This window comes from Panicum virgatum, chromosome 7N, assembly GCF_016808335.1.
Source record: "Panicum virgatum strain AP13 chromosome 7N, P.virgatum_v5, whole genome shotgun sequence".
NCBI lineage: Eukaryota > Viridiplantae > Streptophyta > Magnoliopsida > Poales > Poaceae > Panicum > Panicum virgatum.
This window is the reverse complement of record NC_053151.1, coordinates 43721708-43792626: the sequence shown is the minus strand read 5'-3', so window position 1 is coordinate 43792626 and position 70919 is coordinate 43721708. Positions and strand designations below refer to the sequence as shown.

The 70919-nt window shown below is 47.1% G+C and overlaps 4 protein-coding genes and 1 pseudogene across 4 annotated transcripts; 3 read left to right on the top strand and 2 right to left on the bottom strand.

Moving 5' to 3' along the window:
* Positions 1 to 4303: 4303 nt before the first annotated feature.
* On the bottom strand, positions 4304 to 7230 carry LOC120683317 (oligopeptide transporter 4-like). Its single transcript, XM_039965390.1, has 7 exons — positions 6991 to 7230; positions 6645 to 6902; positions 6466 to 6563; positions 5803 to 6369; positions 5455 to 5707; positions 5162 to 5344; positions 4304 to 5049 (listed from the first exon to the last, which is right to left on the bottom strand). The coding sequence occupies exons 1-7, from the start codon at positions 7228 to 7230 to the stop codon at positions 4438 to 4440; spliced, it is 2211 nt and encodes a 736-aa protein (XP_039821324.1). The 3' UTR covers positions 4304 to 4437.
* A 36379-nt stretch (positions 7231 to 43609) lies between these two features.
* Positions 43610 to 45466, top strand: LOC120680558 (annotated as a pseudogene).
* A 4554-nt stretch (positions 45467 to 50020) lies between these two features.
* Positions 50021 to 53007, top strand: LOC120682811. Its single transcript, XM_039964832.1, has 8 exons — positions 50021 to 50352; positions 50693 to 50771; positions 51039 to 51165; positions 51279 to 51392; positions 51478 to 51676; positions 52027 to 52072; positions 52410 to 52485; positions 52614 to 53007. The coding sequence occupies exons 2-8, from the start codon at positions 50715 to 50717 to the stop codon at positions 52844 to 52846; spliced, it is 852 nt and encodes a 283-aa protein (XP_039820766.1). The 5' UTR covers positions 50021 to 50352; positions 50693 to 50714; the 3' UTR covers positions 52847 to 53007.
* A 2252-nt stretch (positions 53008 to 55259) lies between these two features.
* Positions 55260 to 59299, top strand: LOC120682422 (binding partner of ACD11 1-like). Its single transcript, XM_039964335.1, has 5 exons — positions 55260 to 55413; positions 57584 to 57696; positions 57770 to 57845; positions 58248 to 58331; positions 58420 to 59299. Exons 1-5 carry the CDS (start codon positions 55408 to 55410, stop codon positions 59089 to 59091), a joined length of 951 nt encoding a protein of 316 aa, XP_039820269.1. The 5' UTR covers positions 55260 to 55407; the 3' UTR covers positions 59092 to 59299.
* A 494-nt stretch (positions 59300 to 59793) lies between these two features.
* Positions 59794 to 60481, bottom strand: LOC120682423. The gene is made up of 2 exons (XM_039964336.1): positions 60170 to 60481; positions 59794 to 60066 (listed from the first exon to the last, which is right to left on the bottom strand). Exons 1-2 carry the CDS (start codon positions 60375 to 60377, stop codon positions 60014 to 60016), a joined length of 261 nt encoding a protein of 86 aa, XP_039820270.1. The 5' UTR covers positions 60378 to 60481; the 3' UTR covers positions 59794 to 60013.
* Between the last annotated feature and the right edge of the window lie 10438 nt (positions 60482 to 70919).

Here is a 70919-nt window from a genome sequence, read left to right as displayed (position 1 = left end):
TCGTCAGAGATATCATGGTGATGTGGCTGATGGCCACCATACTGTTCCCTTCTTGGATGTGTCTTCTCTCAGTACCTCACCATCCCACCGTGTTGCGGATAATGCAGGCTAAAACCTAACCCTCCTTAGGCTGGCGTCATTGTGCCCTTGTGGGCTTGTTGCATGTCCTTCCTGAAGGCGATGTTAGGCATTTCCGTCATGGTGGTGGCTTCTTCCGGCTAGCTGCAGCTGGGGTGTTTCTTTTTTTGTTTTCCTTTCTTTTTCAAAAAAGAAAAAAAAAAGAGTTGGTGAGTGTGCGGTGACTTGTATCAACGTCCCAATCAGATCGGGCAAAGTTTGTGGAGGCACATGTCGATGACCCAATCCGACTGAGCGGGGCTCTCATCGAGATTCGTGTCGATGTCCCAATCCGACCGAACAGAGTGAGTATAGGCATGGGTCAACAACCCAATCTGACCGAGTAGGGTAAGTTGAGGCTTGGGTCGATGTCTCAATCCTTGGAGTTGAGTTGAGTTGAGTCTGGCGCGTGCCTATGCTCCAATCCAGCTACCCGATGTTGCTCTGTATTTTTCTTCATTTGTTATTTGTTCAGTCTGGGCTTCATCTTATTTTTAATATAATCGGCAGCTCTCCCGCTTGGTTCGTTTAAAAAAACCCGCTTGGTTCATTTTAAAAAAGAGAGAGTTCTAGATGGCAAGACAGACGAGATGAAGAATCAGTTCAAATTTCAGACCAAGATGATTGTAGAAGAGAAGGCAGTAATCATGATTCAGGAGATGGTCTCATGTTACCCTTGTCCTTCCATTGCAAAATCAGTGGATTGATGTTCCCTAAAATTTGGTTTCCTCAAGAAGTCTGAGTGATATTTATGCATTCATACCATCTCTCCGAAGATTTTTTTTTTTTTGAAAGAACCATCTCTCCGAAGATTTTTTTTTTTTTTTGAAAGAACCATCTCTCCGAAGATACATATCATCAGTCTCTGCCATTTCCTTTTTTTTCTCCCCTCAAATACGCAGAAGAACTGCCTCCAACTTGATAGACTAAAGGAGCTGCTCTATGTTGGAGGAGCGCTGATGAAACAACCTACAATTTTCTCTTCCGCTGATCAGGATGACATATTGTCTCGCATTTCACTTGTACCTAGCAGATTGGGCACTTCATCGTTCTTGAGAATTTACGGGCGTTTGATACATTGCAAGCAACACTAACTTCAGCCGGTTCATCTTCAACATGACATTGCGCAACAAATCATGAGATATAGACTGAAGTAACCACACTAGCATGCACTCTTCAACAGTACTAGTACATTGTAAGCAGAAGAAAGGAGGAAACTGCAGATATAAATTGAAGGCATAGGGGCTAAATTTTAGACCATATCACATCAAAAAGGATCTTAATATTTAGAAGCATTAAATAAAAGCCATAGCACACATCAATGAGAATCTTAGTATTTTTGCAAAAAGCCCCCTCCACGACCACAGTAAACGCATCCTTGTCGTCTGGTTCGTCTACGAGCGGACCGCATGTTTCCAAACCTGAGCGATGACTCGGAGACCATTGTAGGAGCTGCTGCGAGCAGACGCTGGAGGTTTTGATCCACTGCGCGTCGGGGAGATTTCGTCTCTAGGAGGCCAGCTCCAGCAGCTTGCCTGCTTGCGCTTGCTCACGCTCGGCGCGGCACGTGGCATGGCGGCCGGCGGCAGGCGGCAAGAAGCTGCGTGGCTCAGCCGTGCCGTGCTGCACTGCCCTCTATCCTCTTTCTAAAACTTAGTTCAGTTCAAATTACCTCCAAATTTTGCATCTAAACTTCGTGAACTCCAAACAACAAAATTGTAGCGGGTACCAAGGGCTACAAAAACTGTTTAAACACTAATATCCAATTCTCAATGGATTTAAAGATACAAAGCTTCGAAGTAGACTGCTTGTGCTGAATCACTGTGCACTGCCAAGGTTCAATTAAATCAGTGGATCACCCTGTGTGTCAAAGGATGAGTTAAAACCCTTGCAGATAGCCAAACAGACAATTCAATGTATGAGCTGTCTGTTTAACCTGACTGTCAGTGATAAAGAGATCGCAGATGTCTATACTATTGTACTTACCATAACTAACAATCTCGGAAACAACAGAATTGTTCCAGCATACGGGCTATGCAAACCATGAGAGCAAAAGGAGAGGGCAATACAACAAGATTTTGGGCCACCCTGAAATGGCGACGGACGGTTGAGTGGCGAGCTGCTCGGAATCAGGGTAGCCGTTTGCAGGGATGTCGTTCAATCTCGTGCTTTGGGAATCAGGGTATCTGCTTGTAGGTGTTTCGTTAAATCTTGTGCTATGGCAATCTCTCATTGGCCGTGCATCGATCCTGATGCCTCTCATCCTCATACATGTGGTTAAGCTTGGGAGCAGGGAGTGGTGCGTGTACAAAGAAGATAAGCATCAGGCTTGGTTTCTAAAGTCTTATCCCTACCACATGAAAACCATCAGGGTCGAAGAGGAAAATACGTGAGGCATTGATATTTCTTCTCTAAGTTTGCACCTCCCTTTGTATTATCTTTCCGGGATCTTGTTGTTTTCTTCTACTTCTGCTAGGTGCCCTCGACCTTCCCTCTGCTTTTATAGCGAACCTGATGATAGCGCACTCTACTACTCTAGGCAGAACACTGCACGAGCGTTCTGTCACATCATAACTGGCAGAGCAGCGGACGATGCGCACTTGAGCTTGCAGGATGCTGATGGCGCGTCCACTGTACCTGGCGCGTCCACTATACCTACCAGGCGAACCTAATGACAGTGCATTCTACTACTCTAGGCAAAACACTGCACGAGCGTTCTGCCACATCATAATGTGCCTGGCAGCAGCGGACGATGCGCACTTGCTCTGCCAGGATGCTTGATGGCGCGTCCCCCATACCTACCAAGCGACTGCCCGCTCATTGTGAAGTTATTGTGTTGTTACCAGTGTTTAAAATAGCGGGCTAATGTATTTAGCGGTGGGTGTTTGTAGAGGCTAAGAAAGACTATAGTGGGCTATAGACTAGCTGACTCATTTAGCAGTTCTGCTAATATCATGTGTTGAGAAATTGGCGCCCCTACCACCTTCACCTGGGCACTAATACGAGAGACCAACTCTATATGAGAAATCAACTCTTTATTCACCATAACTTAGTACAATACAATACTTACAATATAATACTCTTACGCTCTTTATATCGCTACCATACTTACAATACAATACTCTTGCACTCTTTATATCGCTACCCTACCAAGACAGTACTACACTACATGGCAACCTTGTCATCTTCTACTTAAGACCTCTGGTATGGCAAGAAGGGGAGGGGAGCACCCCTATTTATAGAACTCTATGGGTCATATAGTTTTGTCATGTGTCCATCTTCTACACAATTTTTTGCAAAATATCTAACTTTAGAATTTTCCCCATGCTTATTTAATCATACAAATATAATTCCATATTTCATCATGAAACATGATAACCATGGTTGATGCATGCTCTCTAATCTTTTAAAAACTTCTCACAATTATGCATTTCTATTTCAATATCATACATAAATCTATGAATAACTTTGCATACAAATACGGAATCAAGAAATTTTCATTGACTAAAGTACGTCTTGGGTTTCATTTCCCCCGTAACATTGTTGATGAATACTCCCTCCTTCCCCGTTTATAAGGCATGGTGGAACATGACACGGTCTTCTAAACAACACTTTGACCATTTATTTATCATATATTATATCACTTTTGATTATAAACTTATAATCATTGTAAAATATATTTGATTATGAATCCAATCATATGAAATTTGCATTATAAAAATAAAAATTTAATAGTCAAATTATTGGTCAAAGATGATAAGGTTTGAATCTTGATATACGTGTATGCCTTATAAACATGGAAGGAGGGAGTACTAAGTTTCGTAAATGATGAAGTTCATTACAAAACTAATAATACATAAAGACTATTATATAATTTATCTGGCTAAATAATCCATAATTTAGCGGCTATAGCGGGATATAACCGGCTATTAGCCATTTAGAGCTAAGAGATGGATATCCTAGTTTTTCTCCTCTCCCAAAGACTATAGCTGGCTATAGCGATGGCTATAGCCGACTATTTAGAACCTTGGTTGTTACTTGCTACTAGTAACCCAAGAACGAACGAGTGATCGAAGTATGCTCACCGCCTCGCAACTGAATTATGCCAGGACAATTGATAAGTTCAGAACTTCAAAGCACAAAAGTTCAGAAGTTTAAGTCTGGAATAAGGATCAATTCGAAGTTCCAACCCATGCATTTCACAATCTTTATGTACAATACGCTGGTACTAGCAATCACTACAGGCAGGAAACATATCTGTATAAATTTGTACACCTCTAGGCATGCAGGTGCTTCTTAGTAATTGGGTGTGTTTGATCTTCAGAGGACGGGGCAGCCGTCCACCTGCACGCCCCTGGCCGTGGGGCAGGTGGCGAGGTCGCAGTGCTCGCCCCTGGACCCCCACCAGTCGAGCGGGTGACCCGAGAGCGCGAAGTAGATGATCACCCCCATGATTGCCACGCCGGCGTCCATGGCCGCCGACAGCACGTAGTTGTAGCGCTTCCACCACCCCTTGCGGTACCGGAAGACGAAGAAGTTGAAGACGGCGCCGACGAAGCACCACGCCGTGTAGTTGAGCGTCGACGCCGGCGGCATGTTGGCCGTGGCGCCCAGGACGACGGGCAGGTTGACGAGGCTGATCCACCAGGCGTGCCCCGGCAGCGCCCTGGCCAGGAGCCACACCAGCACCGGGCAGACCACGCCGCCGAGGAAGCACCAGTTGAGCGCGTTGTAGTAGCCCAGCGGCCCGAAGATGCGGCGCGGGCCGACCAGGCCCCAGATCACCGACGCGTCGAAGAAGACGTGGTCGCCGGGGCACGTCCACGGGCTGCCCTCCGGGAGGAGGGCCTTCTCGCAGATGTGCGGCACCGTCGTCAGCAGCCACCACGCCACCACCGTGTTCACCGTCCCCGCCACCACCGTCCCGATCAACTGAATATACATGGATTGATTCATTTATTTTCAGACACCAATAACAAACATGTTTGGTCATCAGACACCACTGCCCCAGTTATTGGCCACGATCAAAAGAGATGGCTGGTACCTGAACTAGGAACATGGATCTCGGCGGGACCTTCATGTAGTGGCCAAGCTTGAAGTCGTTGAGGAAGGAGACGGACTGGTTCATGCTCATGTAGCCGTAGACCTTGAAGCACACGTTGGCTATCGGCCTCCCCGGCATGATCAGGCCCATGCAATACTCCGTGATGACGTTCAGCCCCGGTGTCTGCAAATAAGCACCGACCGCAGCAGTCAACTTAGTACCATACATGCCGATTGGATTTGATCGATCGATTGGAGATAGTCATCTCCAATTGCAAGGAAATCAAGTAGTACCGTGTTCGTCGTGGCGGTGATGACGCTGATGGGGAGCGTGAAGACGAAGGCGATGGCGCAGGCGAAGAGGAGCCCCCACCATGGCAGCTGCACCTCTTCCTTGAACACGGTGCAGAGCACCAGGGCCACCGCCATGGTCACCACCAGCAGCAGGTAGAACCACCAGTTGGGTATGTCGTCGTACCTCCTCATCATCCTCGTGTGCACATCCGGCTTGCCATTGTACGACTCCCGGAACCTCTGGTATATCTCCCTGCACAACAAACAGAAGAGTCGTCACATCCATGTCGAGCAGGGACAGATCGATCGATCGATCGAGGTGCAGTGATGTGCAGATGCAACACGTACTTGCCGTAGAAGAGGGCGACGTGCGAGAGCGTGGCGGCGATGGAGGCGAAGCCGAGGCCGTAGGAGATGGCGAAGAACAGGCTGAGGTGGATCTTCCCCTGCTCCGCGTAGGCGTCCATGTCGATCTCGAACCTGTCGTTGACGATGGAGGTGATGTTGTAGAGCTGGCCGGCGCCGGTGAAGAGGTCGGTGGAGTAGATGGGGAAGGTGCCGGCGTCGTAGAGGTTCACCGCCCAGTAGCAGGCGGGCACGATGATGTAGACGAGGAGGACGAAACCGACGTAGACGTTGACGATGGCGAAGAAGGGCGACACTAGCGGGCTCCCAAGGAAGGCGGCGACGACGGACCAGTCGAGGGTGAAGGCGCCGATGCCGAGGCCGTTGAGGCCGGACCCGATCTGCTGCATGGTCACCGACCTGGGGAACGCCCAGCACACCCACGACACGGCGGTGATGGTCGGGAAGATGTACCCCGGGACCGTGTACCACGCCAGGCTGCAGATGAGCGCGATCAGGAAGAACTTGCCACGCGTCATCCCGCGGCTCTGCTCCTTCTCGTGCAACGCCCTGATGAATGCGACCGTTCGTTATAGTACAGTGTACGTGTGCAAAAATTGTCAGCGAGTAAGAATGCATCGAAAATTCGGTCGATTCGTTCAATACCTGAGGAGGGACACCTGCACGAGACTCGACGGCCACCACATCTGCGCCGGCTCGATCACGTACTTCCTCATCAGCCCTGCCCATCCGTACCCGAGCACCTACGAGGCCAGAACGAGCCTCCGGTTCACAGCACTGCTACTACTGTGCAGGGCGATCGCGCGTGCGGAACACGGACATACCTGGGTGGTGATGATGAGGAGCAGGCCGGTGAAGAAGGAGATGTTCCTCCGGTAGAAGGCCTTGATGATGGTGACGATGCCGACGGCGTAGGCGCCACCGTTGCCGAACGCGGCGCCGGCGTTGGCGAAGACGCAGATCAGCACGTGCTCCTTGATGTTGAAGGGCCCCGGGTTCATCGACCACTCCCCGCCGAACGCCGAGAACTTCCTGTCCGGCAGCACGCGCGCCATGAAGTGCCCCACCGGCAGCGCCGCCACCTGCGTTCAAATAACGCACACGCCAAATGCATGTTCAGACGAACCCGGCCGAGACACGGCGCGTGTGCACGATCGGCGGGGAACAGACCTGGACGGTGATCTGGCTGATGATGATGGGCTCGCTGCGGTAGGCGAAGAACTGGTTGAAAAAGGAGAGGAGCGCGCAGGAGACGACGCCGATGGTCCACATGCGGAACGTCCACACGGGCAGCGTCGGGTCGTCCGTCGTCGGCACCGTCAGCCGGACCTGCTCCACCAGCGCCACGTCGTCGTCGTCGCCGACGGCCGCCACGCGGCCGCCGGGATGGTGGTGGTGCTCGATCTCCATCGCCGTCGCCGCTGCCTATCCCGCACCTTGTTCAGTTCAGATCTGCGCTGAGGTTTAGAGAATGCGGCGCGGTGGTATAAATACCCCGGCCGGCCGGGGGCGCCGGAGATCCGCTCCGGGTGGTTTGTTCGGTCGTTGGGGACGAGAGAATCTTGGGTCAAAGGAGTATCTTGGCCAACGGCTGGGCCGCGCGACAGATCGATTCCTTCCGCGCGCCAGGACGTTCACGGCGCGCGAAACTGAATCACCAACTGGCCACGCGTATTTCCATCGAGTCAGCAGAGCCAGCCCATGAGATCAGCTGCCCTACGGCCAGCGATTGGCTGCCTCGGGTGGCCGCCCATGGATGGACGGCTGGATGAATTGATGAAGTTGTTGTTCGACGCAGCAGTGGTGTTCTTCTGTTTGTGCTTTAAACTTAGCAATTTTGCCACGTACGGGTGTCATTAATGTGCCCAGCTAATCGTCGCAGGTGTAAGTAGGATGTATCGGGACGTGATGGCGCGCAGGATCATCGTTCTCGTTCGCCTAGTGAGACAGTACATCACAATGCACCATGCATGCATCCGGTGGCGTCTGGTGACCAGTTGATCATGGTGCATGCAAACAGAGAGCAGTCAATGGCCTACGCCATTTTTAGCAGCTGACTGCTCCGTGGTGGTGGAGAGAGGTTGTGTCCAGGCTGGAGAGAGAGACATAGAGACGATGCACGTAGACGGTTCCGTGCCGCTCCGGACGCCATCTCAGCTGCCTCTGGCTTGCTATTAATTTTGCTAACCGAACAGGCGTACCGGGGCTGCGATGATGTGTGAACCGGCCGTGCGGATGTACCGAACGAGTCCCCATTTAGACCATTTTAAGTCATTTTGGTGATCGAATGACAACGTAATTAATGAGACTAATTAGTTTGCGAGATCATATTTGTAGGATTTTTTAGTCCCTTAGATGGAGTCCAAACCATATTCGAGACGTGATGTCCAATACACCGTTGAGACGAGACGTCCAATGCATCGTCGAGACGAGATGTCCAATGCACCGTTGAAACGAGACATCCAATGCACCATTGAGTCGAGGCGTCCAATTCACCGTAGAGATATCAAGACGCAGTGAAAAAGCAGAGAATTGCAGTGTCCAAATGACCGCTGCGACGAGTTGGACAAGTGCAACAAGAAGACAAAAAATAGCAGTTGGCTCGGATAATCCGAATACCCTAGAGTCGAACTATCCTACTAAAGAACTCGGTTAATCCGATGCCCTGGAAAAAGGGTCGGACAAAGGCTCGGGTCATTCTTCAGAGAGCTTGTTTCACTAATTGGAAATTGGTCTATGGGATCGGATTATCCGACGCTAAGGAAATGAAGGTCGGATTAATGGTCGGGTGATTCTGCAGAGAGCATGTTTTCCAGGGCTGAAATCTGTCTATGGGAACGGATGATCCGACGTAGCAATTCACAGTGCGTCGGACTAATGACCAGTGGCAATGATCAGTGACTGTTGTTTGTAATTTAAATGTGGCAGTTGCACCGGATAATCCAACATGTGATTCAGAACACGTCGGACTAATGGGTCGGATGAATGACGTCAGCAGATAATTTGAATTGTAACGGTTTCAGGGAAATCACAGTGGGGTTGGATGATCCGACGCCTTGGACAGTGAACACGTCAGATTATCCGACGCTTACGCAGAAATGCCCCCAACGGCTACAAACGACTACTTTAAGTTTGTGGGCTATATATATGGCTTCCCTCGACCATTTTGGAGTGGCTGGAGACCTGAGACACACCATACACATTGAAGAATAACTCCAAGCCATCCAAAGAGCAAATTGATCACATCCTTAGGTTTAGCACATTCTTTGTGAGTGTTAGTGCTAGATTAGCTCTTGAGTGAGTGAGTGAGCAAAATTGTGTGCCTTGTGCCTTGGTTCTAGGAGAGAACCACCTCTTGTACTTGGTGTGCCGGCCCCTTTGAGTGTTGGTGGCTCGCCGGCAATGTCATCGATCCTTTGGCTTGGTGTGGAGCGGCGACGACATCTTTGTGCGGGGGATGTGGATACCCCCACCCTTCTTGGTGAAACTCCTTAGTGGAACACGGGGCCAAGGTGACCGTGATTGTGTTCACGAAAAAGACTTGGTGGCCAAGAAGCAATACTCTTTGTGGGTGCTTCAACAACGTGGATGTAGGTGTGTCTTTGTGGCTAACCGAACCACGGGATAAATCCTCGTGTCAAAGAGTTTGCTTTTTCTCATCTCTCCTTTAAACTTCCGCATTTACTTATTGCAATCTTTGTGTGCCTTTACTTTCATAGTGTAGAATTTTGATAGGATTGGCTATAGGTTGCATAACTCTTTTGGGATGAGGGTTTTCACACTAGAAGAACACTAGTTGCACATCTAGATAGCTTGTTTTAGTTTAATTTATGTGCAAATTAGTTGAAGCTTGAGGTTAAAGTTTTAGTTTGTCTAATTCACCCTCTCCCCCTCTTAGACTACGAGCATCCGATTCCTTTCACCCGAGACAGCACAACCAATTAAAACTGGAAAGTGGGCCGCCTTGGTTATGTTATGTGGTAGATGTGGGCTGTTTGTAGTAAGCGATCGTGGGCTTATCCGGAAACTATTTGGGCTAGGCCATATGAGTGGGCTAATGACCTCTGAAGTAAATCTGGAAGGGGAAAGATTCGGAGAAAATAGGCCGCTTCAAATTCTGTGAGAAACGATGAGCTAACAAGTGGATACTCGCCGTCCATTCGTGACAAGCAGTTTCGAGTGAGAAGCAATGCACCATCCTCCTGTAGGAAGACGAAGCGACTTGCATGCAGTTGCAGTGTGATGTGGATCAATCATCTATTTATTGGCCACCACTCCCTGTGATGCGCTGCGAAGCGTCAAGCGCCCTTTCAGATCAGGCATTCAGAGCTGCGAATGCCAAACTTGGGCATTTAAAGGATTGCGTAGGCACTTGCTGCCTGCTTGCTGGATGCAGTACAGTACATCCACCCACACACAAACACCATGTCGAGCAGTGCAGAAACAGTCGCTGTGAAGCTGTTCATCGACAAGGAGAAGCAGAGGGTGCTGTTCGCGGAATCAGACAAGGAGTTCGTGGATGTGCTCTTCAGCTTCCTCATGCTGCCTCTTGGCACCATCGTGCACCTTCTCGGCAAGCAATCTGGAGTAGGTTGCTTAGATGAGGTGTACAAGGGCGTGGAGAGTCTCAGCGTAGATCACTTCCAGACCAAGGCCTGCAAGGCCATGCTTCTTAGGCCCCTCAATGCTGCTGCAAGTCAGTGTGGTCAACTCAAAATCAGAGTTGATGAAACCAACCCTAGAGAAATCGGCATTTGCTTAAATCGGCTTTGCGACATGTGCTCGTATAGCACAGTCCCTGATGCGGTTTGCAAGAACTCTGACTGTGGTCAAGCGCTATTTTTTGCGGAACATCCACAGATCGTCCATGCATCTATTGGGTACAATGGCGATGAAGCTTTTGTCAAAAGTAGTCTAAAGTTCATCATCACTGACGATCTCCAAGTGTCTCCTGCTTCTACAACTGTCGTGTTTTCCCTGCTGGACAAGTTTGGGCTACATGACGAATCCAATATTGAGGAGAAGATCCTTGAGCTTAGTTCCAACAAGGTCAGTCCCTCCACTTCGATTATATACAATGCATAGTATCACCAGGCTTTGTTTAATTTTGTTGAAGAGGCTTCATTATTGTTTACTACCACTACCACCATGTCTTTTTTTCTATTTCAGATAACTAGCTTGCTTAAGAGAGCATTGATATCCCAGCAAACTTTAAGCGGATGCTCCTAATTTTTGATGTTGCAATTACACCGGATGCTCTAAATCTAGATCAGCTCCCTGAGAACATCCTTAAACAACCGAAACACAGGTTCAACGCCATCAAGATTAAACTCATTCAGACAAGGGATGACGATTCAGTGGTGTACGCGGAGGCTGGGGCAGATTTCATTGATCTTGTCTTTAGCCTCCTTACCACTCCACTTGGATCCATAATCAAGGCTTATGGTCAGTGGTCCCCAAATGGATGCATTGACAATCTTTACAGAAGTATAGTGGGGATAGGATACATAAAACAAGAATGTCAAGACTTACTGTTATCCCCAAAGTGGGTGCCCCACTTTGGTTGCAGCATCAATGTACTTCAAGTTAAAGAATTAGATGCAAGAATGTTGCATGTAAGGAATGTTGAGTACCTTCTCCTGGCTGTGATGAGTGAATTATCAACCGTGCGGTGTGATCGTGTGTTTGGTCTTTGGATACAGGTACACGGGTGTCGAGTGTCGACGGAGAGCTGCCTAGAGGTGCTATGGCCGATGGACCGTGCGGTGGACGGCGGTGAAGGGCAGCCGGGACCGGAGCTCGGGCCGGGCGGCAGCTGTGGCATCCACTCCTGGATCGAGGGCGCAAGCACCGGTGGATGGCGGGTTTCTTGGTTTGCACCACAAAACCAAGCTAGCGGACGGCGGTTGAAGACGCCAAGTCGTGGAGGCACGGGCGTCAGTCTCGGGACTGGCGGAGGAACGTGCGTCGACGGCGTCTAGGGCCTCGCTGCGGGTGAGGAGGTGACAGGCGTCGGGCGGCGTCTAGGGCCGTCACAAGGCCGAGGCGGGAACGGCGTCTAGGGCCACGGCGTGGAGGCGGGAATCTTCCCGCGCGTGGAGTTTTGGCGGTTTTCTCAAAACCAGCCACCTACCCGGGTTTCGCGGACCCTCCAGAACCGCGGACCGAATCTTCATCAATGTGGCGGCATCGCTGAGAAGACTTCGTTTTGAAGAAAGAACCTTAGCCGTCAGATGAGATCGTGTACAGGGTTCTGCAGCTCTCCGGCCGGTCTGACCGGTCTGGGCGCGGCTGGGGTATTTAAGTCCCCTCTCACTTGTCCGTGGGAGAGGAGTCTCTTGAGTCCTTTTCTGTTTTCTCCTTCCCCTTCCTCCTGCTCCAGGTTAGGGCCAAGGTCTCCAACACAAAGAAGGATTAGGTTATAGCTAATCTCTCTAATCAAGAGGGTGGATGATAGGGTGGTAGGCTCTAGCCTTGTATAGGTGAATTCCTCTGATATTCATGAATGAAATCGGTTTAAGATTCACCCTTGTGTGCTGAGTTTTCATCCTCCCCTTCCTCCTTTGCGTTTTTGGGCTTGAATTCTCCTCTTTTGGGGTGTTTTGTGTTTGGAGGAGACAAGCCCTTGGATTCGTATTTTACTGAACTCGTTGGGATGATTCTAATCCATCTAGCCTAGTGCCAAACCCCCTGGAATCGCGAGTTCTCACGAATTGGAGTTTTTCATGTTCTTGAGAAAACCCCAATCCACTTTGATCTTCCCTCGAATTCTCAAGTTCCTTTAATCTTTTGGGAGAGATCTCTTGAGGATATGTTCACCTGACAGTTGTGAAAGTATCATCCAAGTTTCGTCGGATTTTGACTTCGTTTGCTCAAGATTCAATATTTGAAGCCTTGTTCACGGGCTCTCTGGGAGCAACCGGTCTGACCGGTCTGACCGGTGTCGGCTACTGGTCTGACCGGTCCGACCGGTCTGACCGGGGTGCTGCACCGGTCTGACCGGTCCCTGGCTGTGGGGTCTGCAGATTTTCTCGTTCGCTTCTGTGTTTTCTCTCGCTCGTTCCTAGGGTCTTTGGGTGTTTGTTTAGCTCTTCCATAGCTATTCCACACTTCACCTAGAACTCTTGGGGTTGGGTGCGCAATTGGGAGACAGGTCGTACTTTTGCTTCGGCGAAAGTTTTAATCGGCTCCCATTCACCCCCCCCCCCCCTCTGGTTGCCTTTTTGGTCCCTCAATTGGTATCAGAGCTTGGTTAAGGTTTTCATTACCCTAACCGGTTCGAAAACCACTTGGCGACTATGGCAAGTCTTGGGAAGATTCCTGTGTTTACCGGCGAGGACTATGCCTACTGGAAGGTCCGCATGCGGGCTTTCTTGTAGAGCTTAGGAGCCGAGGTTTGGGATATAACCAAGAATCAAGCTTATGAGGTGCTTGCCGTTCGGACCACTCCTCTACAAGTGACCGAGCACGAGGCTAACGCCAAGGCTATCAATGTCTTGTTCGCTGGCGTTTCTCGTGCGGAGTTCTCACGCATCCAGAGTTTTCAGGAAGCCCACAAGGTTTGGACATGTCTTGAGAACTACCACGAGGGCACACCTCAAGTTAAGGCCAGGCTTTTCGAGACTCGCCAGCGTGAATATGAGAACTTCACATAGGGGCCGGGTGAGAGCATTGGCGACATGTTCAGTCGGTTTCAATCGATTATGAATAAAGTCAGTGCTAACAGATCTGCTGATGCCCTTGACTACACAGAGCATGAGAAGGCTATCAAGTTACTCTACGCACTTGACCGCTCTGTGTGGGATCTCAAGGTGAACACGATAATCAGTTCTGCAGGCTATGAGACTCTGACCGTGAATGAGCTTTTCAGCAAGCTCAAGGCCACTGAGGTGGATAACCAGACACGAGCCAAGCTCAATGGTGCCCCTCCTTCTAAGAGCATCGCTCTTGTGACTGGCCCAGGTGGATCGAGCTCTAACGCTAACTCTGCTCTTGGCTTTTCTCTTGCCTCTTTGCCTTCTGTTACAGATGAGCAGTTGGAGATGCTGGGCGATGACGACTTGTGCCTCCTCGTCAACAAGTTCCAGCGTGTCTACCACAACAGGCAGAGGAGGAAGAACCCCGGGTGCTACCACTATGGCGATCCAAACCACTTCGTCGCCGACTGCCCCAAGAAGTCCAGTGGTGGCTAGAACAACAACTTCGACTATTACCGCCACCGCGACCGCGAAGAGGGAGGCTCCTATAAGGAGCGTCGGCGCCACAAGCACTGCAGTCGTGACCGTGACAAGGGAGGGTGCTTCGACAAGGAGTCGCTCAAGAAGCGCTTCCAGTATAAGGCCAAGAAGCGGGAGAAGGCTTTCTTGGCGCAGCTCAGCGACCTTGACAAGAGCTTCGACACCGACCGCTCTTCTTCACCGACATCCGACGACGATGACAAGAAGAAGAAGAAGAAGAAGCGGGACAAGGAAGCCACCGGCTTCATCGGCCTTTGCTTGGCGGCCGGTCGGTGCAAGAGTTTCTGCACCATGGCGGGTGAGGCCAATGGTGCTCGTGCGTCTCCAGGTGGACATGCTACACCGACGCACGACAACTCTTCTCCTGGATCCGAGAGTGATTCAGAGGTAAACTCCACTATCGACCTGCTTGATACTGAGGTTAGGGAGTTGTACGCCACTCTAGGCAATCAGAAAATGCTGCTTAAGGAAACAGCTACAGAGCGTAAGAAGCTTAGAGCTGAGCTGGCTTGTGGTAGAGAGAAATCTAGTGAGGATGAGTGTGCTGGCTGCATATCTCACATGAATGATCTTGTTGCTCTCCATGCCAAGCATGATGAGAACGTTGCGAACTTGGATGTTGCCAAGACTTCGCTTGCTGACGTGTCTCATGAGCTAGCCAATGCCAAGCATGAGCTTGAACTGGCCAAGGACGCTCCTATTGTTAGTGATGTGCTTTGAATGGGATGAGTGTCCCATCTTTAAGTCTGATCTAGCCGTTTTGCAATCTAAATATGCTACTGTTGTGTGCGAGCTAGAAGAGGTAAAGTCTAGGCCAGTTCTACTTGGTGCTTGTAACCTTTGTCCCACGCTTAGGTCAGAGCTAGAAGAGACGAACACTTTGATTAAGTCTTTTGGGAAGACTAAGGTCGTGGAGTCTAGCCCATCTATTGATTGTTCTGTTTGCTCTGGTCTGATCTCTGATTTGGATGATCTTGCGATAGAGAAAGCCAACTTGGAGAATGAGAACACATATTTTAGGGCGATTCTTAGTTGGGTTTCTGCTAGTGAGCCGCAGTTGGGCATGATGATCAAGCAGTTTAAGCGTGGTGACGGGTTTGGGGTCAGTTACACCTACACGCAGTCAGACTTTGACATGTTGTATGGTAAGATCGGCAAGGCTTCTCGAGTTCCGAGTGCTCTAAACACTGTTAGTACGAGCACACAGCCTTCGCTTGTTGACCCCGTGGATGGTGTCCTAAAAGAACCATCAAAAGCACCTCCACAGAAGCAGGTTTGGGTTCCAAAGCCCAATGAGCTGAGGAATCCCCTCGATACGCTCCCTGCTGCCACAGCCCAGGTTGCCCCGAAAAAGGGGGCTGCTCCTTTCCGTCCAAACACGGGGCCTCCACCTCCCAAGAGAGATGTGAGGTACCACTATGAGTACTGTGACAGAGACGGTCACTTGGAGGAGTTTTGCTTCATGAGGAAGCGGGCTGTGAGGCGTGAGCAGGAGAGACGTAACTCGGACATGTACTCTACTCGGGTGCATGGTCCTCCTCGGCGTGGTGGTAGGCAAGATGCTAGGGCGCGCCGTGTAGGTGGAGGACAGGGAGATGGTGGTGTTTACCAAGCTCTAGTGGGTGGTCGCTTTGCCGGTCGTGCTCCTGATCGTCCTCAGTACGGCTACGGACCACGGGACCGAGGCTTTGGAGGAGGTTACGATGCACCACGCTTTCCTCGCGGTGGTGGTCGTCAGCCTCGCGGTAGACGGGACGGGGGATACGCTTTACCTGATTTTGCTAACCCTTCTGTAGAGCAAATGGCTCGACACTGGTTTGCTTCACACTTTGTTAACCCCAGTGTTGAGACATTTTCTCACCCTTTGTCTCACTACTGATGTGCAGGTTGGAGGCTTGGAGAACAGGTGGATCATGGACTCCGGTTGTTCGTGCCATATGACCAGGAATGACAAATGGTTCTCCAGCCTCACCCGATGCGCTCAAAGGAGTACATTGTGTTCAGGGACAACGGAAGAGGAAAGGTACGTGGAATTGGCGCTGTTCGTGTTTCCGATCGCTTTACCCTGAGAGAAGTTGCCTTGGTTTCGAACCTTGGGTTTAATTTGCTCTCTGGTTCGCAACTTCTTGATGAGGGATTTGAAGTTTGCTTCAAGGAGGGTTGTTCTTGAGTTTTAGATTCCAGAGGAGATTTGGTTTGCCGGATTTTACCTCACGATCGGGTTTTCTTGGTTGACTTCTCTGTAACTTATCTTGGTCCTCCTTGTTGCTTGTTGGCTGGTCCTTCTTCTAATCTGTGGAAGAGGCATAGGAGACTTGGATATTTGAGCTTTGACTTGATGTCGAGACTTAGCTCACTTGGCCTGATCCGAGGATTGCCCAAATTGAAGTTTGAGAAGGATCTTGTTTGCCACTCGTGTTGCCATGGGAAGATGGTTGCCACTTCTCATCCGCCTGTTAATCAAGTGATGACCACTCACCCTGGAGAGTTGCTACACATGGACACAGTCGGTCCTTCTCGGGTGATGTCGGTTGGTGGGAAGTGGTACTTTCTTGTGATCGTGGATGACTTTTCTCGCTATTCATAGGTCTTTTTCATGAGAACCAAGGATGAGGCTTTCGAGTTTGTTCGAGACTTGATCTTGAGGTTGAAAAACGAGCTACCCCAGGCCATGAGAGCGATTCGCAGTGACAATGGCACAGAATTCAAAAATGCTTGTTTTGACACCTTTTGCAGTGATTAAGGTCTTGAACACCAGTATTCTTCACCCTACACTCCACAGCAGAATGGGGTTGTAGAGCAGAAGAATCGGACGTTGGTTGAGATGGCTAGGACGATGCTCGATGAGCATTGGACTCCTAGAAAGTATTGGGCTGAGGTGGTTAACACCGCCTGTTATGTGTCCAATCATATTTTCTTGCGTGCTTTCATGCACAAGACCTCTTATGAGTTGCGATTTGGACGCCAGCCCCGTGTTGACCATCTTAGAGTTTTCGGTTGCCGGTGTTTTATGCTGAAGGAAGGAAATCTTGATAAGTTTGAGTCTCGATCGTCTGACGATATTTTTATCGGTTATGCTTCTCACTCTAGAGCTTACCGTGTGCTGATTATTGATACTAACATCATCAGAGAGACTTGTGAAGTCACTTTCGATGATACCGCACTGTGCAATTCTTCTGTCTTTGAGATTGCAGGAGATGATGAGCTCGGCACCCCCATCTTTGAAGATGAGGAGGAAGAAGCTGCGGAGGGTGATGCTGAGGCTACCACGCGTGCTGTGGACCCAGTCGCCTCCGCCACGAGCTCGGACGATGATGACGGCCCCGACCCGACTACATCTACTTCCCGGGGGCCGATCGAGCAGGTGACTCAGCCTTCATCAGCTGCACCTGAGGAGGCACCAGTTCTGGTTGAGGAGGAGGCGACTTCGACAAGGGAAGCACTGCGACACATTCAGTGTCGCCATCCACCTCAACAGATGCTAGGTGACCTCAACGAGCGAGTCACACGGTCCAAGATAACAAGTATCGGTGGCTTTACTCATTCAGCGTTTGTTGCCTCTTTTGAGCCCAAAGATGTTGGACACGCACTTTCTGACTCCAATTGGGTCAATGCCATGCATGAGGAACTCGAAAATTTTGAAAGGAATCATGTTTGGGTTTTGGTTGAGCCTCCGCCTGTTTGTAACCCCATTGGAACCAAGTGGGTGTTCAAGAACAAGGAAGGTGAAGATGGATTGGTTGTGCGGAACAAGGCTCGATTTGTAGCCCAGGGGCTTTGCCAAAAAGAGGGTATTGATTATGAGGAAACTTTTGCCCCGGTAGCACGCTTAGAAGCGATTCAAATTTTTCTTACTTTTGCTGCTTCTAAGGGTTTTAAAGTTTTCCAAATGGATGTGAAATCTGTCTTCTTGAATGGTTTTATTGAAGAGGAAGTTTATGTGAAACAACCCCCTGGTTTTGAAAATCCCAAGTTTCCAAACCGAGTTTACAAACTTCAAAAAGCTCTTTACGGTTTGAAACAGGCGCCTAGAGCTTGGTACGATAGGCTTAAAAACTTCTTGCTTGCTCAAGATTTTAAAATGGGATGTGTTGATAAAACCTTGTTCCTCATGTGCTCTGGTTCTGACTTTTTGTTGGTTCAGATTTACGTGGATGATATTATCTTTGGTGGCTCTTCTCACGCTCTTGTCACCAAGTTTTCTGAGCAGATGTCCAGGGAGTTCGAGATGAGCATGATAGGTGAGCTGCAGTTCTTCCTCGGGCTGCAGATCAAGCAAACTCCTCAAGGCATGTTCGTCCATCAAGCGAAGTACACCAAGGACTTGCTGCGGAAGTTCGACATAAGTGACTTGTCTCCTCAGCCGACTCCGATCAGCACATCGACGGCGCTTGATGCGGACTTGGATGGCGAGGCGGTGGACCAGAAGGAGTACAGGAGCATGATTGGATCTCTCCTGTATCTGATGGCGACCCGGCCGGACATTCAGTTCGGGTCGGCCTTTGTGCGCGATATCAGGCTTCGCCGCGCACCTCCCATAAGCAAGTGGTGAAACGCATCTTCAGGTACCTCAAGTTCACTCTTGAATTCAGTCTTTGGTATTCTGCGGATTCATCTCTGGTTTTGGTTGGCTTTTCGGATGCCGATTTTGGTGGGTGCCGATTGGATCGCAAGTCGACTTCTGTCACTTGTCACTTTCTCGGTACATCGCTGGTTTCGTGGTCCTCTCGCAAGCAAGCTAGTGTAGCGCTCTCTTCCACAGAAGCCGAATATGTTGCGGCTGCTAGCTGCTGCTCTCAAATTCTTTGGATGAAACAAACCTTGCAGGATTATAGGTTGAGTTTTGGTAGGGTTCCCATCTTTGTAGACAACATGTCTTCCATTTGCATTGCAAAGAACCCAGTGCTCCATTCCAGAACCAAACACATAGACATCAGGTTCCACTTCCTGCGAGATAACCATGAGAGAGGCCACATAGACATGATCCATGTACCATCCGAGAGGCAAACCGCAGATATCCTCACCAAACCACTTGAGCAGGACACCTTTGTTCCCTTGCGAGGGGAGCTTGGGGTTTGTTACCCCTTTTAGTTGCTAGCTTTTCTTTGGTTAGCTTTGTAGGTCTTATTTGTTCTTCTCTTCGTTTTCTAGGTTTGGTAGTTGGCTTGTGCATATGCATTGTACATTTCTACATTTTGCATTGCTTCACTTGCACTAGCATTTTTGTATACATTGCTATGACCTTCTGGTGCTTGCTAGTGTGAGTTTATAAACGTGATCATGTTCAGCTTGCTCTTCTGTGTATATTACATCCTCTGAGTATAGCTGCTTTTGTTTTGAAAATCTAAAAATATGGTCACCTGTCTTGGCTACTAGCATGTTAGGGCATGTTGATATGCTTTGCTATCTTATTCATGCTAGTGTAGCTTCTTGATACTTAACCTGTTGCAATCCATCCTGGTTCATCAATTCATACTTGACATGATCTAAAATTGATAAAATTGCTTGAATTGTACTTGAAATAGAATGAAAAGATCCAGGTGGGATTGCTTGTCGCAGCGATCGAGCTTTCGGGACGGCTCACTTTGCACTTGTAAGAACCCAAGCAAGGTTGTGCATGACTGAAACGAGTGTCTTTAGCTTCTGACTGCCTGTGGCATAGGCTTGTCCTCATTGCTAAGTAATGCATGATAAGCTTTCAACCCCTGGCATTAATAATTTGGTTACATAATGGATGTTTGCAACTTGCTATGACTGTTTTTGGCTCACATGTATGAGTTTGATTAGCACTGTTTTCCATTCCCTACTTATTAGTGCTAGATCATGGGTGATGCTTTTATTTCTCCTAAACTGAACTTGCCTAGCTCTAGACGTGATTTGATATACCCTGTTGAGCTAGATGCAGGTCTTGTTTATGGATGCACACATGCTTGTGACTAGATGATGCTCATATCCTTGTATCCCTGAATTCTTTCACTAACACCTCCTACATTGCATTCATTGCATAGCATACTTTCAGGGGGAGTCTCAGCTTCAGGGGGAGCTTTAGGTCTGTTTAGCCTTGATGTGTGCATGTGCCAACAAGGGGGAGAAGTTTTGTGATCGAACAAGGGGGAAAATTGTTTGATTTTTGAGAGAACCAAAAAACTTATTGTGCACAGGGCTTTGAGAGTGCATACATGTGGTGAGAGTTGCACGTGTGAGGGGGAAATGCATTTCAGGGGGAGTTTCTGCTTTGTTTAGCTCCTGGCTTCCTCGTCGCTTCTGCATGACTGCGTCGAGCCCTGCCTCTGTCTTTGAGGAGTCATGCTTGTGTTTGATCAATTGTGTCGAGTCGTTGCCCTTGTCTTAGGGAATCGATCTCTGCTTGGTCAAGTGACTTGCTCTTGCTTTCTTCGAGTTTTATGTCACTTGCTCAAGTTCTCTCTTTCTTCTTTGTTCTTCTCTGTTTTTGTTTCTCTCTTGGTTCGATTGTGGGGTGTTGGCAATGCACTCATCAAGGGGGAGATTGAGGAATGTTGAGTACCTTTTCCTGGCTGTGATGAATGAATTGTCAATCGTGCGGTGTGATCGTGTGCTTGGTCTTTGGTTGCAGGTACACGGGCGTCGAGTGTCGACGGAGAGCGGCTGTGGAGGTGTTGTGGCTGATGGACCGTGCGGTGGACGGCGGTGAAGGGCAGTCGGGACCGGAGCTCGGGCCGGGCGGCAGCTGTGGCGTCCACTCCTGGATCGAGGGCGCAAGCACCGGTGGATGGCGGGTTTCTTGGTTTGCGCCACAAAACCAAGCTAGCGGACGGCGGTTGAAGACGGTAAGTCGTGGAGGCACGGGCGTCGGTCTCGGGACTGGCGGAGGAACGGGCGTCGAAGGCGTCTAGGGCCTCGCTGCGGGCGAGGAGATGATGGACGTCGGGCGGCGTCTAGGGCCATCAGAAGGCCGAGGCGAGAATGGCGTCTAGGGCCACGGCATGGAGGCGGGAATCTTCCCGCGTGTGGAGTTTTGGCGGTTTTCTCAAAACCGGCCACCTACCCGGGTTTCGCGGACCCTCCAGAACCGCGGACCGGATCTTCATCGACGTGGCGGCATCGCTGAGAAGACTTCGTTTTGAAGAAAGAACCTTAGCCGTCAGATGAGATCGTGTACAGGGTTCTGCAGCTCTCCGGCCGGTCTGACCGGTCTGGGCGCGGCTGGGGTATTTAAGTCCCCTCTCACCTGTCCGTGGGAGAGGAGTCTCTTGAGTCCTTTTCTGTTTTCTCCTTCCCCTTCCTCCTGCTCCAGGTTAGGGCCAAGGTCTCCAACACAAAGAAGGATTAGGTTATAGCTAATCTCTCTAATCAAGAGGGTGGATGATAGGGTGGTAGGCTCTAGCCTTGTATAGGTGAATTCCTCTGATATTCATGAATGAAATCGGTTTAAGATTCACCCTTGTGTGCTGAGTTTTCGTCCTCCCCTTCCTCCTTTGCGTTTTTGGGCTTGAATTCTCCTCTTTTGGGGTGTTTTGTGTTTGGAGGAGATAAGCCCTTGGATTCGTGTTTTGCTGAACTCATTGTGACGATTCTAATCCATCTAGCCTAGTGCCAAACCCCCTGGAATCACGAGTTCTCATGAATTGGAGTTTTTCACGTTCTTGAGAAAACCCCAATCCTCTTTGATCTTCCCTCGAATTCTCAAGTTTCTTTAATCTTTTGGGAGAGATCTCTTGAGGATATGTTCATGGGACAGTTGTGAAGGTATCATCCAAGTTTCGTTGGATTTGGACTTCGTTTGCTCAAGATTCAACATTTGAAGCCTTGTTCACGGGCTCTCTGGGAGCAACCAGTCTGACCGGTGTCGACCACCAGTCTGACCGGTCCGACCGGTGTCGACCACCAGTCTGACCGGTCCGACCGGTGTCGACCACCGGTCTGACCGGTCCGACCGGTCTGACCGGGGTGCTGCACCGGTCTGACCAGTCCCTGGCTGTGAGGTCTGCAGATTTTCTCGTTTGCTTTCGTGTTTTCTCTCGCTCGTTCCTAGGGTCTTTGGGTGTTTGTTTAGCTCTTCCATAGCTATTCCACACTTCACCTAGAACTTTAGGGATTGGGTGCACAATTGGGAGATAGGCCATACTTTTGCTTCGGCGAAAGTTTTAATTGGCTCCCATTCACCCCCCTCTGGTCGCCTTTTCGGTCCCTCAGCATGTCATATGCTCAACTTGCCTTCGAGCACGCAGACGTATTGCTTGTGGGTTGTGGCTGCAAGTACCCTCAGCCCGGTACTCTTAGCGAGACGAACCGAATACAAATGGAGGGGGCTCATTTATCAATGGAGGGCCAAGAAACTTCATAGTAACCAACAGTCTACGAACTTTTTTACAATGCTTGGGGAGGCATTGAGAGGTATTTCATGTGTCTATGATTTGTGGGCCCAATTGAGGTAGGCATTGGGAGGCGTCAATGAGGAGGCATTGGTTGTGTCTATGGTTGGTGGGCCCATAGATGCCGTAACGCCTCCCAACGTTTTCCAATACCTCTAAAGTTTAAATAATTAGAAATTCCATTGCAATTCTTTTTTTGTAGTTATTTTTTTAATCAAGGGTAAAAGGGTAAATTCATAATTTTAATATAATGAGATGAATATTTGTTTAAAGAAAAGGAAAAGGATATGGTCTGCCGCCGATAGTTTTAATCAATGACCATAATTCTTGTTAGGGTTTCCTGATAGCCTGCCGCATCGTCTCGCAAAGCGTGGCGTGGAGCACGCGCATAATCTGGGAGCCGTCGAGGCTGTCGCCGTCGCCGCCGCACGCTGACATCGACGCCGACTCGATTTCCCCGAGCAACTCGTCCTCGACGTCGTGGTAGCGCGTCATGAGCCAAAAAAAACCACGTCAGCACCGACGACGTCGTGTCGCTGCCGGCCATGACGAAGCTGATCACCATGTCGCGAATCGCCTGGTCGCGGATCGTCCTCGGCCTTCCTCGTGGCCGACGCGCGCAATCTGCGGAAGGATCCTCTATTTTACCGGTCCTCAATCAATCTACTAGATGGAAACACACGAAGGAGTAATCACTAATCAGTGGAACAACTGTTTGCGGAAGGAGATCGTGCACCCTTTGGGCCGCCGGACTTCAATCCGGCTCATTCAAACTTCTTTCTCGCGCACAGGAGTGGTGACATTTGTCCCACCTTGCCCTACCATTGTTGCCATCACCAGCTTATAAGCCTGAGCTCTCGCTTTTATTTTGAAATTCCGAAATTTGCTTGCTTGTTAATGCCTATCTGTTTCCATGCCTTGGTGAGTTGGGTGTGGGTTATTGGCCCTTCAGGCTCGCTGGCGGGTTGAGCCCATCTTGGGTTCAGCCAGTCGGGCTCGCCCCTTGCAAAAGGCAATTTTTTCCCTATGTCATGTTTTTTTTCTAATTCTACCTCACCAATATTATTTTGCCATAAGAACTTCCTCAAGCACTTGTTTCACTTCGATGTGATGATAACTCAATGAAGACTCCGAGTGGACTAACAGGCTATTAACTCGATAACAAAGTCAACTGATCACTCTCATGTCTCGTGTGAGTAGCTAGACTAGTACTAGTAGCATGACAACTACTCAACATATGGGAAGATTTTAGTCATTTCACTCATACATTGCAACTTCTTCAGGGTGTCATGAACATTTCTGAGGTGGATGGACTCCCTCGCCCTTGATGCCAGCTTATCCAAATAACTCAACATATGGGAAGATGAAATAGCAGGGTCGTGTGCCATGTCCAAGTTTTAATATTTTTAAATGAGTTATAGATGTTCAGTTTGCTAGTTGTCATTTATTCAAAGATACAGACTCCAGTATTGTACATTCCACTTGACATGCACTGTTATTTATGAGCAAATATTATATGTGGTATTTTTCATAATTTCAAACACAGAATTGACGCCACTTGTAAGCTCGCTGCCTGTCTCGTATTAGTTCTTTTTATCATGGAGTTGTGTACTCCCTCCGTTCTAAAATGCATGTCGTTTTGATTTTTCTAGATTCATATATTTTGCTATGTACCTAGACATATGTTATATCTAGATGCATAACAAACACTATAAATCTAGAACAATCTTACGTGACTGATGTGAAATACCCTGCTCGTATTAGTTCTTTTTATCATGGAGTACCTTGCAATCTTACGTGACTGATGTGAAATACCCTGCTCGTCCTCTGTGGTGCGTAGCCTATCTAAATGAATAGATATCTGTTTCCAGTTGGCTATGTGTGTCCTCTCTATGCAATTATTGATCAGTAAACACTGATGAAAACTCTGAATTTTGGGGACATCATCTTGCGACTCCAATGCATGTTAGGTCAAATATAACCTGATCCACCGTGTCACGAACCAAATGGTAGATAACACAAGAGATTGTTCTATACAACGCAAAAAAGAAATGTTCCATACATACAGGCAACAGTTAGTTTAGTTTGCCACCGCTGTTATATCCAAAACCATCTGCACTAATAATGCTAACAAATGATCCTCTCCAAGATTTTGGAGTGCGACTGCCCTTCAACTCTCCAGTTGCTGAACACGGAACTCATAATCGCATCAGGTAACACGTACACCACAAACAGCAAGGGAAAGCCCACTTGACTCCTGGGAGCACCCTTCTTTCTTAGAAGTACCTAGCCAAGACAGGCATGATATTAGAAATAATTAAAGTTGGATAACTAAAGCCAACTGAAAAATAAAATAAAAAATATGATCACAGAAAAGGATCAATTTCATCTGACGTACATGGGTCTATGTTGTCTACCTCAGAAAAAAATTACATGGCTAATTTTCAGATAGAGGTAAAGATCTCAGGTGACAATCCATCAACCATACGGATATAAAGACATATTGAGAAGCTAACAACTGTCTGTATATTGATCAAATGATCCGACGCAACCCATTAGCATCCAAGACAAAAATTATAATATTTAACTATACTACTATCTTTGTAGAGGAGCATGAGAGCATGTGCTTAAGATTGCCAACACAATTTATTTCTATCCAGGTCATGTGCACCTGCTGCTCAGATAGCTTGTCACTTGTGTAGTAAAAAAGATTGTACAGAACCTCTGGGCCTCTGTACACATACATCTTTGAAGACGTAGCAGCAACAGAAAGCAACTCTCTAGCTGCTGTCAATAGCTATCCTATCCGTAGGAAAAAATATATGGTCATGTGCTATGTAGACTAAGGTAAGCTGTTCTTGTCATCAATGTAAGAAAAATTAAGCCCTGACCGCACGAACTTATCTATCACTCAAAGTTACAGCCTACCAATAGCTATGGGTCATTAGACCTTAGAATTCTGAGTTTACTGGTAAGAGGAAACATTATCAGCATGCTGATCTTATTTCACTTTTTTTAATATGCCTGCAGTCTCATAGGTACAGTAACAAGTAAACTAGTTGTTTTTTTACAGTGTTCATGTTCTTGAAGTGTCTTTTTCCTCCCTTCAGACTGAGTTACGGGTGGAATACTTCCTCAGTTTCCTTTCACAAACTGTAAAGAGTATATTGGTGGACCTTGACAAAAAAAAAGAATATATATACAGGTACCTTAAACTTAGGAAGCCCAATGAGGCATGCACACTGAACCACGTCAGCTCCGGCGCGTTCTGGAAAAGCAAAAAATTTCAGCAGGCATGAAAAGATTCTTTAGAGTCAAAAGAACATGATGCCCTCCACTCTACATGTCATCCTAAGTTGTTGGGATGCTTGTCAACACCGCATGATACTCAATGCACTTTTTTACGCAACAATCTCTGAATTAGGACAAATTACTACCTTGATCCATCATCTTCCATATAATTTGTGTAGTATTTATCATCTTTGTCTTCTTATTTTTTTGTTTCTAATTCTAGATAAGATCCATAAACCATTGGTGAAAAGATTTTCTTCCTCGTAGCAAGAAATCTAGAACAACAGGTTTAAGTTCGGATGTTGGGAAAATTTGCTGTCCATCTTTAGAGAACATATATTATAACATGATTGAATTTGCAGCTCACTTGATCGAAAAGCAAATAGAGTGATTGATTTCTAATCAATGGTGGTTTGTTCTAATACTCAGCTAATATCCATCAAGCAAGAAACCATAAACAACATGGCAGAATAGCATCTTTACATTACACTTATGAACAACTTATAGGCTACAACCTCACCAGAGAAGTAGTTTTACAGGACTAACTATTGCACAGATTTCAAATCTGTAAATATCATCCGGTGCATGAAAAAGGATATTTACATTTTCCTTTAAAAAAATGATGACAAACAAAGCAGCAGAGATGTCTACATCAAAAAATGTGGCATACCCAGTTTTCATTGTTTCGCATTTTTCAACTTTGTCGTTGTGTCCAGAACATGACTTGATCCAGTATTTTCCCTTGCAATTAAAATGGCTAAAGCAATCTCAAGCTCAATCAACTATGCAATGTAACAACCAATCAATTTGAACAAGTGAATCAAGGATTGCTCACCTGCGTTGCCGCTGCTCCTACCTGAATCTGCTGTCGGCTGCTCGGCGCGGGTTGGGGGAGGGGAGCCGCGGCGGCGTGGGTAGGGGTGGGGACGACGGCGGAGCTGGGAGTGCGGGAGTCGATGGAGGGCGGTGAGAGCGGAGGAGAAGGCGGATGCGCGGGAAAGGGCAGGGAGTCCGCCGCAGCAGGCGACGGCGAGGGCAGGGGAGGCCGCCGCGGCAGACGACGGCGAGGGCAGGGCGGCCGCGGCGGTGCTATAGGATAGGGCAGGGCGGCGGCGGTGGCCACGGTGGTGTAGCAGAGGGCAGGGCAGCGGCGGCGTGCGAGGGTAGAGCGAGGGGACGACGGCGTGCGAGAGGGCGAGGGCACGGGCGGACGGTGGCGGCGTGCGATGCGGAGGACGAGGGCGCGGGCGGGTGGGTTTTTGTTAATGCGCAATGACCATACTGCCCTTTGACGAATTAAATCAATCAAAATAGTTATTTTAGATAGGCGTGGGAGGCATTGCAAAATATTTTCAAGCATTATAAAAGATCTCTCTACATACTTCACTTCTCCTTGGCCAACAGTCTCCAACTCCTGCGTGAAGCCAAGATTCCAAAGGAAAAGCTCGTGGAGAAAGAAATCAGGGGGTGTTTTGGAACATGAATTTAAAAAATCTCAGGGACTTTTTAGTATTTAGAAGTATTAAATAAATATTAATTATAAAACTAACTGCAGAACCCTGGGGCTAAACTGCGAGACAAATCTAATCAGGTAGCTTAATCCATGATTAGCGAATGGTTACTGTAGTATCACTGTAGCAAATTATAAATTAATTAGGCTCATTAGATTCGTCTCACGAAAAAACACTCAGCTGTCAAAAAACATTTATAAACAGATTTTATTTAATACTATAAAATATTAAGATTTCTTTTGATGTGATAGAGACTTCTGAAAAAAGTTTGGAACCAAACAAAGCCTCACTCTAGACGAAACCCAGGTACTAGCTGTCTAGAAAAGCATATTTGACTTTTATTAAATTGCTTTCTGAAGTACTCTCTCCGTTCTAAATTATAAGTCATTCCAAAAATCTTAGAGAGTCAAAATTTTTCAAATTTGACCAAATTTATATAGCAAGATAATAACATTTATGATATCAATTAAATATCATTAGATCCTTTATTAGCTATATTTTCATAGTATATCTATTTGATTTCATAAATTTTTATATTTCTCTCTATAATTTTGGTTAAATATTGAAATGGTTTGACTCTCCAAGATTTTTGGAATGGCTTATAATTTGAAACGGAGGGAGCAGTAGGTAGCAACATATAAATAGAAACCTGAATTATCTCTTTCCGCTGTTATGTTGTCGCTGAGTGCTCTAGTTTTTGCTACTGCAGGTTCTGAAGCTGCAGAGGGCTGCGATCTTTACTGGGGAGCCACTCAGCAGCGCTCTCCTGCCTCATAAGAAGAAACGGCATGCCAACCACTACTAGAGATTACGAGCCAGTGGTGCCGTCGTCACTGCTCTGAAGTCGCGAGACCGGAAGTGCAGCGGCATTTCTCCAACCATGTTTGCGTATTCCTGCATCTAGTAAATTTGCTTGTTGGTTAACGTGTGGTCATGACGGAGGCATGTCTTCCCGTCAGAACCTTTACCCTATTCGGAATCAATAAAACTACTTTCGTATTTCCAGTCAGAGCTTTGTTTCTACAGAAATACTGAATAGAACCACCGGAACTTACCACTGGTAACATGAAGTATTCCATCTCTATATATTCACCGGAACCTACCTCTGTTAAACCTTGAAGTACTGAATGAAACATGTGTGACTGTCTCATTATCAGAATAATAACAGTAGTGAACGTACGTAGTGAAGACGTGAAGACCACACGAGTAGCCTACCTGTGGCGGAACCGCCAAATTAAAATTCTAATTAAACGTAATGGCCGTCATTTGAACACATCGGGCGTATTAGTTTAACGGTTTAATTTGACGATCATTTCTCAACCCACGGTCCGATCGAAACATCACCGACAGTCTCACGCGAAGGTGAGCGCAGATGGTACAAACATGACACATATTTGAAATTACAACAATATACAAAGGACTCTACCTTGAATTTTACAAACCAAGTTTGATTACATACATATACATAGTTTATAAACTTTACAATACCGAAATTTAAGGTTTGAATAAAAGAAAGGGCCTACAACTAACAAAAGAATACCCTAGGGAGATCCCTAACTAAGCGTCTGGCTCCACAACCTCCCATCCATCTGCGTCCCGGCGGATGAACTTAACGCAGCAGGGACAGAAATCTACGTCTGAGTGTCCTGAAATAATGTTTCAACAAAAGACCTGAGCAACTAATACTCAGCAAGACTTACCCGACCAGTGGGTATAACTTAGCCCACATACCTAGATATACAAGGTTTTTGGCTGGTGGTTATTTTGCAGAAAACAGCGACTAAAGTAATTCCTTACTTTCATGATTTTAGCCCCAGATTCTGTATAAATTAACTCTAATCTAACATTTGCATAGACCAACTCTAACAAACATGGTGGTGCAAAGAATATTAATTCAAGTAATAACCTTCATATACATATAACTTATCATCCCATCATAGCCCTATGATGTGACTCGGTGACCAAGGTGCTCATATCCGAGAGCGACTGACGGCGAATCGATTCGATTTAACCTTGCAAGGTGAACCTAACCAACATGGCACGCGTTTGCCCCGTCGGACCACACGCACCAACCATTCCCCTCCCCGCCTCGAACTACAGGAACCAGCCCAACGACATATGGTCAGCCGAGCTCAACGTGAGACCACCAAAAGTAAACATATGCATCCCCGTTTCTCCGCGACTACTCGACTACCCCAGGAGTTGGTTGCGGGTTCCTGTACTTTCGAAGCAAGGCAGTACTCGGCTTACCGGTTTTGACTACCTCCTACTCCCGGCATGCGGCTAGTACAATTCAAACATGATCAGCAGGGCCAACAACGGTACGGTCCTTAACCGACTCAGACGGGAACTAAGACACCCAGAAACCCTGTCCTGCTGCCATACCTATACATCATCATCAATTCCCGTTCGGTCTCAAATTTCCATGGATTCTATATCCATTCAACAACTCATGTGTCGAAATATAAATAGATCTCATATCTCGCGAGTAACCGGCAATTACTCGACTTCTAAACATCCTATATCTCGTGAGTGACAAGAAGTCACTCGACTTCTACCGAGAACTTTTAAGCATAGCATTACTATCGTACTAACATACTAGTATAAACTCAAGGAAACCTAGGGATCATGCAACTAGGGTTTCAACCAATTTCTATACGTAATGCACAAGTAATATATATATATATATGTCATAATTTAAATTAATAGGTTGTGCACAGGGGCTTGCCTTCGGGCTGCTGCTCAGAGCTCGGGTCAGAAGGGCCTTGGGCCGGGTTCTCACGCCTCTCCTCCTGGGCTTGCTCCGGCTGCTACTGCGGTGCCGCAATCACCTCATATACGGCACTCTCAGCTGCGGATGCTACACGAATGCATATGAAATGATTGAGTGCAACTCAAACTATATAATCACTATATCTGAAATGAAATGTCCTGCAGACTGTCTGCAACCAAATGGCGGACCGTCTGCAGTTCAATTTCGCATACCCACCAGAACCCCCAACGTCTCTGGAGAATTTCTAGACTGACTGGCGGACTATCCGCGCCTCAGTAGCGGACTGTCCGTGAAGCGTCCCCTCATAAGAGAGAACTTAAATGTGATACAAACATCAGTCCCAGGAGGCTGATGCCACATTTATTACATCAGATGGTTCATTACCGTACAAACCTCCGAGGAGGACACTCGATACAGATGATAATAATAAGTAACCAAGCTACGACATAACACCAGAGCGCGACCCACATGGGATCTGAAAACAAAGATAGGGTGAATAAACTTGCACAATTATTTGGGGTACACAATGGGAGTAGATGATATTTATTATTGCAACAAGGTGGGGTACAACTTCATGGTTACACGATTATTAGGGCAAAGGTTCTAGCTTGGGGTGCTACTCCTATCATGGAGACTCTTCCTCGATCCTAAGAGGGCGCTTCTTCAGTGGAAGGTACTGATCCATCACGTCGTCTTCGGTCTGAGTACCTTTATCCCAGTGGGTTTCTTCGGGTTCTTCTTCTTCGGTCTGAGTACCTACATCCCAATGGGTTTCCATGGGTTCTTCTTCTTCTTCTTCTTCCTCTATCCACCCAGCTATTCCTTTGCGAGCCTCGTATTCTTGCATTCAAGCTTGGAGAGCGGCTAGGGAATTCTCGGCACGTGCGGTCCTTGTCCGTTGTTCTTCTAGTTCTGTTTCACATTCTTGCATTTGGACTTGGAGAGCGGCTAGGGAATACTCGGTGTGTACGGCTCTTGTCCGTTGTTCATCCAGCTCTTGGGTTGCCTTTCTCTGCTCTGTGGACTTGTTGCTTCAGTTGTGCCGCTTGTTCGCGGTAGAGCTCATCTAGGCCGGTGAGATAGATGGATAGGTGGGATACCGTGTCTTCTAGGTCTTCTTCTTCTCTTCCAAGTCCTCTCATCCGGGCAATCCATGTGCGTCCTCTTCCTTCAGTCAGCGGGAAAAATCCCATAGGAGTCCGCTGGAGGTGATGCCTGTAGATCACGCGTAGACATCGCAGGGCTTTACGGGCGGCTTTTCAATAGGTGTCCGGGAAGCGAAACCAGTGGTGGAGATGAACCAAGGGTCCACATCTGGGTAGCGGATGCTCCTTGCCACGAAGATCATCAGGTCACACCGAAGAGTGCCCTTGGAGTCGTACTCCCGCTAGAGAAACTCTGGTGGGTCCACAACTCCGATGTGTTCCAGGCTGAGTATCAACAACTTAGGAAGGCCGGGCTCTGCGTGACAGATTCTGCCGATCCATCCATTGTCAGCCATCTGGAACAGGGCAAGAACCAGTGGTGAGTGTTCGTGTGAAGAAAGGGTTAAGGAAGGAATAATCCTAGTGTGAAAGGGCCTAAAATAGGGTTTCGCTCCTAGGGTCACGTCCTAGGGCCAACCTACGGCTCTGATACCACCTGAAGCGTCCCCTCATAAGAGAGAACTTAAATGTGATACAAACATCAGTCCCAGGAGGCTGATGCCACATTTATTACATCAGATGGTTCATTACCGTACAAACCTCCGAGGAGGACACTCGATACAGATGATAATAATAAGTAACCAAGCTACGACATAACACTAGAGCGCGACCCACATGGGATCAAGCTCGGGATCAGAGTACTGCGTCGGCGAAAACATCTCGAACAGGGCCGGTTCCACAGGCAAGGTTGGGTGTAGAACATTAACCCTACTCGGCGTCGTCTGGTACGAAGTCTGGGTCTTCTTCTGTAAAAAGTAAGAATGGGGTGAGTACAAACGTACTCAGCAAGTCCAACCACTCCCACGGAGGGGGTTATATCAGAATAACATGCTCAGGTAAAACAAGGAAAAGGTTACGGTTTAATTTGCGGAAAGCTAAATTTTATGCAGGGGTTCGTTTAGCCGAAAATATTTCAGAAACCAGTTTTTGTTTTGAGTAACACGGAGTGCAAGTTTTAAACTGCTACCAGACTCCCCGTCCGTCATAGCACAAGGCACAACTTCCGGACACAATTCCAAAACAATTCACGCTAACCCATCCCCAAAGAAACACTAGTTATGTGACCACACCGTAACTCGTCCAATACCATGGGCACGGCTATTCGAATAGCTTTTAACTCTGCAGAGGTGTGCAACTTTACCCACAAGCGGGTACCACAACACGAGCACCGTAGTGTCGGTGTAGATCCCGACATAGCCATTACCCACCTTAGCTAGACATGAATCGCCATCACGGGATTCACCAAGGGGTCATCGACCTAACTCTGAGGTATAACCGGGGTATAAGTCACACTGAGCCTATCCCTTCTCCTTGGTCACCCGTTGCTCTCAGCCCTCCTGATGGCTATCACATCAACTAGTGGGGTTTATGCTAAGCCGTTGCCCATTCAACGGTCGAGTGGTTTGCACGATAGTGGAGTTAGGTGAGATGACACACCAACTCAGTCTTTAGTTGTGACAAGATGGATATCTCCCTTCCTTGCCCTGCCACACAGGCACGAGCACACCAAATGGCAAGTCCCGCAGAAATGCCATCCATCCCGTCTAAAACTCACTTTTCAAAAGCACCGCTTTTATTCCTTCCCACATACTCATGCATTTTCTTTTATAAAACAAATAGCATTATGTGTATAGTCCTAAGCGTTCTAATAGCGATTAACGTCCAAGCAAAATCAGACATTAATCTAGGTGGTCAAGGAATGGTTATAACAAATCAAGGGATGACTATCCAACCGTGTTTTCATGCAGGCAAAACATATGCAATTTTACAAAGCAGGCCAAAAGGTTATGTTTATAAAAACTAGGACTGAAACATGCATCAAAGGGCGGGATTGAACTTGCCGTCTTCGAAGCCTTCGGGGAGGTCCTGGTCGAAGCACTGTCCTTCGGGCTCGGGGTCGCGGATCTGGTCCTCGTTCACGGGCTCACAGTACTACTCGTCAACGGGCTCTCCTTCGTTCACACCGTGGTCTATGACACGTACAAACAAACACACGATCAAGAAAAAGAAATAAAAGTTTTACCGTTGAGCTCGAATCGGAAGTAATTAAGATATGGAGTTCGGAGTAATATTTTTGGGTGGTTTCTTAATGGCATGGCCGAAACTAGGTTAAGAAAGGCGTGGTAGATTTTCGGGCCGATCAGAGTTCGCTTGGTGCATGAAATAATAGATTCTATAAGGGTTCAGGGGCTAGATCAGGAATCAGAGACCTAGTTGTAATTATTCTCGAGAAGGCAGGGGTCTGTTTATAATTTCTAGAAACATTTGGACTATTCGGGAAGGGTCATGGTTATATTTAGAATTATGTTTGTATGTGGAGAAGGTTTATTTTAAAATAGGGTAAAGGGCAGGGTTTTCTTTGCAAAAAGGCAAACGGTGGGAGGTTTCTTTACTAAATAGAGGGAAGGGGAGGGGCTTTTGGGTAAAAGTGCCCCCCTCTCTCCTTCCTCCCGACCGTAGAACAGGGGAGGGGGCGGCGCGTCGCCGGCGGCCCGATTCGGGCGCTCTGGGCCACGGCGGCGGCCGGGATCGAGGCGGAAAGGAGGAGGGAAGTGTGGGGGGCCGATCCCCGGCCGCAGCTCGGCCAGAGGCGGCCCGAGGTGGTCTGGCCACGGGGGCGGGCGGCAGCGAGCGGCGGCGGTCGTGGTGGCGCCGCTGCGGTGCTTAGTGGCGGCCAGGGAGAATGGAAAAGGTAAGAGAGTGCCAAGAGGGTCCTACCTTGGCCCTTGGCCCGGGTGGGGAGGAGGCGAGGTGCTTCGGTCACGGGAGCGGGCGGCGGCGGGCAGCAGTGAGCGTGGTGGCGGCGCTACGAGCTAGGGAGGAGGGCTGGCTTGTGATGGTGGCGGTTAGCGACGCGAGGGGCCCCTTTTATAGGCAGAGTAGGTCAGTGGAGGTGGGAGCAGGGCGGTGGTGGCGGCCGGCGGGCACCGCAGGGCGCCTTAATGGTGTCCGGTGTCGCGACGCGGCGGCGCGGGTGGCGAGGCTTGCACAGGTGATGCGACTCCTCGGGCAGGCGGGAGTGGGGTAGGCGGCGCTGTGCCAAGGTCGCCGGTGCTGTACGTGCACAGGGCGTCGGCGCGTGCGGCGAGGCGGGATGAGACGCGTCGGGCAGGCGGCGACCAGCGCAGGCGGCGCTGTGCGGCCGTCAACAGCGGCGGTGTGCGCGTGCGCGCGGGCGGGGCGGTGTGTGTGCGTGCAGGCGGGCCGGTACCGTGGCTCGGTGCGCCGCGGCGCGGCGAGCGCGTGCGCACGGCCGGCCTGGGTGCGAGGTCGGGGAACAGGGCCGGTCGGCGTTCGCGTGGGTGGTGCGCGTGAGGAGTGGCGTGGTAAGGCGTCGTGGTGTGCGCGGGGCCGAGAGCGTGGGTGTAGCGAAAATGGCCTCTCATGCCATATTTCAATATAATGTTTTGGCGATTGATGACACACGCAACACTTGAACTAATGTGTTTGCTTAGATGATATACTCAGGCTTTTAGGTTCAAGTGATGACAAAGAGAAGAGAGGCGAAGCTAGGCCCGAAGGGCCGCCCCTACGGGGGTTCCGCACGTAGGTTGAAACCTAAAAGAAATCAAGTCACCGGTTGAACCGACGCCAAGCAAATTACACACGTCGGTGCATTGACTTGAGCACGTCTGGGAGTTTTAGTATCACCGGTTAAACCGACGTAAGGCAAAATGTACTCATCGGTGCAATGACAGAGATGGCCTGCGGGCTAGGGTTTGGCACCGGATGAACCGACGATAGGAAGTTTGAATACGTCGGTGCAATGGCAGAAGCAGACCAAGAAAAATGCATACATCGGATGAACCGATGATGCACCGGTTAATGGCGTCGGTGCAGTTGTCCAGAGAGTTTGTTTTTCAAGGATCAGAGGACAGTTGCACTCACCGGTTAAACCGACGCTAATATTACATACACCGGTCGATTGCGTCGGTTGATTGCCCGTACACGTAACGGCTAGTTTTCAGTGGGCAGTTTAGTATCACCGGTTAAACCGACGATGGCAATTTGGGGAGCATCGGATTAACCGGTGTTAAGCACATTTCTGGCAGCTTTTCCCCAACGGCTATATTTGCTTGTGCTGCCTATATATACCCCCAAGGCCGCACCATTTGAGTGTGCTGGAGTTCAAAGAAGTATACTAGAGCTAAAGATCATCTCCAACCACCATAGAGCTTCATTGTACATCATATAGGCTTAAGCACACTTGTTAGAGTGCTTAGTGCTTGATTAGGGATTAGTTCTTGCGAGAGCTCCCTTGAGAGAAGTCTTGCTGCGGCAAGCAAACACTTGTACTCGTCGTGTGACCCTCCGACTTGGTGTGGAGTGGCAACGACACTTTGTGCGGGGAAGGAGGCCCCTACTTGGTGTTAAAGCTCCAAGATAGTGAAGACGGTGCCGTGGTGACGCTTCGAGATAGACGGTGGCGGTGACCTCGTCTTTGTGACTTGGTGTCACTTAGCCTTTGCTTGTCGGGAGCCTTGGAGGCGTGGCAAGACGGTGATCAAGCGAAGAGACTCGGTATCACACTTGTTCTTTGTGAGCAAGTGGCCGTGGACGTAGGGAGGGACTTTGGTGTCCTAACCGAACCACGTTAAATCGTGTGTCTTGGTGTCTTCACGGGAGTTTGCATATCCTCTCCCTTACCGCTTTACTTACCGCATTACGTTTCCGCATTTACTCTTTCTTGCTTACCTTTACTTTCCTAGTTAGTTTGATTAGGATTGACTATAGGTTGCAAGTCTTTTGGGGTAAGTAGAGGGTAGCATAGATAAACCTTAGTCATAACTAGCATGTGTAGGATGTGTTAGGTTTATCTTATGCAATTAGATTGAGCCCTAGGATAGAAAAGCGATTAGCGACCCTATTCACCCCCTCCCCCTCTAGGGTCGGACACCCCGGTGATCCTTACAGTGGGCGAGCGGGCGGCCGATGCGCGAGCGGAGCAAGGGCAGGGCGCGGCTCGGGTGCAGCAGGGGCGCGGCCAGAGGGAAGGGAGGTGCCCATGGGAGGGGGGTGAGAGGAAGGCGGCTGGTGGCGAGGTGCGGACCAGGGGCGAGCGGGCGTTCGGGGGGGGGTGCGGGAGCGAGCCGAGCAGGAGGGGGAAGCCGGGTCGAGCGGCGCTCGGGAGCAGAGAGAGGAGGATGGAGGAAGGGAAAAAGGAAATAGAAATGGAGAAAATAAAATGAGAAAAAGGGAAAAAGAAAAAGAAAAAGGGGAGGGGAAAAAGAGAAAAAGGGGAGACGCGTCGGCGCCGACCGCGGCAATCGGTCGCGCGTGGCCGACCGGCGGTCGAGCGGCGCGGGATGGGACACCAGCGAGGAAAGAGAGAGAGAATTACGGCCGGCGGAAAAAGGAACGACGGTGGAAATTGGATGTTAGGACAGCGGAACAAAATTTAGGGAGGGAATTAAATGAACTCAACGATGAAATAATTTTGGAAATAAATAAACTAGCGCGCGATTTAATTTTAATGGATTTTCGGGATGTCACAAACCTACCCCACTTAAAATGAATCTCGTCCTTGAGATTCGGCTGGTTTCTAAAGAGGTGGTGGAACTCTTTCTTCAGAGCGTCTTCGCGTTCCCACGTAACTTCTTCTACTCCGTGTCTGCTCCACTGAACCCTGCAGATCCGTACTTTGGAGTTTCTGGTTCTCCTGGTGACAGTGTCCAAGATTCTGACCGGTATTTCCTGGTACCGCAGGTCTAGCTGTAGATCTATTGTTTCCACTGGCACGTGTTCTGCCTCGGGTACCCTCAAACACCTTCTTAATTGCGACACGTGGAACACTGGGTGTATATCCGACATTTCTTCCGGTAGTTCTAGACGGTACGTTACTGCTCCAACTTTCTTCAGAACTTGGTATGGTCCAATGTATCGAGGGGCCAACTTCCCTTGTACCTGAAATCTTCGGGTTCCTCGAATGGGTGACACCTTGAGGTACACGAAATCTCCTGGGTTGAAGCTTATTTCCCATCTTTTCTTGTCTGCGTAGCTCTTTTGCCTTAACTGGGCTGCCTTCAATTTTTCTCTAATCTCAGCAACTCTTTCTTCAGCTTCCTTTATAAGGGCGGGCCCGACTAGGGCACGTTCACCAACTTCTGACCACATCAGGGGAGTTCTGCATTTTCTTCCGTAGAGAGCTTCGAACGGTGACATACCTAGACTTGCTTGATAACCGTTGTTGTATGAAAATTCTGCATAAGGTAAACTTTGTTCCCAGTCCTTGCCATAGGTGAGAACACATGCTCTCAACATATCCTCCATAATCTGATTCACTCTTTCTGTCTGGCCATCCGTCTGTGGGTGATAAGCGGAGCTGAAATCCAACTTGGTGCCCATGGCTTTATGCAGACTTTTCCAAAACCTAGAGGTGAACTGGGTCCCTCTATCTGAGACAATGCGGCTGGGCACACCATGCAATTACACAATGTTCTCCACATAGAGCTTGGCTAGCTTTTCTCCACCGTAGTTGGTTCGCACGGGTATGAAGTGAGCCGCTTTAGTGAGTCGGTCCACTATTACCCATATGGAGTCATGTCCTTTCTGGGTCCTAGGCAAACCCACCACAAAATCCATTCCTATCTCGTCCCACTTCCAAACCGGGATAGGTAGGGGTTGCAACAGCCCTGCTGGCTTCTGATGTTCGGCCTTGATCCTCTGACAAGTATCACAATGGGCGACAAACCGCGCAATATCCGCCTTCATCCCATTCCACCAGTATTTCTGTTTTAAGTCCATATATATTTTGGTGGATCTTGGGTGAATGGAATATGCCGAGTTGTGGGCTTCATCCATGATTATTTGCCTGAAATCTCCTTTCTGGGGCACACAAATCCTATCTTTGTACCATAAGGTTCCCTTATTATCCACTCTAAAATCTGGTGCCTTATTTTCTCCAGTCTGCCTCCGGATTTCGATCAGCCCCTTGTCCGAACTTTGTGCCTTTCGGATTCTGTCTTCTAGCGTGGATTGGACGTTCAGCACTTGGCTAGAACTTCGAGGGACAATGTGCACATTTAATCGTGTCATTTCCTCTCGCAGATGATCATCCTTGGGTCCATAGGATTTCCGACTCAGGGCATCGGCTACTACGTTTGCTTTCCCCGGGTGGTAATGGATTTCTAAGTTATAATCCTTAACCAATTTCAGCCATCTTCTCTGCCTTAGGTTTAGATCCGGCTGGGTGAATATGTACTTCAGGCTCTTATAGTCGGTATAGATTTCGCACTTATTTCCAATCAAATAATGCCTCCAAATTTTAAGCGCGTGCACTACGGCTGCAAGTTCCAAGTCATGGGTCAGATAGTTCTGCTCATGAGACCTGAGCTGGCGGGAAGCATATGCAACGACTTTCCCATCTTGCATCAGCACACAACCCAATCCTTGTCTGGATGCATCACAATAGATGACAAAATCCCGATGAATATTCGGTAGGGTTAGTACTGGGGCGGTCGTCAACCTATTCTTCAATTCTTGAAAACTCCTTTCACATGACTCTGTCCAGGTGAATTTCTTTTCCTTCTTGAGTAGCTCTGTCATGGGCCAGGCTATCTTGGAAAATCCTTCAATAAATCTCCGATAATACCCAGCTAATCCGAGAAAACTTCTGATCTCACTGACGTTGGTCGGTTGCTGCCAGTTGGAGACTGCTTCGACCTTCTCGGGGTCCACTGCTACTCCTTTCGCGGTCAGAATATGACCAAGGAAGGCTACTTTCTCCAGCCAGAACTCACACTTGCTGAATTTGGCGTATAGCCTATGCACTCTCAGCTTTTCCAAAACTACCCTCAGGTGCTGCTCGTGTTCCTGAATACTCTTCGAGTAGATAAGTATGTCGTCGATGAAGACTATGACAAACTTATCTAACTCGTCCATAAACGCCTTGTTCATGAGGTTCATGAAATAAGCAGGTGCATTTGTCAGTCCAAAAGGCATCACTGTGAACTCAAACTGCCCGTATCGGGTGACAAAGGCTGTCTTTGGGATATCGCTCTCCCTAATCTTGAGCTGGAAATATCTAGACCTCAGATCGATCTTGGAGAAGTACTTGGCCCCTTTTAACTGATCAAAAAGGTCATCGATCCTGGGAAGGAGGTACTTGTTCTTGATAGTGACTTCGTTTAGTGCCCGGTAATCTACACACAACCTCATACTTCCGTCCTTCTTCTTGACAAATAGAACCGGGGCTCCCCAAGGAGACGAACCGCGGCAATCGGTCGCGCGTGGCCGACCGGCGGTCGAGCGGCGCGGGATGGGACACCAGCGAGGAAAGAGAGAGAGAATTACGGCCAGCGGAAAAAGGAACGACGGTGGAAATTGGATGTCAGGACAGCGGAACAAAATTTAGGGAGGGAATTAAATGAGCTCAAAGATGAAATAATTTTGAAAATAAATAAACTAGCACGCGATTTAATTTTAATGGATTTTCGAGATGTCACAGTCCGCAACACACTTCTACCTTCACACCAGAACCAACTACCTCTCTGGACAAATTTCAAATCTGTACTGCGGACTGTCCGCTCTCAAATATCGGACCGTCCACAGTGTAACTCCGCAACACCACCAGAGGCAACGACGCCTCTGGACCAATTTTTAAACTCTACTGCGGATCGTCCGGCCCTCCTTGGCGGACCGTCCGCAGTTCAACCTGTCAATCCACCAGAGACGACAACGTCTCTGGACAAATTTTTAGACTCTACGGCGGACTATCCGCTCTCCAATAGCGGACCATCCGCAATTCAACCTGCGAACCCACCAGAGACAACATCATCTTTGGACAAATCTCGATCTCTACGGCGGACTGTCCGCTCTCCAATAATGGACCGTCCGCAGTTCAGTTCTATGAAACCACCAGAGACAACATCGTCTCTGGACAACTTCTAACTTGACCTGCGGACTGTCCGGGCCCCCTAGGCGGACCATCCGCAGTTCACATCTTTTGACACCGCGCGCCGCCACCAGTGAGGCCGGCGCAGCGCCGCGGCGCGCCGTTCCCGCCGACGGTGGCCCGACCGACTGGGAGGCTAGCACTACACCATCTACTGGACGAGGCGCACACGGGCATGGGTGATGCACGCGGAGAAGTCAAGCCTAACCTAGTCGACGACGTGCGGCCCGTGGCGGTCAAAACTACGTCATCGTGAACGTGCGTGGAAACAATAAGAACGTGGAGGAACGAGGGGAGCACGAGCATTAGCAACTCACTTACAATCGATTTGAGCCCTTGGGCGAAGGAAACGGTGCTCGGACGGTGGAGTTCCACGGTGAGGTCGAGTTTGGACCAAACCAAGACTGACGGCCGGGGAATCCGAGATTCCCGGCGAGGTGGGGGTTGTGGCTGTGGTTGGAGGGGTTGAGGAGGGAGCTAGGGAGGTGGTCGAGCTTCCGGTGCGGTGGATTTGAAATCCATGGAGGGGAGCTTGCAAAATCGGCCGGCGAACGGGAGGTGCTCATGCGCCGTCCATGGCGTCGGGAGAGAGGGAGAGTGAACTGAGGGAGAGAGAGTGTGTGAGGGAGTGGGCGCGGGGAGGGTGGAGGGCGGTGCGCGACTTCAATGCGGTGCACGGGGAGGGCCGGGAGAGCTCGACGGTCGGCACGTGGCGGCGACCGACGATCCTCGGTCACGGAGCAGGTGAAACAGAGCCGTCGCGGACCGTCCGTAGCCCCCAAGCGGACTGTCCACGAAGCTGGATGTTACACTACCACTGGCGTGTACAATAGTCTCTCTGAATGAGAAAGTAAGCCTAACACTGCAGCCTAACACTGCAGGACAATCTGAGCATGCACTATATGCTTATTATGGAATTCGTAGCAGCGACCTGAACCGAATCAGAGCGAACATTACCTACCTCGATGAATCTAGGACATGCTTGGCATGGTGAAGGCGAGTGCCCAGAGCACACGAGTTGACACAAATTCGTACGGCATGCAGATGCAGCTGCAGCTCGACAGGTCATGAACGAGGCCGCGGTAGAAAACGGGAGGCGTGCTTGCAACGGGTGGCCGGGGGAGTCGCCCCACTTTGCATGCCCAGCCGCTGAAGCGCCGAACGGTGCGGCCGGCCGGCGGGCGCAAGTTCGATCACCGTGAAATCTGGCCCCAGCTCTTCGGATTGGCGGCTGCCGACTTCTGATCAAATCTGCTGCGACCACGGACCAACCCATATTTAGGGATGGCAATTCCACCCGCGGATGCGAATTTTAGACCCGATGGGTGTGGATGCAGATTTGATGGGTGGACCCGCACCCGCATATTGCGGGTGGGGGTGCGGGTTTGAAATTGCACCCACGGGTAGACCCGCACCCATCCAAAAACAAGAAACCAACCTATTTAGATAAGGCCCAATCCAACTATTCTAACTATCAAATGAACACAGAAACTTATGAATTTATTGTTAGTTTGTTCTTATTATTTGAACTTATGGATTTGTTGTTAGTTTATCCTTATTACTTATAGAAATGTGTTATTTGACTGTTTAAATTGATGGATTTATGTATTTTTATTGTATATGTTGTCACACCCGCGGGCGCCCGAAACCCGCGGGTGCGGGTGCGAGTGCAGAAATACACCCGCGGGTCTGCCTACGAACGGGTTTTTCCTAACTCCGCGGGTTTATCTATGGACGGGTTTTCGCAAAACCCACACACGTATCTGCGGGTGCCATCCCTGCCCATATCTATCCTATAAGGCCTGTTACACTTGCGGGATATGAGTTGGGCTTTAGGTGGGCTTGCCAAGAAAAATGGATGAGTTACGGCCCATATTACAGCCGGTTGTGCTTCATCAACTTCGTAAACAAACCATCCAAGAAATGCAGTTTCAACATATAGTGTAGCAAAGAAAACACACACCAACCCTTGAATTCTTCGTGTGGGAAGGAGAAGTTTCTGATATAATTAGGCCTTCAATGCCAGACTGATCAAATTCCTTGCCCCACTCAACCCGACCTACGTCACCACGCCATCTTACTGTTACTAATTGTAGAGTTTTTTTAGCCTCCACATGAAGCCACCTAGGATTCTAGATGGACGAGAAGTTCTATAAATTCTCATAAAAATCAGAATCATCCAGCCATCAATTCAACAATTCTAATTCTAATAATCATTATCTTTCCTAATAAATTACCCACCTCTGTCATTATGAAAAAAGACTAAAATAACCCTCTAAATATATATCTAAATTATCCGTCTCTGCCATCATAAAAAAATCTAAAGTAAGCCCTTAATTTTTTAAAATTACCCACCTATGCCAATACTCTTCTAAATTTGCACATAAATTATCCAATTATATCATTATTACTACAAGTTAAATCGCTCTTAAATCTAAATCTAAATTATATAATTATAATAAAAATAGTAAAGTGCATTAATATAAAATTTTAAATTACTATTTCTATCACTATTAATATATTATTTATATAAAAATACTACCCATGATATATATAGAAGAGATAAGAATACCAACTCGCAAACAAATAGTTCAACTAAATATATATCGAATACATATGAAGGTGTGATGCAAAATAAAATCTATTGTAACTAGATAATGATAAATATATATTTTAGAGTATGTGTTAGAATATTTAATAGATAAATGGGCGTGAGATAGATAATTATAATTATTGATTTTATTCTTATATTAATTATAATTAGCCCGTACGGGTTAATAGACTAGTTTTTATATTAATTTTAATTAGCACGTACTAGAACACGAGTTAATAGGCTAGTACTCCCTCCGTGCTAAAATGTAGGGCATTCTGAAGTTTTTAGGACATATTATGGTTGTAGAAAAAACTCTCCTACCCCTAATTATTATGCATTGGAATTCTATTTGGGTCATTAAATATGTGCTAATTAAAGTAGCATGCTCTTTCTCCATGCACCTTCCCCACATGTACCTCCCCCTATATGGTGCATGCACGTCTTTCTGTTGAGAAAGACCCAAAAACAATACACAATTAAGATGGTTAGATCCACTTTCAACTTAGAATGTCTTATATTTGAGAATAAATTTTGAATTCTATAATGCCCTACATTTCAGGACGGGGAGTACTCCTAAAGATCAACGGCTCTGATTTTTTCACAGGGTTCCTCACAAGCACCGTAAAAACTCTCTTAAAAAAATGGAAAAGGAGTTCCAATGAACCACGGTAACGAAACCTTACAGATTCCATTAAAGAAAGTGCCTTGAAACTCTTCATGTGGAAAACGAGTAGTCCTTGACATAATTAGCCCTTCAATTTCTTAGTGGGAATTCCCAAGGGACAATTTGCCGTTTCACATTACTCTGGCTGATCAAATTCGTGCCACTCACCGCGGTTCGTATGAGGACGTATTTAAGGATCACAGGTTAGCAGTAGAAGGAAATCATATCAGTTCATCCAGCCAAAACGCCCACCCTCTTTACGACCACCATGGCTAAGAATGAAGCGCCAACCATCGACGTGAAGCTGTTTGTCGACAAGGAGAAGAAGAAGGTGTTGTTTGCAGAGTCTGACAAGGAGTTCGTTGATGTGCTCTTCGGCTTCCTCACCTTGCCTCTCGGCACCATCGTTCGCCTTCTGGGCAAGCAGTCTCAGATGGGGTGCCTCGACGAGTTGTACAAGAGCGTCGAGGATCTCAGCTCGGAGTACTTCCAAACCAAGGCTTGCAAGGCGATGCTTCTGAAGCCGCTCAACGCGGCTTCCAGCCATTGTTGTCGACTCAAGATCAACATCGATGACACTAACCCTAGGGCGGTCTATGTCTGCAAAGACACGAATTGTTGCGCTCTTGGCGACTGCGCGTTTAGCTGGGTCCCTGACACCCTCTGCTAGTGTGGCAAGGTCATGCAGTACGCTGGGGATAGGCCCGGGGACGACGCCAAAACTGCTGCTGCTGGTTCTGGGAATGGAGTTTTTGTTAAAGGATGCCAGAAGTTTGTCACCACTGACGATCTTCAGGTCGCACCAGCCTCCACATCTCTCATGCTGTCCCTTTGTCAGAAATTCGGAGTGCAGGATCCAGCCGATCTTGAGCAGAGTATTCTCCGGTTCACTTCAGAAAAGGTTTGTCTATCACACAGTACACTATCGAACATATTCTTGTTCAAACTTCAAACTCTTAAGCTTCGAAATTTGCAATTCACTTCCTTATAGATGTCATGTTTTCTCTAGTGACCAATTTACTTGCGTTGCATTTTTATTTCAGATAACTAGTTTGCTCAAGAGATCATTGACGTCCAACCAACCATTAACTGGGATCCATTTTAACGTCCCTATCTCACCTGATGATGCAACTCTTTCTATGATCCCTGGGAACCTGTGTCCTGAAAAAGTGAACGAGACCGAGGACAAGATAGGCGACGTGAAGATAAAAATTCTTCAGACGAAAATCAACTCCGCTGTACTGTATGCTGAAGTTGGCCAGGATTTTGTGGATCTTGTCTTTGGATTACTGAGCGTTCCACTTGGATCCATGACAAAGGCATTCGGACAGAGGTTATCAAATGGATGCATTGATAATCTTTACAGGAGCATACTTGGCAGTGCTGAAGGATACATGGGACGAGACTGCCAGAACCTGCTACTGGCCCCAGAGTTGGCAGCCTTCTCTGGTTCCAGCGCAAGCCAGATCCTACAGGTTAATGAATCAGCTCCCAGAAAGCTAAACATCAATTCCTGCTTCATGTGCTTCAAGATTGGTGGGTTTTCTAATCTTAGCCGTTGTCGCGTGGAGTACAACTGTCGCTACACCAATTGTCAAAACTATCCAAAGACCGCACAGCTTTGTGAGTTGGACCCAAAGTCCCCTGGTGGGAATAGTAGCAACTCTGATGCATATGTCAAACGGGCGCCTCAGAGCTTCATGGTGACTGATGATCTCGGTGTCCGTCCTCTCTCTTTGGATGGCAGTCTGCGAGTAGTCAGTGAGGGCAAGATTCAGATGAAGGACCTTGTGGAGAAAGAAGTCACTCTCACAAAGTTCCAGGTACTTGATATATGAAATTCACCCTGCGCAATACTAATTTACTATAGGTGCCGATTTTTTTTTTTTTTTACTTGCCTCTTTCATTTGACCTACTCTTTGGTTTACTTTTACAGGTTATGGAGCTGCAGAGAGCTGCCCTGATGAGTCGCGGCGCTCTCAGCTCCGTGCTTCTGCCTCCCAAGAAGAAGAAGAATCTGAAACATCTCAGATATTAGAAGTCACTGCTTCACCTGCAAGAATTAGGCGCATCTCCTATCTACTTACTTTATGCTTGCAGAAATGACCTATGAAATAATGCTTTGAATTCCCGCTGTTGAACTTGGAAAAAATCAGGTTGATCCCAAAAACGTTCCAAGTTTCAAATTTACGTTTATTCAGCTCAAGGCCCCTAAGCAAAACGGCCTCCAAGCGTAAAACTCGTCCATGATTGTAACCAAACATTTGGATCGAACCTCGCACGGCTTCTCAACGAATTCAGCGCGAAGAAAAAGCCGGGAAGCGGAGATGCGTTGGCACCTCGCACGGCTGATTCGCGGGGTTATTCTGCGAGATGGATATTCAAGTCGGCGATATTTACCTGCACTTGCCACAGCTGTGCTAAGCCCACACCACCTCCCTCTCCCCCATTCGCTCCTCTCTCGGTCTCCCCGCACCCGCACCGCAGAAACCCAACCGCTCGGGTTTCGCGGAGCCGCCGCCGGCGGACGGGGATCCCGCCGGCTTCATTTCCGCCCGCGCGGATCTGACCTCGTTCGTGCCTCCTCCCTTCCGACGGGCGCCGCCTCCTCAACAGCGTCGCTGCTCCTACCGGGCCTGCGTCACGTCGCGCCTCGGTGGGCGGTTTTTTCTTTTTTATATTTAAAAAAAATTAAAATTTCAAAAATATATGTCGGTTTTGGAAAATTTCAAAAATATACCCCGGTCGCCCTATGGGGGGCGACAGGGCTCAAATATATTTTTTTTTCTTTAAATTTGCAACGAAGTCCCTGGAGAAAAAAAAAAGGGGGGGCCTGTCGCCCGTTGGGGGGGCGACAGGCCCCTGTCGCCCACCCCAGGGGCGACAGGCCCCTGTCGCCCGTTGGGGGGGCGACAGGGTCCTGTGTGGCCAACAAAGCCTATTGAATTTCATAAAATTCCTCCAGCGTCCGAAGATTTATTGTGATATATTTGCAGAAGGATTTGGAAATCGAGTTCGAATTATCATGAAATTTACGGAAGGTGTCGGATGTCAATTTTGGTGGGCGATGCGGCCTCTAAAGGATGACACTAGAGAAACTACTTTTCATGTGATTTCGAACTATAAACTTTTTTGTACTTATTAGTTACTTCTACCAATAGAGCTTAGAAGTTCGAAGTAATAATTTCTTGGTTGATTTTATCCTTAACCATTTCTTTTTTTTTGACACGAGGAACTCAACATGAATCCACTAATTGCTGCTGCTTCCGTTATTGCTTAAACCCTGGCCACCATTCGCCGCCATTCCCTTTGTCATTTGAGACTAAAAATTCAGAAAAAAAGAGAGGGGTGACGAGAAGTAATAATGTGAACCACCAAATTTTACATCATAATACAACGATAATGAAACACACATCACACATGCAGTGGCATGTCAGAACCCGTTGCAAACTACGGTAAACAGATTCCGGACTAACCTAACATGTCTTAGGTAATTTAAAAAAACAGAATAAACACAATGATGCAGCATGTCACTAGCACTAGGGTAGTCCTAGTAGCCGTACCCCCACGTAGCAAACTGTGTTGAGCCTTCTCCGCAGTATCCACCCATTGCAGGTGGTGCAGGCGGTGGTGCCGGAGGCGCATGGCCCTTCTTCTTGTGACAAGGGCAGTTGCAGTAAGGAATAGTGCATGGTTCATCCTGTGAACCGGCTGCATTGCTGGTATCATCAACTTCGTCGTCTTTGTTAGCCTCGCTCACTTCCTCATAATGGTTCACCTTACATTCCAGATCAAAGATCTTTATCTGGAGGTACTCGATGAACTCCTGAACAGAATCAATTGGTGCAGGATCTACCCACCTAGTAAAACCACAGTTTTCTGGAGCATCGGAAGACTGCAAAACAAATTCCAGGTAAGGTGTCTCCTTGAAGATAAAGAAATGAAACAACCAAATATTACCCATGCGTGTGGACATTTAAAGAAACGCCGACCGCCATCCATCCCGTCGGTGCACATCTGCACTAAGCAGTCATCACCATGTCTGCATTTTGGCCACGGTTCTCTACGGTTATCGTATTGTCGAAGAGGAGTTTCATTGGTAAATTCACTCTTGTGCAGTGGCGGAAACTCAAACACTGGTTCCGGAAAGGAATCAGGTCCAAGAGGCTCCTCCCATATTATGGGGTCTGCCTTTCTTCCCCCTTTTCCTTTCCCAAAACCATAGTAATTCTTCCCGCTAGACCCACCTCCAGACATTGGGTATACAATAAGCTTTGGTGTTTGAGTGGTGCTGGGAGTTCAAAAACTGGTGAGTATTTATAGGCGCACAAAGGTCTGATAACCGGAGTGTGGAGTGTAAATGAACATGAAAAGCCTATAGTATTCGCACGCTCCACAGCGCTCACTCGTACCACTTTAAACACGGACACGACCTCTCGTTGCTCTTGATTTGTACCCTCGCACGCTCAACACCGCTCACTCCTCCCACTTTAAACAACGACACGACGTCTCACTGCTCATGACTTCAGCACTTGCACGCTCTACAGCGCTCACTCGTGATTATTGCACTGCCCCGACATATCTCATCGCCCGGAACACTGCAGGGCACCGGCCTAATTGTCATAATTTCACTACTCGATATATCTCTGTGCATGCAGACTCACAGTACTGCATTACTGCTGCTCGGTCGATCGCGCCTAGATGCCGCCTTCCCCACTACACGCCACAGACCTTCGCTGTATAATGACAGGTCCGTCGTCCTCGCCAGAGAGAATGCTTTGAAGGTGAGCTGGTGTGATTGCCGTGTTGTCACATCTTTTTGAAATGTTGGAAGATCACTGCTATTAGGTTGTCGTCTTTTGTCACGTATGTCTAGGCAAACAATGCGACATTTGGGAAACCTGTGATCGCCGTGCTGAGCTTTTTAGCAGCAGACCCTGATGTATTTCTTAGTTCTTAATTCTTATCGTTATATTAATGTGTGTTTTTTAGTATTCTAGTGACATGAAAAGCTCCGAAAATATTAAGGAAAAGTTCAAAGATTTCATAGACTCCCGGCTACAACTGCAAATTAATGGTAAAGGCTACAACACACAGAGTTAAGCTCTTAACTTAAAACATAAACAACTAATTGCAGTGGCATGTGCACGCGACAAGATAATTTCTTGTTGCATCTAAACCTACCATGCCTTATGGAATGTAAAATGCCGGGATTACATGGTACTACTCTACTGAGTGCACCTAGGATATTTGCCCTTCCTAATTGCTTCGGGCCCGGCTTCCTTCGCACGGCGTGCCCTCTCTCGCTTTCTATCCCTGTCAGCTTCATGTTCGGCCGCCGCCTTACGATCCACCTCCTCCATCCTCTTGCGGATCTCTTCTTGCTCTTTGTTGCGCTTCTCCTCTTGCTGCTCCTCGTGCTTCATTCGGCGCCAACGTTTTGCAGCCCATCTTGCTTTTTGTTCCACAATGTCCTTTGCCTGCTGCGACTGCACGGTGTCGAACCACTGCATAAAATCACAAAGAGGCGGAGGAGACTTTGTCCAATACAAGTTAGAATCATAATTCAATGTTAGGTCATATAGAAAAATAGCGTATGTTATCCTGCTACCTTGGCCCGGTCTTTGCCATATCGCTTAGGTGGATCATATTCGTAGTTCTCACACATAAAGAACCTCATGACGTAGTCATCTCCTAAAACCTCAGATTGCATGAACTTGCATAACGAACCGCAGAAGCACATTGGCACATTAATTCCTTTGGGTACGGTGGCTTTACACTTGCTCCACGGAATGTAGGTTGATCCTGACGAAGACATTGGCGCTATAGTGTGGTGCGCCAAATAACAAACCATAATTTAAGCAATGCACATATCGTATACCAAATCGATGCGTGAAAATATAGGTACTGTTATAATTCTATTGTCTTATACTGCAATATCAATAAGGTACTATCATAATTCTATTCTAATGTATAATTATTTTATTTGAAAAAGTCTGTAATAGTACTCAAATTGTAATACTAAACCAGTGTTCTAAAGCACCAAATCTAATTCAGCTAATCTGCTAATTAAATTAAATTGTTATACAATATCAACGAATTTATACGAAAGTTACCGGTAGATCACAAGTGCGGAATTCGGCAGAGCTTCGCCGCTTCCCTTCTTCTCACCCCTCTCTTTTTTCTGGATTTTTTTGGATTTTTTGAGGTCAAATGAGAGGAGGGAATGAGGGGAGGGAATGAGGGGGCCTGGGAGGCTGACCCGGTCGCCCGTGGGGGGGCGACCGGCCCCCCTGGCGGGCCCACTGGCCTGTCGCCCCTGGGGTGGGCGACAGGGGCCTGTCGCCCCCCCAACGGGCGACAGGCCCCCCTCTTTTTTTCCAGGGACTTCGCTGCAAATTTGAAGAAAAAAAATTACATTTGAGCCCTGTCGCCCCCCATAGGGCGACCGGGGTATATTTTTGAAATTTTCCAAAACCGACATATATTTTTGAAATTTTAATTTTTTTAAATATAAAAAAGAAAAAACCGCCCTCGGTGGCTCCGACCTCCTGGACTCTGTGGCCTCGTCCCGTCGCCGTGGCATCCCGTCCCACTCAGCTCCACTGTTCCCCCGGTGACCGCGGCCCATACGTGGCCCAAGGGCCCAATTTCACTCAAACTGAGGAGGAGCATATCCAGTCCATCCCCCAATCGGCCACTCCCCGACGCGGCGAGCCCTAGGTGGCCGGCAGGCAGCGGCAGCGGCCGAGCTTGCAGGGCACCAGAGGGCGGCGAAGCGACGCGCCACAGCGCCAGCGCGTGCGCCCGTAGCAGCGCAGGGCGGGGCCGCAGGGGGCTCGGCAGCGGCCGAGCACCAGCGCCGAAGGGGCTCTGCGGCCGGCCGCCGGCGGGCATAGTCGGTCTACGGCATCGACTCCATCCCTCGTCCCTCTGCGCCTTCGCCCGTACTCCCTTCTCTGCTCCGGGCTCAGCACAGGCGCACGGCAAGCCAGCAGCTGAGTTACTGAGGTTAGCGATTTGTCAATGTTTTGTTGATTTTTGATTTGTGATTGCAATTTGCGAATGATTGTGTGTTTGTGGCAATGTGGTAGTGACAGTGATGCAAAATGCAAGGTAGGATCAATTTTATGAATCTATAATCTAGGCTGTTAAAAGAAATTAGCATTTCAAATTTTGAATACCCATGCTCCAAATTTCGACAGTGATGCCCAATTGCCCACCCCTGGCAGGGGTATGCCACCCATTCCCTTCCCTTCCTGCTGTGCAAAATTGAACACTCATGCTTGCCATTGCTTTATTGTTTTTTTTCCCATCACCAATCAAGTGAGCAATTTGATTTCTTATACAGTTCTCGAGCCATCTCTGGGAATATGGATGTTGCTCCATTCAAGCTGGACATCGATGAGCTAATAGCCGATTATGCCAAGGTAAATTTTGCCATAAGTTTTTTGTGTGTTAGGTACATGCTAACTTGGATGAGTTACATTGTTGCATTCCTGCTGGTAGGAGAACAGCACATAAAAAAAGTACGTACCCAGTGCCGTAGGCTTCCCGCACTGTGCGGGGTCTGGGGAAGGGTTGTTTTTAAGCCCCAAGTCTTACCCACACAAATGTGCAGAGGCTGGGGCTCGAACCCGGGACCTTCCGGTTACAGACGGTAGGCTCTACCGCTGCACCAGGCCCGCCCTTCGTAGGAGAACAGCACATCACTGGCTGATTTCAGGCGAGTTTGGAAGGCAAAGAAATTTTCTTATCTCTATGAAGGCAGACCTAAGACAAACTCTGGTTTCTTCATGCAGTCCCTCTTTCTGCATTGTATTGGTAGGTGTCGGCATCCTGGAAAAGCAGATTTCTGAACTGAACTCACAATTGCTAATGAACCTTTTTTTTTCTGCCACTTCTGAACTATTTTTTTTATTTAATTGTGCACCCAGGTCATTTCACTTCTCAAAGTTCTCTACAACAAAGATTGGCTGGGCTTTACTGCCTTTACTGTCTGTATGAGTGTAAGCCATACAAGCCACAGTTCAAGATTTACCTGTCCCTAGGTAAGGCATATATTTTAAGCCAATAATTTGGTGCTTCTGAAACTGAGTGTTAATATACTGAAACTTTTCCTCTGTTGAAAAACAGAGGAGTGCAGGCAACTGAAAGATTTTGTCGTTATGGTTAAGCAAAATGGAGTGCATCTCGTGCCGGCGCTTGTCAAAAGGATGCTGGATAAAGGCATGTTTTTGTTTGGCTACATGAATTTGCTGGATGATGACAGTGAGAAGCAGATCGAGGAATTGACTGCGTTGCAGAATAAACGGGTCAGATTTGCCTGTGACAAGTATGTGATTTTTTCCAGTGTGATGTTTAGCATTAGCATTTGTTTTTGCAGTAAATTTCACCAAGGAATACTTAGATTATTGTCACAACAACATGAGTTTTTAGTATGATTTTTTTTATCATTGATATTAGTGTTTCAAGTAATTTGCACCTATGGATGCATAAATAAGATTAGTGACATTTTTCACCTTACTGATGCGCTTGCGCTTCTGTCAAGTTCATCCACTAGCTACACCCATCTTCATGTTGTTCTACACTGCAGTTTATTACTGGTGTTATCTGTTATCTTCTTGCGCAAATGAGACCATTAGTATTCCATGCTTCTATTTTCCCTGCACTTTTGTATTGCAGGTTGTTCGCAAACACCCAAGCAGAAAGTTATATGCACATGGACCTGGTATGTTCTAATATATTTAGTTATACATACACCCCTGCTTTTATAGTTCTATGTCCAATCTTTGCGACCGGCATTTACACTACTTCATGATTTGCAGTTTGCACACTGACACACTTCCTGTGAGGCTATCATCCTTCCAGTTTATGTTTGAACACAATCTCACTAAGATAGACCTGCGCTTCCTCTTAATTTTCTTAAGGCCTGATTAGACAATTATTATGCTGGGTTGCTGGGTTGGAAATATAACAGCATAACTTCAAGGGCAGCCTGCCAGTCCATTCGTTTTGTGATGAGAAATTTACGCAGATCTATTACTGACACGTTTCATCTACCTCAGGGTGCGGAGTTTGAGCTTGGTAGCATCAAAAAATTGTCAAAAGAGTATGGTGAAGCCAAAGAATTGGCCCTTGCAAGTGCTTTCCCCCTCGTTTCCTATGCCTTACATTTTCGACATGTGTGTACGATTTTGGAACTTATTACTGACAAGGGCTCTGGTTTGAACCTGCTGCTATCCGTTTGCCCTTACTTTCCACCTTGACAGAGGCAGGCCAAACTGTCGACATTGAAGATGCTAAGCACATCCTTCAGAGTGATAAGCTGTTGGGTGACAAGATAGATGAGGTTGTCAAAGAATGGGATGCTCAGAAGGAAGAGTTCTACGAGAGAACAGGTTTATCACGTGGCAATGAGCTCGCTGTGATTGACAATGATGAATCAGGAGTACAGCATCAGGAATACGACGACTTTGATGAGCTAACACAACTGCTTGAGTGAAGAGTGTCTTGCACATGAAATCCTTTGTCAGCTTTAGTAGATTCATCCTTTTTTTCTTTCTATTGTCACCTTTCTGTGTTCTACTCCCTCCGTCCCAAAAAACAAGTCATCTTAGGCATTCTAAGACAACTTAACATGAAGGTAAAATGATATATTATCCATATTTGGCACTAATTGATTCTTGCATGCATGCACTTTCTAAATAGGATAAGATGACATATTTTTTGGGACAAATTTTGAATTCTAGAGTGACTTGTTTTTTGGGACGGAGGGAGTACATTGCAATTAGGAATGAAATTTTGTACATAGTTGTTTCATCGGAAAAAAAAAAGAAAAAATTGTACATAGTCTAACTTTATGACGAAGCTTATCTCTCGTGGATGTTGGGTGTTGTGGTTTCACGCATCGGGGATTCCCACGTGTATCTGGCATCCCAGTAGGCCAATTAACCTGCAATTGTGCATTTCCAATACAGGTCTTGCAGAAATTATGTACATTGAGAATTCGAGATAATATATGTACATGAACATGACAAAAAAAAGGAGTTGTACATCTAGATTTTATACATGAACGTTAGTGAATTAATACAATGCAAGAAATATAGATTTTATATGGATACTTAATAATACCAGATGCTCCATACGGAGTGCTCATATGTTTCAATGGAGTTTTTTTTTTGAAAAGAATCACTCCGATGCAACCATGAATCATCAAAATCATTTTTGATTCTCCCGTTTTAACTCATAAGTTGGCTGCTGGACAACGTCAGTCGACGTATTTGTTTCATTAATCATAGGAGCAGCACCTACATATGGTAAATGCATTTTGAGTTACCACTCACCAACTGACGGGTCACGTCCGACAAAAAAACGTATAAAGGTTCTTAGATTCTCTCTCTTTTGTATTATTCTGAACAGATTCTCTCTTAGATTTTTTTTTTCTTGCTGGTAATTTTCCCGCCTCTTTGCATTCAATTCTGCTTTTTATCAGTTGGTATTTTGGCGTACTTCTCTCTTGCCCTTTCCGCTTAGCTTCCCTTTGATCGGCAAAATCTCCTGCAGCTGTAAAAGAATCATGGGTATATCATCTGTTTAATCACCAGAACAATGAAAACTGAAAGCGATTCACCACAAAAAAAAAGTACCATCTTCCACATCACGGGTAACACGCCGATCATGTGATTGTCACTTACGAAGATTCATGTCTCCAAATGGTCGACGACCATCTATTGCGCACTAGTTTAAAATACATAGTTCGCAATAGTTTAAACTACAATCAGAAAAAAAAAACTCCATAAAGAGTGGAGAATTGGGGACCTCACCAGTCACCAAGGTGCTTAGCTGTGTTGGGAAAAGGCCGTTCGGGTCCGCCGGGTGCTGCTCGTGTTCTTTCGCACACTCTTTCTTATCAAGATTAGATCCACCATACCCTTAACAGAAGTTCCATTTACCAGATCAAAAGGTTTGACGAAAGAGAATGTGAGATTGGTTTCATCAATATTTTCCATCAAAATCCTAATATTTTTTATACCAGCAATTTTCTATACCCACATCTTATACACGCGTATACACACATTACTTTCCTTTACACATGATCGTAACTTTCCTTTGAGAGTCACCGTAATTAGGTATAATCTTTCCAAACTTTCCATAAAAAATCTTGTTTCGTTGATGCTATCCTACGACGGCACCCCCAAAGCCAATGCAAAACCATCAACACACCCAAACACTCTAGCCAAACCCCCGACTTCGATCATCCCTATGGCGTACGATGAGGCCCCCAAGCCGGCGGTGGATCGAATTCGGTTGGTCGGCAAGTGGGTCGGCACCCTGGAGGCTGGTGAGGATTTTGTTTTCAATTTGGAGAATAGTTATGTTTTCTGTTCCTTTTTTTTTGGAGCCAAACGTAAGGGCATGATTCTATTTAGCATTCTAAAACTAGGGAACATGACGCGTTTACTGCTGTAGTTACATATTTTGTATTTTTAAACTGCAAACCTAATACCAATTTGTTCCTGGTTATGAGATTGAGCGCAATAGAAATTGTCAAGTTCACTGTGATTTGTACACCTATGATCCATTTGTATGATTCTGTGGTAGTATGAAAATTAGGAAGAACCATAATTTGGTGAAAATCTAATGAAAATCACAATCCTATATAAAGAAAAAGAAAGATGTGTATTATCTTTAGAAAAAATAAATAATATTGTTTTTTATGGAAGAAAAATTAATTACGTGCATATGTTATGGCTGGCTGGGCTGGAACCCTGTTCGCCAAGCAGCCCGAGCTGGGCCGCTACTCCCCGCAAGCCTGAACGGGCTGCTGGATCTTCTTGGACCGGATCCAAAGTAAAAGACGAAAGGTGGTGGGGCCCAGTACCGGCGTGCCCCACACGTCGCCACGTCGTCTCGATGGCACAGCCGCGCCGCGTGCTCCGCCTCCGTCTCCGCTCCCTCTATAAACCCCGCCCACGGGACACGGCCGTTCCATTTCCCGTTTCCCGATTCAAGTCAGCGGTTTAGGGTTCGAGATCTCCCGCACCGCATCGCGTCGCAGCAGCCATGGCGGTGAGCACTGGGGTCCTCCCTTTCCTTGCTACTGTGTTGATTAGTGAGCCGTTCTCTTCCGCAAGTCTCTGTGTTGTGCCATTTGCCCATTTCCGATGCGGGGGCATGGAGTCGCCCGGTTTTTGAATTCGTTATCGGAGCCAGAGATAGGGGTTTGTACTTTGGGCGGATTTTTTATTTGCGTAGATTATGCTCTAGTGCTAACCGCATCTGCAAGCTGCCATAGCAAAGAGAAGGGGGAAACTATTAGCAAGAATGGAAATGGGGAAAAGTAGAGCATCTGTGGAACTTGGTAGAATTTAAATAGTCAAATCCCGTCCCTTTTCAGTCGGCATTGTACCTCACAGATGAATATGCAATGACGGCGCAGTTAATCTGCTGTCCAATAATCCTAGGCTGTTGTCAGTGTGCTAATCCTGGAAACTAAAAAGGGGGCGTTTGCGAGTTATGAATGCCTCTCTTGATGATTTGAAGTGCTTGGTGAATATCTACTAGCTTGTAAGTTGTAATGTATGTTTAGTTAGTATCTTGAGCCTGTTTCTCTGTTTGTGTCTACTTGCTTATGCTCTAGGATTTTGGGGGAAATGTGTTTTGACTCCCAAATCAATACCTTTTCTCAATGTATTTTAAGAGGGTCTCAAGAATGCAACAAAGAAAACTCCCTCACGTGAATAGGTTTCACTTCTGTATGATTGTCACTGTATATCCTAGAATGGGTTTAGCCTTTTAAGCAAAGTTGGCAAAAGACCACCAGTTCCGTTGCTAGGCAATAAAGCATTTATATTTAATGTGCATCGTTTTGTCTAGTATAGTGCAGTAGGTAAAGTTTGATGCATGCGACAAAAAAGAATAATCAATGATATATCGGTTCCCTTACCACCCCCAACCCACATGCATGAGAAACGTGTACAAATCTATGTGCATATAATTTAATATTTGTCTTTTTTCTGTAGATGTTAAATCAGTGCAAACTTTAAACGTTTGAAACCTATTGGTGAAGCATTTTTTTTTCTTATTTTAGCCGTGGAAATAAATACGTATATCAGCAATGAAATCAAAAGAGCAGGCATGCCTGATAACATGCAGGGTTGTATCTGACTATTTTTAGCCATTCCATATAAACAAGCCATGGTCAATGCTGCCAGAAAATGTTTTAAATTATATAAAAAAGATCCAAACAAGGCCTCAATACCTGGTTACTCATAAATATTCTTGAGAAAAATGCCTTAACTGCACCATGTGTCAGTTTTGCGAACTGGAAGAAAATTATTTGTTGTTTGTTATGATGGTTTTTCTACTTTTCCAGTGAGAAAGGCAGCTTGCTCCTAGATCTTCTACACTGCTTATCCGAATCAGAGGATAGAATCTTTCATTGAAGGATCAGAAGGATCTTAGCACCCAATCAGTCTGTCTGTACTAAGGATGACGGCCTGTATTCGGAGTTTCCCTAGGGTTGGTAAAGGGAAATGGGGCCGGCCGAATCAAATGGGACTGCTGTGCCGTTCCTAATGGTTCATTGCTCTGAAATCCTTTTTATCCGACATTAATTTGGAAACTATTTACTAAAGCACCCTTTACTAAAATCAATGTAGTCGAACTGAACTATTTCAAGATTTTTAAAATCAGAGACAGAGAGAGGGGGGCATAGCCCCTATGATCCAGGTAAAGAGTTCCAACTATCCTCTTCTCAGGTTCTTTCTTTCTCCTTTACCAGACCCCTTTGCCCCTTACGGTCGATACCCAGAAAGTAGTTTCCCTTGGAGAAGAGGTACTTGCATGCTTGTTTCATGACATCTCCTGACAAGTACCAATTTGACCACCTTATCATGGATCCCTCGAGCAGAAGTCTATCCCATTGGTTTTTCATTGCTTTGGAGTACCAGTACAGTTTGAATTCCTTTTTCCAAGGAGTCGTTGTAGGATCGTATCTCCGCATGAAGCAAAGTCCCATGTTGATGTTCTTTGTTATTTGAAGTTCATACTTATGTCTGGATGCCATGATGTGTTAACTTAATGTATCTGCACTAATGTTTAACTGATTTCTCCATTTTTCTTTCTTTTCCTAAATTTTAAAGAAATTTCTTAATGTTCTATTTGTTTATTCTCTATGGTGTTATACATACACAGTACTGCTGATTATATGTTCCTTTTCTGCCATTTACTTTTTTAGGCAGGCATGTTTACTACCGTCAAGGTGAGCAATGTGTCCCTGAAAGCAGAACAGCGTGATATAAAGGAATTCTTTTCCTTTTCTGGTGACATTGTTCATGTTGAAATGCAGAGGTTAGTATCATATCTATGATGCCCTATTTTCACCCTGTTCTATGAATTGCATTAAACATTTAGTGCTATGCAGTGGTGATGAGCTGTCTCAAGTTGCTTACATTACTTTTAAAGACAAACAAGGAGCTGAGACGGCAATGCTTCTCACGGTATGTATTTTGCATTAGGGGTCTGAAAATTTTGTTTATTTTGCATGTATTGATGATTAACTGGTTGCATTATTACGAAAGTATGGTATACATTTGTTATCTTAAAGAGGTTAGCCATCTGAATAATATCAATTTGGTTCAGTACTGTAATTCTGTAGTCCCAACCAAAATATTTGTAACACACTTTCATTAATTGTTTCAAGTGGCCATACTTGCGTGCCCATTGAATTGCCTTTTACATAATCCATTCTGTCAACTGATTTTTAAACATTGTGTCCACCATGACCTCTTAGCTCTAGGTGTAAACTCAGCTGTCTCTGGATGACAATGAAAAAGTTGTTTATGACTATATATATGACAAATTTTAACATATTCTAATGTGTATTTCCATTGCTGTCACAGGGGGCTACAATAGTTGATATGGCTGTCATTGTTACACCCGCTACTGATTATGAGCTACCTGCAGAAGTTATAGCTGCTCTAGAGGTATGACTAGAGGCATACTATCTATTGCATGTGCATGATACTATTTGTAGTTGCTGTGCAGCTTCTTAAAAAAACTTTTCATCCCCAGCCCAAGGACACAAAACCTTCTGCCCTTCAAAAGGCCGAGGACATTGTTGGGACCATGCTGGCGAAGGGATTTATCCTTGGTAGGGATGCACTGGACAGAGCAAAGGCTCTGGATGAGAAGCATCAGCTCACATCAACTGCGACTGCTAGAGTATCTTCCTTCGACAAGAGAATCGGTCTAAGTGAGAAGATCAGTGTCGGGACTTCAGCTGTCAATGATAAAGTTAAGGAAATGGACCAGAAGTACCAAGTCTCTGAGAAGACAAAATCAGCACTGGCAGCTGCGGAACAGAGTGTCTCGACTGCTGGATCTGCCATTATGAAGAACAGATATGTCCTCACTGGTGCAGCATGGGTAACTGGCGCCTTCAGCAAAGTCACGAGTGCAGCCAACGATGTTGGTGCAAAGGCTAAGGAGAAAATAGCGGCTGAGCAGGAGCACACGAATGTTGAGGGTGGGTCTGCAGCGCAACCTGACATCTCGGAAGGCCCAGTAACACATAGGGACATGGATGGCGAATTTGCAAAGATGCATGTCTCTGAAACCCCTGAAGATATCCCCGTCTCCACATCAGCGACTGTCCCTGCTATTACTGTTGAGGAGCCCAGCAAGGCATCCCCGCCCGATGATGCTCCTAAAAAGCCAGAACCTGCTCAGGGATTGATTCTATGATATGATTTGCGCCCCATACATGTGTAAATAGACATGATATGGTTGTTGAACTCATTTCTAGTGTTGTGGTTGCTATCTTCTGGTTGAAACCTCTTTGAAGGTTGAAAGTTATTTGGACCTAAAAGAGTTTGCATTGTTACATGATACTTTTATCAATATATCATTATTACCCTGCAGCGGGAACATGAAACATGGTGCTTGCTATGCATGATTCTATTTCTCATACACTTGTTCTTTTGTTTAAGAGAGAATATGCTTGCTATTCATGAGAGAATGGTGGTTTAACAGATGCTGTAAGTGTATGTTCCTCATTAGCAGTGTTTCTGAAACCTGATTGGTGATTGGGTTCTGTAATTCTGTTGATTCATTAGTTTCTCACTGTATGCAGGATTTCGCTCCATGTGCGTAATCTCTGTAATTCTAGGAGCAATCAGTGATCATTGTTCTAGGTAGGAAAAAATATAATGGCTGGAAATATTATTAGGGAAGTTGGGAACTTGGGATGCCGTGCCACGTATCAGAAACGGACGCTTTGCAAAGGTCATGACGATTAACTGCGTTTTCATTCCGCCGATGGGTACATCTGAAAAGCAGGATATGCTGTCACTCGGTAAGTATTGATGTGTTCTTCCAGTTTTCTCAACATTCACTGAATAAGGGGTCAGAATTCAGAAAGGTTCAGCCCATGTAACAAGCAAGGGGGAAACAAAACCAATGTTGTTAGACGATCAGAGTTCTGAACTTTTGAGGGCTGTAATGAGCTTCCACGTTCTTTACTGCAGCGATTAGCCTCATAGCATAAGGCACCGTGTTTATGCTTTCATATTTGGGATCAAATACACAATTGGATTTGGACTGAAGGAACAAAAACTGAAAGACAAATATTTTTCTTGGTGCGCCACTTGATCAGTTCTTCACAGGATCAGAGCGACTTGGCATTCTGGCTTCCAGCCTTTTCTCCAAAACTCGACATATCTGCAGACAGAAAACGCAAGACAGTAAGAAGATCAGTCAACATAAACACACATGAAAAAGAGCATGGAGAAGTAAACACACACACGTGACACGTTACACATACCAGAGGGAGAGGGGCCGTGGGAGCAGAGGAAGAGGAGGATGAAGCAGAGCACGATGATGAGCGGTATGAAGTGCACGGAGCGTTCCTTCCCCGACGACCGCGGCACCGGCGCCTTCTCGGGCTTGGCCTCCACGTCGGCGTCGTCACTGCCGCCGGCTTCCTCCGGCAGGAGCTTGGGCATCGCCGAGATGCTCATCTGCCTCTGCATCCCGGAACCAATAAATGTGGCGCCAAAAGAATTGGCCTGTGGCCTGTGCAACAGCCAAGGAAAGCAGCTGTCCTGAATAAGCCTCCGGCTACCTTGACTAAGAGCCAGGGAAAGGTATATGCCCGGTGATGTGCTCATAAAATTGTAGTATTCATAAAACTTGTTGATCGTATATAAATGCTCATAAAATTGTAGTATTCATAAAACTTGTTGATCGTATATAAATGCTCATAAAATTGTAGTATTATACAAGGAATCTACGTATTTTTAATTCTTTTTTCTTGATGCTTTTCCCGTTTTCACGCATTGCCTCACGTGCCTCACTTTGCTTTTTGGCAGTACTAGCTCGCTTTGCTTCACTTGACAACAGGCTGGTGCTTTGAGTACATGGACAGATGTTAATCTGAAGCCCCGCAATTTTCTGAAGCATCTGCTTTTCTTTCGTTGCTACCACCTCGCATTGCTTCAGTTAACAACAGATTGCCAGGTTGGTGGTGCATGGGCAGATGTTGATCTGAAGCCCCCCCTTTCGGGCTTTCATTTTCTGAAGCAAAGACTATCAGGAAACCCAAGTTCCAACCACTGACTTGTGCAGTGGTGACTCAAGTGATAGCTGTTCCTGTTCTGCAGCAGTGGCCAGGATCCAGCGTCGTTTCCAACGTGCGAGCACCTTGAACGTGGTGGCGACGTGGAGGGAGAAGCCGCCGCTGCGTAAACCCAATGCGTCGTGCTCTAGCTATCATCAGCTTGCTTTGCTGCAACTCCATTTGACTTGACCGGCCGGGATCACAAGTCGCGAGCTCATAAAGGCCGCTTCGCGCGCGCGGCCTCAGATCGCGTGCCCGGACGCCGGAGGAGGCGGACGTCTCCGTCACCGGCGGCGGCTGGAGAGATGGACGGCGTGCCCAGTATTCGCACTGATTCGTGACGCTAGGTTATTACATACGTGGCTGATTGCTGAAAGTGATTGTGCTACCGCGACCTTTACCGACTCAGGCACAGGGTTTTATTTCCCAACCGGAAACCGGTAACCGCCGCCCTCCGGTACCGGTTTACCGGACCGGTTAGGCCGGTAACCGGTGGAAACCGGTTGAATTCAAATCCAAATTCAAATAAATTCAAATTTTTCCGTGCAACCGGTTCCGACCGGTTTACCGGTCGGTTTGACCGGTTTGAAATTCAAACGCTCCCGTGCAACCGGTTTACCGGCCGGTTTTACCGGTTTACCGACCGGTTTGACCGGTTTACCGGCCGGTTTGACCGGTTTGATCGGTGGGCCTTCATGGGCCGGCCCATTTTTTTTCTTTTTCTTTTTTGATTTAACTTTAAATTCTCACAAACTATACTAAATGAATGAATTTTTGAGAAAATTTGACACCATTAGATTCATCACACCTTGAAGTATTTTTAGAATTTTTTTGGGAATTTTTCATTTTTTGAATTCAAATTTAAAATTTGAATTTTGGCCGGTTGGGTACCGGCCGGAACCGGACCGGTTTGACCGGTAACCGGTCAAACCGGACCGGTTCCCACCTGTTAGATTAACCTTGCTCAGTCAGGCACCGCGCTTCTTCGTCTTTGACCTTTGTGTTCATACGTCCATGCTAGAGGAAGAGGGAACGTAACTAAAAGTAGCATTCGAGCATTTCTACAATTGCAAGAAGGAAATGCGTGTCAAAAGGTTGTCCTTTCCGTACACACCTACCTACGGATTATCCGTATTTCTGGGCTCTACGGGCGACAAATTGGCTTTATACGTTTCCTCATTCCCGATCAGCAGGCCCAACCCAATATAGGCTCAGTCCAACAAGGATCTGCTGGGGGGAACAGCTCAAGAGGCGTGGGTTTTTATTCCAGCCCACCAGTACATCCTGAATGTCATAATATCAAATATATTCTCTCTCTAAAAAAATAATTTAAAGGAAACAATGATATTTTTGGCCACAAAAAGAATAATTCTTACCTCAAAAGAATAGAAAAACATTTTCCTCGGGAGCAAAAGTAAGGTCGTGTAGCTTTCAGCTGAGCTGCATGTGATCTGCAGGGTAGCGGTGACACCAAAGTTACAGCTACGATCGGCTGACGACAGCAGGGTGTCACGCAGGCGCCCCATCCAACAAACTCGAGGAAGGAGGACATAAAATCTCACCAAATTCGCTAACAACGAAAGCCCCTTTAGACTAGTTTATTACGATCCAGCCGATCAAGTCCAAAGGCTCCCCTACCTAATCTCAACTGAAAACTACGGCTACTGCCACTTTACCTGTTGAAAATCAAGGGCCACCGGCGCCTATTATCCTTGCTCCAGAGCTTTCACCATTTACCCCTCGTCATTTTCTTCTGATCTCGGAGCAATTGCCAATCATCATGAACATGGAGTCTAGGGCACTTGACTGACATTATCACCATCGTTCATCTTGCCGATGAATTAAGGTCGTTGTCGATGTAGTAAAACCCACCAGTACTGGATTTCTTACCTCATTAGCCCTGCTGCAATAGTATATTTCTACTGTTTTACCGACGAATCTTGGCAACTACTCTTCCCAGGTTTGGCTGGGGGTCAAACACACTAACTTGATTAGGCGAGTTTCAGACTTTGAATTCGATGAACCTGCAGTACAGTCCTCCATATAGATCCTACTGTCGGCACAAACTGGCTAGGCCTTGCGTAATCGGAGATGCTGTCTTTTTTTCTTCCATCATGAAAGAAACATGATCTGACGATGTATTCAGCTGCTGTCACTTGACATTTGACAAGATCGTGCTGAATCATTCAGGCATAGGCCAGTTCCCAGTATAGTACTAGCGCAACCAAACAATTACCGTTCAAACCTCACCGATGACCAGTAGTCGTCGGCGAGAATCTTGCGCAGCAATGCTCCCTCCATCATGTTGGTCCATATATTTCTTCCTCCGCCATGGTGGAGATGATCATCGAGCTCGTCGACTGATAAAGCTCAACAACCTGAAGAAATCGACGTGTTTATGATTGTGCGGGGGATCGAGTGGGGAGATGGCCGTACGTGCTGCTAGTTGCGTAGCCGGTGAGTGACCAAGTCGCAAAGCTAGCTAGCTACTATGGAGATCGCGGTGACGTGCGACGGCGAGCTTGCGACGTCGCGCGTCAACGTGCGGCGACGGGGACGGCGAACGGCCGGCGACCGCAGGAATCTTTCCGACAGGTCGTCAGCGTCCGCTGTAAAGCATGCACCCGGCGATCTTTCACACTCACATCGGTTCACCGCTCTGCTGAATCCGTCTGAAGTTCTGAATTCTGATGCGCCAGTTGCAACCGTTCCGAATTCCCGTAGCCAATGGGCCGGAAGAGTGTCTCCGCAAACATTACGGAGGCACTCATTGGCCGATGAATCGTGGACAAATAAGACATACAAAAATGTTGGTGGAGAAGTGCACATCGGCGTCAGTAGACGAGGACAAGTAGTGATGATCATCGCACCGGTTGATATCTTGAAAAGCAGGTAATAGATTCGTCAACTAAGAGTGACATTATTTGTATTGATACGCTTTATATATTATTAAAAAGCAAACAACTCAAGATTCAGAATTTTGTATCTACTGGTTGATGATTTTTGTATATATGGTCGAAAGTGTTGTTTTTTTTTTGGAAAAGAAGAGATAATAATAGTTTTTTGTCAACTAAAGTGTCACATTTCTAACGACAAAGATGATTGATTTTTTTTCTTCAACAATTTGAACATTTTCGTAGTAAAAAAGGTGACATAAAAAAGGAAGGAGTAGCCATGTTGTACTTGATGTTTTTTTAGCAATAGATGTTTTGCTTACTTTATGGTGCTTTGCACATCTTTTAAAAGAGAGAGCCAAAACAATAAACAATAGCTAGTCCAAATCTTCAACTTGATTGAAATTTGGAAAAGTAATATGGAGTGCAACATATCATCGGTTCCAACTTGCTAATCAGAATAAAACGGTACATAGAATTAAGGGTGGCGACACATAAAATTTATCAACTTACATTGCAAAATATAATCATGATACAATTATAATGTTAACTCATTATTTAAATACAAATTTGTGCCTGTTTAGATAATGGAAAATTAGTTCAAGTTTTTATGTCCTTTGAGACTACAACCACATGATTGTTATTACAGCATCTTAACACGAAAGGTAAAAATAAAAACATAGAGCCAGCATATGCTTGACCGCAGATCCTGTGACTAAACTGTCATCCATTCTTGGCTGACATTGCATTTCCATAGCCATAATCTTCAATAATCAATCGCGACATGTCTTTTTAAAAATCCTCCCTTTGTTGCAATCTCCACAATTGCAGCCACTTCATTCCTCTGAAAATTGCCTGCAGACGGCTGCAGACATTTATCGTTTCAGCGCTAAGTATGTGCCTAAAGCTAATGAAAGACTGGATCGGGTGCTCTAGCCTAAGAGGGGGAGGGGGTGAATTAGGCAAGTTAAAATCTAGACCTATAGCTCCAACTTAATTGCACAATATTAAACTAAAACATACTATTTATATGTGCAACTAAAGTTATTCTAGTGTGAAACTCCTATCCCAAAAGAGTTTAGCAACATATAGCATTTCCTAACAAGAGACTACTCTATAAAAGTAAAGGCACACAAAAATTACTAGTATGAAATGCGGAAACGTAAAGAGCGGGATAGGAGGAAGCAAACTCTTGACGCAGGTGTTTATCCCGTAGTTCGGTTAGCCACAAAGGCACACCTACATCCATGTTGTTGAAGCACTCACTAAGAGTTGCTTCTCGGTAATCAAGTCTCTTCTGCGGACTCAACCACGGTCACCTTGATCCCGATTTCCACTAAGGAGTTTCTCCACAAAGGATGGGGGTCTCCACGTCCCCCTCACAAGATCGTCCATGCCGCTCCACATCAAGTCGGAGGGTCATTGACGTTGCCGGCGAGCCACAAAGCCCCAAGGGGCCGGCGCTCCAAGATATCTTCTTTGGTTCACAAGAGAACCACAGCGCAAAGGCACAAAGCCTTACTTGTTCACTCTCTAAAGAGCTAACCTAGCACTAACACTCTCAAATATGTGCTAAGGACTAAAAATATGATCAATAAGCACTTGGATGGTTTGGAGATGTTCTTAGGTGTGTTCGAGGCTTGTAGCAACTCCAGCAAACTTCAAATGACCAGGAGAACCCATATATATAGGGCTCCAAGACCATAGAGCCGTTAAGAGCCGTTGGGCCTTTTATGCGCAGGGCACCGGATAAACCGGTGAGGGGGCACCGGTGTATCCGGTCACTCACGGCTTCTGTACTAGCCGTTGGCCTTCTATCAGCTGACGTGACTGTCACCGGTTAGACCGGTGCCTTGTCTCCGGTTTAACCGGTGCTGATTCTCTTCCTTGCAGCTGATGTGGTATTGCACCGGTGCGTGCTCTGGTGCACCGTCGGTTTAACCGGTGCTGAAGATTTTCGTCCTGGCCACTTAACATGCTCTCTGATGCATGGCATGGTGCTTGCACCGGTGCTTCAGCTTTGCACCACCGGTGCATCCGGTGCCACTTGACTTTCTGGCACCAGCACTGCTCATTGCTCCGGTGATATATCACCGGTGCATCCGTTGCCAACCGGTTAGACCGGTGCGGCATCACCGGTGTATCCGGTGCAACTGAAATCTGTAGAACTCCATTTCTTCATTTCTTTGAGTTCTTTCTTCGTGTTTTGCTTTGCTTGGCCTTTTGCTTCATACCTGGGATCTATAATTGTTCACTTGACAAACTCATTAATCTCATTGATTGCGTTGTTACTCAATCACCAAAATCACAAAATAATGGCATAATGGGACCATTTTCCTTACAGCTAAGTACCACGATTCACATGCATACATTTAGAGTGAAAGTTATTCTCTCCTTTTTTTTGCGAATATAATGTAAGGTTATTCGTTCTTTATATGACAACATCCTTGTGCCATCATCGTCATCAAGCTGAAGACAAACGGGCTGGATGCATGGAACGAGGCGCAACGGGGCTATATGTCCTCTCACTTGATTTATTTGTTCCGTTGAGAGGAAAAGGAATAGAGAAACAAATGCGAGTCTTGTTTTTGTTGCTCCAAACTGCTTCTTATTGTGGAATGCTCCTATTTGATGCTTCGCAGTTGTTTATTTTTCGTGGCGAGGATTGACCCCCTTAAAGCTTAATCAACCATGCAGTATCGATCGCATCCGCCGATTGGGCGAGCCATCAGAGCCATGTTCATTACGTGACTGACAGGTACCAAAAGTTCAGATAAGGAAAGTGGACTTGGATCGCAGCGAAAGGGGCCGTGACCGGACGCTTGGACACCGACGCGGCGACCCCGCGCAGTACGGTTACCACTCGTATAGTACTCTGAACGGCTAGTAGCTCTATCCCTGCTGGACTGGCCCGGGGGAAGAACTAGCTCGGGTCAGACTGACGCTGACACTGTGGGTGCTGGCCGTGCAGTGCAGCGTGTCAGCTCCCGGCGTTTTGGACGCACCGATGATCTGATCTGTGTGGCGCGCCGCAGCCCGGCCGGCTGCCGCTCCCGTCGAATCCTCCCATGAGATCGCGGTCACGCAGCGGTGAATTCGGGCACGATATGAGACCGTGATCCTGACCGGTCGGCGACGTGCGCGCACGTACGCCCCGCAGCGAACGGGCGACGCCGCCGCGGCGAGACCTCGCGCCGGTCACCGGAAGCCCCGAGTACCGGCGCGGCGCAGCCAATTAATTCTGTCAGGCTGAGGCGCGCGCGGCGCCAAACTAGGGGTCTCGCTCGCGGCTCGTCCGGCCGGTCGCCCGCCGGGACACAGCGGGCCCGCCGGAACGGAGCACACGTGTCGGAGGCGGCGGCGCACCTGAGGATGAGGCCGAGGCCGAGGCCGCCGTACGTGGTGCGTTTCCGTGCGACCGCGAGTGCATGGCCCCCCTTGGCCTGGCAGGGTCAAACGAATGATGTGGGGGATCAGCCGCGGATCGCCCTCCCCAACTGCCGCGCCGTGGACACGCGCGTCCGTGGATTCACACGGGCGGGCGGACGCCGCACAGGAAAAAAAAAAGACCACCCCTTTTGCCGTCCTTCCTCTCGCGTGTGCGCGGGCGTGGCCACGGGGCATGCAGTGCCCCGGTCCAAAAGGTCGCGTCCAGGCCCCCCGGCGGCCGGCGGCCGGCGGCCGGCGCTGCATGCTCCATCAATTCGACCGGCACGGTGGCACCCGGGCGAAAAGGCTCGAGCGACCATGCCCGGGCCGGACCTCCGCGACGGCGACGAACGCCTCATGCTGGAATGCCGAGGGGGAACCGGCCATTTAATATGACGCCAGCTTCGTCAATGTGCTGCACGCCTGGGTGTCAGTGTGCGCGCAACGTTTCGCTCTGCTGCTAAAAGGGCTCGCAAAGGCGGTTCCCAATCTGAAGGCTGCTTTGGCCGGACACGCGCGTGTCGGCGCGTGCACGCTGATGCGCGGGCGGGGCGCGCGGGGGAGTCAAGGAAAGGGAACGGGTGCGACCGTGCGAGGTGTTTGCCTACGATCGTCGGCCGGTGTGCGGGCGACCACTTGGCACCAACCACTCCACTGTGGCGTGGCCGATGTTGACTCCTGTAGCTAGCTGCTGGCCTGGGCGTCTCGTTTTCTTTTGGGTTGCTATTACTTGAGCGGTAGCAGCAGCATCATTAGATCTACTGTGCAAGTTGGGGTCATATTGTACACAAGGTGACAAGGAAATGCAGCCCCGCACGTGCATACGTTGTACCATATGCTTCCATATAATAGTAGTACTTTGTTTAAGGAGACAAAAAATCGATTCGCGTTATTCGTGAGGTGTGTTTCGTTTGTCTTTTCGTTTGGATCAACCGCAGTTGTTGGGTCGTCATGGAGTGTCTTCTTCATTTTCCAAGTACAATCATGAGCTCATGCCTCGCCAAACCAATTAATTAACCAGAGAATCTTCTTTGTGTTTTGTAACATGCATCATGGAAATCCAGTGCATTGGTTGCCTTGGAGCCAAACAATCACTCCCTCCGTTCTTCAATAATAATGTCTCATACAAGCTAACAAATGCTTTATTTTAAAATAACTAGCTAGTGTGTCCTAAACGTCACTAGTTTAGGAATGGTGGAGTAATAACCCTTTCTCCCACAGTGATCCGAGTTCTAAAAAACAGAAGGTAGAGCGAGAAAGCGTTTGAACTCATTTAATTTCCTCAACCGTGACTAACGTGACAACACGTTAGTACCAGCTACTCTGACCGGCACCAATGTGCGCGGCCACGCGGGATCCTAGGCATCCTCTTTAGTGCCGCTTGGTATCACTCGCCGTCACTAAATGTTTTTTTTCTTTTTGATTTTATACATATTGCTATGCATATTTGTGTCATATTAGAACCGTATTGCAGACTAATATTAGGACCGTACAGTACTGTATTGCACACTAATATTAAAACCGTATTAGTAACATATTGCACACTAATATTAGGATCGCATCACACTAATATAATATTACATATATATAATATGTACATACATATAGAGTTCATATATGGAACACTTAGGAGTTCAAAAGTACTTGAGATATTACAAATTATTAAGCATCAACTATAGTAAAGTATCGGCTTCCTCGTCGTCGGATCTTCTTTGGCGACGCTTGTACGGAGATCGCCATGAAATTCGCTCTTAGGATTTATGACTTCATCGAGCAGGAAGCCGCGCATAGCTTCTTGAATTGCCCTGACCCGAGCCATTTGAATGAGTTCTTCTTTCATCCTCCAACGCTGTCACATTTTCAGAGAAAAATTTGAGAATAAAAAATAAAAAATTAAAATAATGAGCAGATATGATTGTGGTCACGTACATTGAATGCCTCCTGTGTCATTTGCCCTTTTTCACTTGCATAATTGTTGATCCACTCGCATACGTAGTATCCACATAAGTTGTTTCCTTGCTCCTGTCTCCAACACTATGGGCAAATGTGGGTTACGATATAGAATTTTTCTAATGTTTATTACGAATGACACTATGAGAATGTATTCATACCGGAAATTCAGTCAGCCAACGACGAGGCTCGATTTCACCTTTCAAGCCTATGTGTTTGCGGAGGTAGCGACTCCATGTAATATTTATCAGCTCGATGAGGTCTTGGTACTTTGATTTATCTTGCCTTAACGAGTCGTACACCCAGACCTTGTGCTCCTCAATCCGAACACAAAGCAATATCCAATGGAAGCTGTGCATATATATACACATAACCAATTAATGTTAATTATAATAGTTATTAATTAGTATTATTAATATGAAGGGATTGAAAAAGAGGCTAACGAAGGACGACTCACTGATGATGATTGTATGGCAAGAGAATGAAGGGACACATGCTATTCTTACGCAATCCCCTGTATATAACATCGACTACGTCTTCAGGTTGGTGCGCTACTGATTCCTCGTGTATAACATCGGGGTCCAAGAAGCCGACGTTATGGAAATTCTTCTTTCGGCAAATTTGAATTTTTGACCTACGGGACACAACAAAAGCGGGGATCAGTCAACACACAAGGCTAAAATAATGAAACGAGAAAAAAAATACTTACATGCACCATACACTCATGAGGCACTTGTGAAGGGCATCTTGATGGTATAAATCGTAAAGTGCCGCAAACTCGACATATACATCATCTGCCCCGCCAGAAATGCTCATCTTTAATTCGAGCTGGGAACATCTCTAATCCCTTAGCTTTAGATTGCACGGCATACCATTTGTGAAACTCGGCCATTCTCGTTGGTAGGAAACTTAGCAACTCTGGCCATATCAAAGGTTCACCAAGTACAAACTTTTTCCTGCCGCGGTCATTCTGTAGGGCCTGCCCAAGCAATTGAGCCCTTGATAGATCAGTTTGCAATATCATCCCAGCCATGGTCTCTGGATCTCTTGATTCATCGAGACATTCTTCATGCGGCACTATCAACGGAGGGATCGATTGTTTGGACTGCTCTCCGAGCTGGGGAACGGTCTTTGCATTAATCAGCTGATTCTTGGGGTTGCTGTAGCACTTTCTAATCTGCCGATCATAATCCGATTCCTTTTCTTTCTCCTTTGGTTTGGTGGTATCTTTAATGAAGTGTGCCTTAAAGTGTGCCTTCCCAACTGGATCTATTTCTGGCTTCTTCTTCGCAGCCTCCCTCTTTAGCTTTTGTTTAAGCAAGAAGGTGTTAAACGATTCTTCTGGCGCTACCTCTTCTGGAACCTTCGCTTTCTTCTTTCTCTGCTGCGTATGAGATGGCTGGACCGAAGGTACCGTATATGCCCTCTGTCGCTTACTCTGAGTCTGTTGTGCGACTAGTGATGATGCTGGACTGGGCTCGCTTTGTGTGGCTGGTGATGGCGGATCCGTGCTAGGGTCCTGTGTAGGCGGTGGAGAAGGTGGACCAACACTAGGATTCCTGTCTACTGCCGTTGGTGATCTTTGCCTTGAGCACCGAGCAGAATCTATGGCTGTTTGCACCAATCTTATGTCGTGCTTTGGCCAAGCGATCCATGTGTGTATGGTATGTTGTAGTTCTGTG

Coding starts and splice junctions, on each gene's coding strand:
- LOC120683317 (XM_039965390.1), bottom strand. CDS start 7,230: ATGGAGATCGAGCACCACCACCATCCCGGCGGCCGCGTGGCGGCCGTC. Junction 6,903..6,990: donor TCAGCCAGATCACCGTCCAG/GTCTGTTCCCCG, acceptor ATTTGAACGCAG/GTGGCGGCGCTGCCGGTGGG. Junction 6,564..6,644: donor TCCTCATCATCACCACCCAG/GTATGTCCGTGT, acceptor CTGGCCTCGTAG/GTGCTCGGGTACGGATGGGC.
- LOC120682422 (XM_039964335.1), top strand. Junction 57,697..57,769: donor GTTCATGTTGAAATGCAGAG/GTTAGTATCATA, acceptor AGTGCTATGCAG/TGGTGATGAGCTGTCTCAAG. Junction 58,332..58,419: donor AAGTTATAGCTGCTCTAGAG/GTATGACTAGAG, acceptor TTTCATCCCCAG/CCCAAGGACACAAAACCTTC.
- LOC120682423 (XM_039964336.1), bottom strand. CDS start 60,377: ATGCAGAGGCAGATGAGCATCTCGGCGATGCCCAAGCTCCTGCCGGAG. Junction 60,067..60,169: donor CCACGGCCCCTCTCCCTCTG/GTATGTGTAACG, acceptor TTCTGTCTGCAG/ATATGTCGAGTTTTGGAGAA.
- LOC120682811 (XM_039964832.1), top strand. CDS start 50,715: ATGGATGTTGCTCCATTCAAGCTGGACATCGATGAGCTAATAGCCGAT. Junction 51,166..51,278: donor CCTCTTTCTGCATTGTATTG/GTAGGTGTCGGC, acceptor TTGTGCACCCAG/GTCATTTCACTTCTCAAAGT. Junction 51,393..51,477: donor CAAGATTTACCTGTCCCTAG/GTAAGGCATATA, acceptor GTTGAAAAACAG/AGGAGTGCAGGCAACTGAAA.